The 56,302-nt window shown below is 47.5% G+C and overlaps 3 protein-coding genes across 4 annotated transcripts; all 3 read right to left on the bottom strand.

Annotated features, from left to right (window-relative positions):
- Positions 1-6,399: 6,399 nt before the first annotated feature.
- On the bottom strand, positions 6,400-16,650 carry RAB29 (RAB29, member RAS oncogene family). Its single transcript, XM_030965849.1, has 5 exons — positions 16,506-16,650; positions 14,309-14,380; positions 9,978-10,159; positions 7,947-8,068; positions 6,400-6,697 (listed from the first exon to the last, which is right to left on the bottom strand). The coding sequence occupies exons 1-5, from the start codon at positions 16,627-16,629 to the stop codon at positions 6,580-6,582; spliced, it is 618 nt and encodes a 205-aa protein (XP_030821709.1). The 5' UTR covers positions 16,630-16,650; the 3' UTR covers positions 6,400-6,579.
- A 2,084-nt stretch (positions 16,651-18,734) lies between these two features.
- SLC41A1 (solute carrier family 41 member 1) lies at positions 18,735-36,213 on the bottom strand. Of its 2 annotated transcripts, none has more exons than XM_030965848.1 (11): positions 36,084-36,213; positions 33,681-34,790; positions 29,597-29,704; positions 25,903-25,974; positions 24,879-25,023; positions 24,640-24,786; positions 23,816-23,963; positions 23,663-23,742; positions 23,061-23,195; positions 22,638-22,786; positions 18,735-21,207 (listed from the first exon to the last, which is right to left on the bottom strand). In XM_030965848.1, exons 2-11 carry the CDS (start codon positions 34,014-34,016, stop codon positions 21,022-21,024), a joined length of 1,506 nt encoding a protein of 501 aa, XP_030821708.1. In that variant the 5' UTR covers positions 34,017-34,790; positions 36,084-36,213; the 3' UTR covers positions 18,735-21,021. The 2 variants fall into 2 exon arrangements, with proteins under 2 accessions (XP_030821708.1, XP_030821707.1); XM_030965847.1 differs by lacking the exon at positions 36,084-36,213 and adding an exon at positions 35,111-35,234.
- Positions 36,214-41,796: 5,583 nt separating this feature from the next.
- On the bottom strand, positions 41,797-55,100 carry PM20D1 (peptidase M20 domain containing 1). The gene is made up of 13 exons (XM_030965755.1): positions 54,905-55,100; positions 53,175-53,261; positions 52,373-52,605; positions 50,386-50,472; positions 49,036-49,169; positions 48,450-48,569; positions 47,613-47,688; positions 47,361-47,422; positions 47,038-47,116; positions 45,944-46,015; positions 45,275-45,443; positions 44,493-44,592; positions 41,797-43,779 (listed from the first exon to the last, which is right to left on the bottom strand). The coding sequence occupies exons 1-13, from the start codon at positions 55,098-55,100 to the stop codon at positions 43,650-43,652; spliced, it is 1,545 nt and encodes a 514-aa protein (XP_030821615.1). The 3' UTR covers positions 41,797-43,649.
- Positions 55,101-56,302: the final 1,202 nt, after the last annotated feature.

Below are 56,302 nucleotides of genomic sequence, written 5' to 3'. Positions count from 1 at the left end.
GGGGTTTTATCACCCCTGAGGGCAGCGAACTTTTATTTTTATCATTTAATTTTATTTTAATTTTATTTTTATTTTACTTTTATTTTTCCATTTATTTTTATAATTTAATTTATTTTAATTTTATTTTTATCTTTAATTTTATCATTTCACCAGCAGATTTTTCTGCTTTCACCAGCACCACTTTCCCAATTATTTCCTCCTCCTGCACCCCAAACCTGCCTGGATTTTGTGGTTGGATTTATTATTTTTATTTCATTTATTTTATAATACATATAATAATAAATATTTTACAATAAATTTAATTTATTTTATAATAAATCTCCACAATTTCTCCACTTATTGCTGTGGGGTTTTATCACTTCTGAGGGCAGTGAACTTTTATAATTTAATTGAATTTGAATTTGAATTTGGAAGTTTTGCATGTTTTTGTAGCCCAATAAAACTGCAATAGCTGAGGATAATTATATGTAAATAATTATATAAAAATAATTGAGGATAATAATAAGCTGAGTTAATTTGGGTTTTAGTGGGGTTTGGGGTTTTTTTTGGTTTGTTTGGGGGATTTTGTTGGGTTTTTTTTGGGGGGTGTGTATTTGAGATTTTTTTGGGTGTATATTTGGGATTTTTTGGGGTGTGTATTTGGGATTTTTTGGGGTGTGTATTTGGGATTTTTTGGGGTGAGTATTTGGGATTTTTTGGGGGGGTGAGTATTTGGGATTTTTTGGGGTGAGTATTTGGGATTTTTTGGGTGTATATTTGGGGGTTTTGGGTATATATTTGGGATTTTTTGGGTATGTATTTGGGAATTTTTTGGATGTATATTTGGGTTTTTTGGGTGTGTATTTGGCATTTTATTTGCTTTTTTTTGGTTTGGGGTGTCTTGTTCTGGTTTTGTTTGTTTGGGTTTTGTTGGGTTTTGTTCGTTTGGTTGTTTTTTTCTTTGTTTGGTTTTTTTTGGGGGATATTTCAGAGGAATTTGTTTTCCTGGCAATGCAGGGCACTCCACACCACGTATTTTATACATTTTTTATTATTTTTATTCCTAATTTCAACTTGTAAACTCATTTCTTAGCACTGCTGAGACAGCAAAACAACAACCACCAGCCAGCAATGGCCAAGTTTTATTTCCAACCCTTGCAATGGATTAAAATCCACTTTTTTTTCCTTTTTACACAACCATAATACTGAATTTTACAATGCTCAGGACCCTGCCTTTAAAATACTTCAATGAAACAGCAAAAAAAAAAACCCAAATAAAAAGCTTTTAAGCTTTGAAACCTAAAAAAAAAAAGGCAATTAAAAAAAATAAAAGCTTTTAAGCTTTTTAAGCTTAAAAAAAAGGCAATTAAAAACTAAAAAATAAAAAAATTTAAACCAAAATAAAAGCTGAATTTTGATTTTTTTTTTACTTATTGAGGCTGCAGTAAAATTCTCCAAATTTTACTGGGAAGAAAGCAAGTGCAGCCACCAAGGCACAAAATTCGTGTGGTTTTGGGCCAAAAATTGAAATTTTAGGAAGGAGAAAGGAGAAGGAAATGGGAATAGTTGGCCCAGAGTGAAGAGGGAAAGGAAATTCCTTCACTTCCCAAAAAAATGCCCCAAAATCCTCATTCCTGATGAGGCCAGGAGTGGGAATCCTGAAGCAGAATAAAGATAATTTCTGATTCCTATTTGAAAGATTCAGGTTCTTACCCACCTACATGAACAGAAGTTAAATTAAACCATTATTTGGCTTTTCCCTTCCAGGGGAAATAATAATTTTAAAAATAATTTGGGGGTTTTAAAACTTTTAAATATAATAATTTTTCTCAATAATAATTTTAAAAAATAATTCTGGGTTTAAAAATTTTTAATATAATGATATTTATTTAAATATAATGTTAAAAATAATTCTGGGTTTAAAATTTTTAAAACATAGTAATTCTTAATAATAATTTTAAAATTATTCTGGGTTTAAAATTTTTAAAACATAGTAATTCTTAATAATAATTTTAAAATAATTCTGGGTTTTAAAATGTTGAAATAATTCTTTATAATAATTTAAAAACAATTCTGGGTTTAAAATTTTTGAAATATAATAATAATATTTTAATAATATTTTAATAATTCTGGGGTTTAACATTTTTAAAATATCATAATTTAAAAAAATAATTTTAAAAATAATTCTGGGGTTTGACATTTTTTAATATAATGGTAATTTTTTAAAAAATAATTTTTAATAATAATTTTTTAATACTAATTCTGGGTTTTAAAAACCTGAATTATTTCAGTTGGGCACCTCCCCTGCTCCTCCTGGAATTTGCTTTAATCCAGGGGCATTTTGGGGGTTTATTTGGATTTTTTTAAGCACAGGAGATCTCTGCAAACACCCCCAGGTGCCCAGGAAAATCGTTTTCCTGTCTGGTTGGGGTTCTCCCCCAGCTCAAGCAACGACTTTTCCTTTCGTGTGGTGATTTATTTTTATTTTTTCACATGTTACCCAACAGTAAATGTAGAAAAAAACCCTGCCCGAGGCACACCTGGGGACTGGAAACCAAAGGGCAGCACAGAAATGCTGTGAAATAAATTTTTAAAAATTAGATTTATTTTTTTAAAAATAGATTTTATCCAAAGAAATGTTCCAATTTTCTCCTGAATCCCTGAAAATGTGGGGGAACTTCTGAATTCCTTCCCAGCCCCATCCCGTAATTGATAATACAAATATGGTCAGATTTGTAGGAAAAATTACCCAAAAAAAAATTAGGATATTTCCTACAAATTTCCTACAAAAATTGTAGGAAAAATTACAAAAAATTACAAAAATTTCAGGATCATCTGAAGTCATGTCATGCTCTGCTTGAGCTCCATGGGATGGAGCAGGAATTGGGAATTCTCAGCTGCTCTGGGCAGGATTTTCCACCATTTCAAGCACAAAAATCAATAAATAACATCTGAATCTCAAAGGGGTTTTGTGACAGCTCCTTAAAAAAAATTTAAAAAATTAGCCACTTCTCTTGTGTTCTAAAAAGAAACAGAAATATTTATAGGATTAAGTATTTCTAGGATTAAAAGCCATTTTTAATTCTTTTTTTTGTTTTGTTTTGGGTTTTTTGTTGGTTTTTTCTTTTGTGTTTTTTTTTTTTTAAGACAAAGAAGTAAAATTCATCAAGGCACTTCCATTTTGTTGCCAACCACTCCTCCCTGTGTGCAAAAAAAAGGTATTTTTAAGCACCTCTAACCCCAAATTTGGCGATATTTGCACAGCCCAGGTATTTCAGCTTTGCATGAAAAAGTGCAGCACAAATAATTCTAAATTTCTTTAACCCAAACTGCTCAGTTTTAAATTCTTTTCAGCTCCAGAGAATGAAAACTCAGATTTTTTTAGTGAGGGTGATGAGTGCCTGTTTTACCAACTCCTCCCTTTATATAAAACAGAAAAAATAATTTACCTAATTCAGCAGGAACCAGGACAATTTCTAGTCCTGTTTCCCAGTTAAGGAGGTAAAAAAAAAAAAAAATTATTGAAGGCTTTTTCCTAAAATCCAAACCCAAAACATGACCAGGGTGATTGTGTTCCCTCAGAAAATTATGGAACAGCAAATCCAGAATGAAACACACAAAATTTCAGCTCTGGAGTGTGAATTTCCTATAAATTCTCCTCAATTAATATCAGTTTTTTGACCAGAAATCTCCACCACCAATATCTGGGGGAAAGTGGCACCAGAGGGAAATGGGGATTTCCTTTTATCCCATAAAATCTTTTTTTCTTCTTCCTCCTCTTCCTCAGCCGCACTAAAACTCAGATTTTTTAGTGAGGGTGATGAGTGCCTGTTTTACCAACTCCTCCCTTTATATAAAACAGAAAAAATAATTTACCTAATTCAGCAGGAACCAGGACAATTTCTAGTCCTGTTTCCCAGTTAAGGAGGTAAAAAAACTCCAATTATTGAAAGCTTTTTCCTAAAATCCAAACCCAAAACACAAGCAGGGTTATTGTGTTCCCTCAGAAAATCATGGAACAGCAAATCCAGAATGAAACACACAAAATTTCAGCTCTGAAGTGTGAATTTCCCATAAATTCTCCTCAATTTGTACAAATTTTTTGACCAGCACTGCTCTCCACCAGCAATAACGGGGAATGTGGCACCAGAGGGAAATGGGGATTTCCTTTTATCCCATAAAATCTTTTTTTCCTCCTCTTCCCCAGCCCCAGTAAAACAGCAGGGGGGTTTTTAGGGAGCTGTTTCCTCCCCAAATTCCCTCCTGGCTGCAGAAGGCTGGGAGGGCAATTGAGCAGCACTTGCCAAAAGCACTTTGGGATGTCCCAAAAAGGGCCCCAGTGGGGCCACAAAAAGGGGATTACAGCCCCTCCTCACCCTGCTCAGAGAGGGGCAGGAGAAAATAAATCCTGACCACATTTTGGGGTTTCTGTTCCACAGAGAGAACCCAGCTGGTCCAGGAAGAGCAGAAGAAAATCCTGACCAAATTTTGGAGTTTCTGCTCTACAGGGAGGACCCAGCAACTCCTGACCAAATTTTGGGGTTTCTGCTCCACAGAAAGAACCCAGGGGAGCGAGGTTTGTTGTAGTCCAGGAAGAGCAGAACAGTTCCTGACCCAATTTTGGGGTTTCTGCTCCACAGAGGAGTGAGGATTTTGCTGGTCCAGGAAGAGCAGAACAGTTCCTGACCAAATTTTGGGGTTTCTGCACTACAGGGAGGACCCAGCAACTCCTGACCAAATTTTGGGGTCTCTACTCACCAGGGAGAACCCAGCTGGGCCAGGGAGGGCAGGAGCAACTCCTGACCAAATTTTGGGGTCTTTGCTCCACAGGGGACTGAGGGTTGTGCTGCTCCCAGAAAGGCAGAGCAGTTCCTGACCAAATTTTGGGGTTTTTGCTTCACAGGAAGAACCCAAATAGTGAGGGTTGTGCTGCTCCAGGAAGGGCAGGAGAAAATCCTGACCAAATTTTGGGGTTTCTGCTCCACAGGGGAGTGAGGATTTTGCAGGTCCAGGAAGGGCAGGAGCAATTCCTGACCAAATTTTGGGGTTTCTGTTCCAAAGGGAGAACCCAAATAGAGAGGATTCTGCTGCATTCTGATTCTCCAGGAAGGGCAGGAGAAAATCCTGACCAAATTTTGGGGTTTCTGCACTACAGGGAGGACCCAGCAACTCCTGCCCAAATTTGGGGGTTTCTGCTCCACAGAGGAGTGAGGGTTGTGCTGGTCCAGGAGGAGCTCCTGACCAAATTTTGGGGTCGAGAACCCAAATAGTGAGGGTTGTGCTGGTCCAGGGAGGGCAGAGCAATTCTTGACCAAATTCTGGGGTCTTTGTTCCACAGGGGACTGAGGATTGTTCTGGTCCAGGGGCAGCAGAAGCAGCTCCTGCCCAAATTTTGGGGTTTCTGCTCTACAGGGCAGTGGGGATTGATCTGGTCCAGGAAGAGCAGGAGCAGCTCCTGATCAAATTCTGGGATCTCTGCTCCACAGGGAGAACCCAGCAACTCCTGACCAAATTTTGGGGTCTCTGCTCCAGGAAGAACCCAAATAGTGAGGATTGTTGTGGTCCAGGGAGAGCAGGAGCAATTCCTGACCAAATTTTGGGGTCTCTGCTCCACAGGAAGAACCCAGCTGGTCCAGGGAGAGCAGGAGCGATTCCTGACCAAATTTTGGGGTCTCTGCTCCACAGGTTGTGCTGCTCCAGGTCCCAGCTCACCCCCAGAATTGCACAGTGCTGAAGCACACCCAGCTCCTCATCCTCAGCAGCTCTGGGGCTCTGCTGGGATGTGCTGGTCCCAGGGAGGGAGGAAACTGCTGGAATGTCCCCAAAAGGGAGGGGGTAAAGGTGCAGAAAGTTAAAGAAAATCCCTCTGGCAGCCCAGGCCAGCACTGCCAGAGGGGGAAGTGCTCAAAATTAAAAAAAAAAAATTCAATATAATCCAAGGCACTGCTTGGACATGGATTGTGCTCCATGAGAGCAGCAGAAAAAATCAGGGATATTCCCAAATTAGCAATATTCCCAATGAGGAATATTCCCAATGAGGAATATTCCCAATGAGGAATATTTCCAGTGAGGAATATTCCCAAATCAGGAACAAACCCGAATGAGGAGCATTCAAAAAGAGGAACATTCCCAAATGAGGGATATTCCCAAATGAGGGACATTCCCAAATCAGGAACATTCCCAAATGAGGAACATTAAAAAAGAGGAATATTCCCAAATGAGGAATATTCCCAAATAAGGAACAATCCCAAATGAGGAATATTCAAAAAGAGGAATATTCCCAAATGAGGGATATTCCCAAATCAGGACATTCCCAAATCAGGAACAATCCCAAATGAGGAATATTCAAAAAGAGGAATATTCCCAAATGAGGGACATTCCCAAATCAGGGACATTCCCAAATCAGGAACACATTCCCACTCCTCTTCCTCCATCCCTCACTCCAAGGCACTGCAGCAGGGCTGTGCTGAGGAAACAGCCACTGAAAAGGTTCAAAATCACAGGAAAAAACCCCAAACCAGGGACAGTCCAGGGAAAGGTGACCATGACGATGACGATGATGATGATGATGAGGAGCCCAGGCACGGAGTGTCAGCGGCCTCAGCAGCAGGCCCAGCCTGGAGGGGAGGTCTCCTTGATGTTGATGTAATCCCCAGTGCCAGCAGAGCAGGAGCTGCCGTCTCCTGTAGATGAGGACATCATCTTCTCAATCAGAACCCTGGGGAAAAAAAAATTCCTGAGTTTGATTTGGGGCTTTTTCTGGTTGGGTTTTCTTTGTGTGGTTGGTTGGATTTTGTTTTTTTGTTTTTGTTTTTTTTTTTTTTTGAATCAGCAGCATTGGGCAATGCAGAAAAGAAATAAAAAATTAAAAAAGCAAACCTCAGAAGTGTGGGGAATGCATTTGTAGTTAGTGCAGAAAAGAAATAAAAATTAAAAAAGCAAAGCTCAGAAGGGTTGGAAATGGATTTTTGTACAGAGTAGGGCAGTGCAAAAAAGAAATAAAAAATTAAAAAAGCAAAGCTCAGAAATGTTGGAGATGTATTTGTAGAGAGTTGGGCAGTGCAGAAAATAAATAAAAATAAGAAGCAAGGCTCAGAAGCGTGTGAGATAGATTTGTAGAGAGTTGGGCAGCGCAGAAAAGAAACAAAAAATAAAAATCAAAGCAGTGTTTTGCCCCTCCCTTCCCTGTCACCATCATATTTTCTGAAAAATCCTCTTTGCCCAGGATCCCTGGGCACTGCCAGGGCTGCTCTGGGCAGGGAGTGACCTCTGGGACACTGTCACGGATATATTTTATGGAAAATCCTTTCGTTAGGATGTTTTCTCCTGAGAAGCTGAGAAGCTTCAGCTTCTCCATGTTTTGCTCCTTTCAAATGTCATTTAGAGAATTGTTTACCCAGCGTGTGAAATTGGTTTTACTTGGTGACCAATGACAGCCACCTGTGTCGAGGCTGTGAGCAGTGACAAGATTTTATTATCATTCTTTTCCTATTCCTTTCAAGCCTTCTGATGAAATCCTTTCCTCTCTATTCTTTTAGTGTAATTTTAGTATATAATTTTCTTATAATATAATATAATTTTCTCATAATATAATATAATTTTCATATAATAAATATAACATAATAAATATAACATAACATAACATAATAATAGTATAATATGATGTAATATGATATAATATAATATAAATAATATAATATAATATAATATAATATAATATAATATAATATAATATAATATAATATAATATAATATAATGTAATATAATGTAATATAATATATACTATAATATACTATAATATAATATACAAATTAATATAAATATAATATAATATAATATAATATAATTATTACAATACAATATAATACCAGCCTTCTGAACCATGGAGTCAAGGCTCTCATCTCTTCCCTCGTCCTGGGGACCCTCAAACACCAGCACAGGACACAGCACCAGGCACTGCTCCTACCTCATGGACTCGCTGATGTTTTTGTTTTCCTTCACAGACGTCTCCACCCACCCTGAAAATCCATTTTCTTTGCTGAACCGGTCGATTTCCTCCCTGGTCACTGCCCACGGGGAAAGGTCACACTGCAAGGCAGAAATGGGGCATTTTAGGGGCGCTCAATCCCACAATGGGTTTGGTTGGAGGAATTTTAATTTAATGTATAAATTTAATGTATAAATTTAATAAATTTAATTCCTCATTAAAATCATCCTGGGACATTTCCACTGTGCCGCTGCTCCAACCTGGCCTGGGACACCCCCAGGGATGGGGCAGCCATGGATTTTTTGGATCATCAGTGCCCCACCCTCTCAGGGGGGAATTTCTCCCCAATTTTGCAGCTGGGAGGGCCCTGGGAGGCAGCTCAGCCCTGCCAGCTCCCAAATCCCAGGGCAAGGCTCTCCCTGGCGTGTTGCAAGCAGAAATTTCTTTATCTGATATCTCAGGCACTGACACACCTCAGTCAGGAACGCCTGGAATGGAGATTCCAACTTTGTCCCTCATCCCAAATCTGCCTCCCCAACCTCGTCCCCCATCCCAAATCTGCCTCCCCAACCTCGTCCCCCATCCCAAATCTGCCTCCCCAACCTCGTCCCTCATCCCAAATCTGCCTCCCCAACCTCGTCCCCCATCCCAAATCTGCCTCCCCAACCTCGTCCCCCATCCCAAATCTGCCTCCTCAACCTTGTCCCTCATCCCAAATCTGCCTCCTCAACCTTGTCCCTCATCCCAAATCTGCCTCCTCAACCTTGTCCCTCATCCCAAATCTGCCTCCCCAACCTCGTCCCCCATCCCAAATCTGCCTCCTCAACCTTGTCCCTCATCCCAAATCTGCCCCCAGCTCGTCATCCCAAATTCCCCACTCGTCCATCCCAATCTGCTCCCAACCTCCCCCATCCCAATCTCTCCTCAACCTTGTCCTATCCCAAATCTGCTCTCCAACCTTCCCCCATCCCAAATCTGCCTCTCAACCTTGTCCCTATCCCAAATCTCCTCCCACCTCGTCTCATCCCAAATCTGTCCCCAACCTCGTCCCCCATCCCAAATCTGCTCCCCAGCCTCGTCCCCATCCCAAATCTGCCCCCAACCTTGTCCTATCCCAAATCTCCCCCAACCTCCCCCCCATCCCAAATCTGCCTCCCCCAACCTCGTCCCCCATCCCAAATCTGCCTCCTCAACCTTGTCCCTCATCCCAAATCTGCCTCCTCAACCTTGTCCCTCATCCCAAATCTGCCTCCTCAACACACAAACCCACAGAGAAACACACAAAACCACACACAGAAACAAACACGGAGAGAAACACACAAAAACCATACAAACCCACAGAGAAACACAAAAAACACACAGAGATACACACAAAACACACAAAACATACAGAGGAACACACAAACACAGAGAAACACACAAAAACATACAAAAAAGCCCACACAGAAACACACAAACACGGAGAGAAACACAAAAAACCCATACAAACCCACAGAGAAACAGAAAAAACACACAAAAAACCTTACAAACCCACAGAGAAACATACAAAAACTATAGAAACCCACAGAGAAACACACAAACCCACAGAGAAACACACAAACCCATAGAAACAAACAGAGAAACGCAGAAAAACCATACAAACCCACAGAGGAACACACGAAAAACATAGAAATCCACAGAGAAACACACAAAAAACCATAGAAATCCACAGAGAAACACACAAAAAACATAGAAACCCACAGAGAAACACACGAAAAACATACAAACCCATAGAGAACCATGCAAAAATCATACAAAACCCCACAGAGAACCACACAAAAATCATACAAACCCACAGGGAAACACACAAAAATCATAGAAAGACACAGAAAAACACACAAAAATCATACAAACCCACAGAGAACCACACAAAAACCATACAAACCCACAGGGAAACATACAAAATACACACGAATCCACCGAGAACCCCACAAAACGCCCCCAAAAGCCCAGCCCAGGCAGGCTGCCCACCTTGTTGGCCAGCAGCAGGCAGGGCACGGGGCTCCCATCTGGCAGCACCAGCTTGCTGTCCAGGTCCTGCTTCCACTTCTGGCTGTTGCTGAAGGTGCTGCTGTTGGTGACATCAAACATGATGACACAGGCCGAGGCCTCCCTGTAGTACAGGCGGGTCATGGACGTGAAACGCTCCTGCCCTTGGGTCAGAACCAGAGAAAAACCCAGCCAGAGTTGGTATTTTGGGCGGTTGTGCAGGGAGATTGTGTGTTTGTGGGGTGTTATCTAGGTAGATTGTGTGTTTGTGGGCTGTTATCTAGGCAGATTGTGTGTTTGTGGGGTGGATTTGGTGTGTTCATGTGGGGGGATTTGGGATGCGGCCTGGCTGGGAATCTCTGGGCTGGGCAGGGGTCAGGTCATGGAATCGTGGAAAACCCACGGAGAAACACACAAAAACCATACAAACACACAAAGAAACACATAAAAACAGAAAAAACCCCACACAGAAACACACAAACCCACAGAGAAACACACAAAACCCCACAGAGAAACACACAAACCCCACACAAAACCCCACACAGAAATCCACAGAGAAACACACAAAAACCATACAAAACCCATGGAGAAACAGACAAACACACAAAAACCATACAAAGCCACAAAAAACACAGACAAACATACAAAACTACACATAGAAACCACATGACCCTTTTGGGGTCAGAACCAGAGAAAAGCCCAGCCAGAGTTGGTATTTTGGGGGTTGTGCAGGGAGATTGTGTGTTTGTGGGGTGTTATCTAGGTAGATTGTGTGTTTGTGGGGTGTTATCTAGGGATTGTGTGTTGTGGTTTTGGTGTGTTTATGTGGGGGGATTTGGGATGCGGCCTAGCTGGGAATCTCTGGGCTGGGCAGGGGTCAGGTCACAGAATCGTGGAAAACTCACGGAGGAACACACAAAAACCATACAAACACACAAAGAAACACATAAAAACAGAAAAAACCCCACAGAGAAACACACAAACCCACAGAGAAACACACAAAACCCCACAGAGAAACACAGAGAAACACACAAACCCCACACAGAAACACACAAACCCCACACAGAAGCCCACACAGAAACCCACAGAGAAACGCACAAAAACCATACAAACCCATGGAGAAACAGACAAACACACAAAAACCATACAAAGCCACAAAAAACACAGACAAACATACAAAACCACACATAGAAACCACATGATCCTTTTGGGGTCAGAACCAGAGAAAAGCCCAGCCAGAGTTGGTATTTTGGGGGTTGTGCAGGGAGTTTGTGTGTTTGTGGGGTGTTATCTAGGTAGATTGTGTGTTTGTGGGGTGTTATCTAGGCAGATTGTGTGTTTGTGGGGTGGATTTGGTGTGTTCATGTGGGGGGATTTGGGATGCAGCCTGGCTGGGAATCTCTGGGCTGGGCAGGGGTCAGGTCATGGAATCGTGGAAAACCCACAGAGGAACACACAAAAACCATACAAACACACAAAGAAACACATAAAAACAGAAAAAAACCCACAGAGAAACACACAAACCCACAGAGAAACACACAAACCCACAGAGAAACACAGAGAAACACACAAACCCCACACAGAAACACACAAACCCCACACAAAACCCCACACAGAAGCCCACACAGAAACCCACAGAGAAACGCACAAAAACCATACAAAACCCATGGAGAAACAGACAAACACACAAAAACCATACAAAGCCACAAAAAACACAGACAAACATACAAAACTACACATAGAAACCACATGACCCTTTTGGGGTCAGAACCAGAGAAAAGCCCAGCCAGAGTTGGTATTTTGGGGGTTGTGCAGGGAGATTGTGTGTTTGTGGGGTGTTATCTAGGCAGATTGTGTGTTTGTGGGGTGGATTTGGTGTGTTTATGTGGGGGGATTTGGGATGCGGCCTGGCTGGGAATCTCTGGGCTGGGCAGGGGTCAGGTCACAGAATCGTGGAAAACTCACAGAGGAACACAGAAAAACCATAAAAACACACAGGGGAACACACAAAAACCATACAAACACGCAAAGAAACACACAAAAACACAAAAAACCCCACACAGAAACACACAAACCCTACACAGAAACACACAAACCCCACACAAAACCCCACACAGAAACCCACAGAGAAACACACAAAAACCATACAAACACACAAAGAAACACACAAAACCACAAAAAACCCCACACAGAAACACACAAAACCCCACAGATAAACACACAAAACCCCACAAAGAAACACAGAAGCGGCGGGGTTGGGTTTTTGGGGTTTTTTTGTTGTTTTTTTTTTTTTTTTTTTTTTTTTTTTTTTTTTTTTTTTTTTTTTTTTTTTTTCTTGTTTTTTTTTTTTTTTTGTTTTTTTTTGTTGTCTTTTGTTTTTTTTTTTTTTTTTGTTTTTTTTTTTTTTTTTTTGTGTGGTTTTGGGTTTTGGTCTGGCTTGGATTTTTTGGGCTGGGCGGGGGTCAGGTCACAGAGGAGAAACCACACAAACCCCACACAAAAAACCCACAGAGAAACACACACAAAACCATAAAACACACAAAGAAACACACAAAAACACACAAAACCCCACACAGAAACACAGAAAAACACACAAAACCCCACACAAACACACACAGAGAAACAAAAACCATACAAACCCACAGAGAAACACAGAAAAATCATAGAAACCCACGAAGAAACACAGAGAAACACACAAACCCCACACAAAAACCCACAGAGAAACACACAAAAACCATAAAAACACACAAAGAAACACACAAAAACACACAAAACCCCACACAGAAACACAGAAAAACACACAAACCCCACACAAACACACAGAGAAACAAAAACCATACAAACCCACAGAGAAACACAGAAAAATCATACAAACCCATGAAGAAACACAGAGAAACACACAAAAACCACACAAACAGAGAAACACAGAAAAACACACAAAACCCCATATAGAAACACACAAACACACGGAGAAACACACAAAAACCATACAAATCCACAGAGAAATACACACCAAGTTTGTCTGGGTTATCAGGGACCAAAGATCACCCAATGGACAGGGTGGGCTGGGACACCCCCAGGGATGGGGCACCCCAATATTTGCATTATTCCCATGTAACCTGGTGCCCCAATATTTGCATTATTCCCCTTAACCCAGTGCCCAGGGATGGGACACCCCAATATTTCCAATATTCCCCTGTAACCCAGTGCCCCAATATTTGCATTATTCCCATGGAACCCACGGATGGGACACCCCAATATTTGCATTATTCCCATATCACCCAGTGCCCTGAGGCCACCTGGGTGTCCCTGGGCACCCCAGGGGCACGGTGCCAGCTCTGCTTCCCCCACCTCCAACTCCTTTTTGGGGCCAAAACCGAAAGTTTCTTGCTGCACTGCTGACTCTGCCAACTTCTCCTTCCTGATGCCATTTTAAGGATTCGAGGCAGCCCAGGCAGAGGAAACCACAGCCCTGTTTTCCTCCCTGCTCCACATGCACAGGGCCCATTTTAGAGATGCTGCTGCCCAGAGCTCTCCTGGTGCCAGGGAATTTGGGAAATTCATTCCTCTGCCCCTCTCCAGCTCCTTGTTCCACTCCAGCTTTTATAATTCTGTCCCTCAGAGTGTGGCTCGTGCCAGAAATTTGTGTTTTAACCCAAAATTTGGAGCTGAGCAGTCTCATGTCCAGCCAGTTCCACATTTCCTCTGCTCTGGCACAGAGGGGAAAGGCTCAGCAGGAATTACTGTGGGCATTCCTTGCAGGTGGATTTTTAATTAAATATTTAAATTACTACAGCACGCTGGAGGCAGCAAAGCAGAGCAGCCCTGCCCCTGGAATCCACAGGCAGCTGGGATTTATTTTTGGAGAAGGAAAAGGAAGAAAAAAGAAGAGGAAAGGAAAGGAAAGGAAAGGAAAGGAAAGGAAAGGAAAGGAAAGGAAAGGAAAGGAAAGGAAAGGAAAGGAAAGGAAAGGAAAGGAAAGGAAAGGAAAGGAAAGGAAAGGAAAGGAAAGGAAAGGAAAGGAAAGGAAAGGAAAGGAAAGGAAAGGAAAGGAAAGGAAAGGAAAGGAAAGGAAAGGAAAGGAAAGGAAAGGAAAGGAAAGGAAAGGAGAAAGGGAAAGGAGAAAGGAAAGGGGAAAAGGGAAAGGGGAAAAGGGAAAGGGGAAAAGGGAAAGGGAAAAGGGAAAGGGAAAAGGAAAGGGAAAAGGGAAAGGGAAAAGAATAGGAAGGGGAAAAGAAGAGGAAAGGGAAAAGAGGAAAAAGAAGGCCAAAAGGGCCAAAACACTGAGAACATGAAAAAAACCTTGCAAATACCTGCAATGTCCCAGAGCTGCAGCCGAACGGTCTCCGACTCCGACCACTGAACCACCTTCAGAGCAAAATCCACTGGAGAATTCCCAAAAAGAGCAGGGAGGAAAGGAAAGCTGCTCGGGGCCATTCTGCAGCACGGGGCTGCACCTGCACAGCCCCTCCCTCTCTCCCAGAGCCCTCCCAAATCCTGCACCAGGGTCACCAGCCCAAGCACAATTCCAGGCTGGATGGGGCTTGGAGCAGCCTGGGACAGGGAAAGGTGTCCCTGTTTATGGGGTCAGAGGAGATGTGAGGTCCTTTCCGAGCTGAATCACCCCATAATAACCTGGGATGGGGAAAGGTGTCCCTGTTTATGGGGTCAGAGGAGATGTGAGGTCCTTTCCGAGCTGAATCACCCCATAATAACCTGGGACAGGGAAAGGTGTCCCTGTTTATGGGGTCAGAGGAGATGTGAGGTCCTTTCCAAGCTGAATCACCCCATAATAACCTGGGATGGGGAAAGGTGTCCCTGTTTATGGGGTCAGAGGAGATGTGAGGTCCTTTCCGAGCTGAATCACCCCATAATAACCTGGGACAGGGAAAGGTGTCCCTGTTTATGGGGTCAGAGGAGATGTGAGGTCCCTTTTGAGCTGAATCACCCCATAATAACCTGGGATGGGGAAAGGTGTCCCTGTTTATGGGGTCAGAGGTGCTCTAAGGTCCTTTCAGAGCTGAATCACCCCATCTTTGCTGTCACCAGTGAGTCAAAAGAGGAAGCCCTGTGCTGTTCTCAGATGTGTCAGGGTTTCAACCTGGCAGCCAGACCTAGCTGGGCTGGAACTGACCAAAACCAGGAAGAAAGCACAAAAAGAAAAGTCCCAGGAAGCAGCCTGCAGCATTTCCTGCTGGGAGAGAGCAGGGCCCAGCCCAGCTCTATGTCTCTCTGGATTTTGCACCTCTAATCCATCCCCTCTCAGCTCAGGAATAAGAAGTTTTAAACAGCTGTGCTCGATTTTGGGTCCTTGGGGAGATTTCCTGGGTAAACCCTTGGCAGCTCCTGCTCCTTCCAGGTTATTCATCCACACAAAGATTCCAAATCCTGCTCAGCCCCATTCCCTCCTCCCAGAGCTTCCCAAGAGCTGCTGACCCCTCAGCAGCCAGGCCAGGCTGTTTCACTAAAGCCAGACCAGCGCTGCTGCTGGTTTTACTGGGATGAGCTGAGCCTGGAACCTCAGCCTGTCCATCTTACAGCTCCTGGGGTGGTTATGCCAAGGGGTAGGGGCACCCCAAATGAGCCTGGCAGGAGGACAGAAGCTCCTGGAGGCTCAGGGCTGTTCAATTAACACCAAACCAGCCCTGCTGCTGGTTTTACTAGGATGAGCTAGTAAACTCAGCTCATAAACTCAGACTATCCAGTTTATAACTCCTGGGGTGGTTATGCCAAGGGGTAGGGGCACCCCAAGTGAACCGGGCAGAGGGACAGAATCACCGGGGGGCTCAGGGAAGAGGGTCAGGGAGTTAATATCCCATAAATCCCCGATGATACACGGCTGTTCCCACCCCAAACTCCCAAGCCCAGAGCCCGGGGAGGACGGGGGGAGAGGGGAGAGCTCTGCCGGGATGAGGGGCGCGGTGCGGGCAGGGGATGTGCAGCACGGTGGGCACGGTGCTGGACCCCGGGAATCCCCGGGAACCACAGGGAACCCCCGAGAACCCCCCAGTAACGCCCGAGAACCCCCCGGTAAACCCCGGGAATCCCAGTAGGGAACCCCTAGGAACCCCCCAGTAACCCCCAGAGAACCCCCGGTAACACCCGGAGACCCCCAGTAACCCCCCGCCGGACCCCCCTCGGTAACCCCAGAGAAGCTCCGGTAACCTCCGAGCACCCCCAGGGCACCCCCGGTAACCCCAGGTAACCCCCTATAACCCTAGAGACCCCCCAGAGCACCCCAGGTAACCCCCAAGGACCCCCCGGTAACCCCCGGTAACCCCTCGGTAACCCCCAAGGACCCCCCGGTAACCCCCGGCAACCACTCGGGAACGCCCAAAGACTCCTCAGTAACCCCAGAGAACCCCCGAGAAGAACCCCCCGGGAACCCCCCAAGAACCCCTGGTTACCCCCGATAACCCCCGGTACCCCCCCGGTAACCACTCGATAACCCCCCGGTACCCCCCGGTACCCCCGGTATCCCCGTTAAGCCGGTAGCCCCGGCGCGCTCACCGCCCACGGTGGATTTGTAGTGCCGGTTGAAGCTGTCGTTGGCGTAGCGCTGCACCAGCGAGGTCTTGCCCACCGTGGCGTCCCCCACCACCAGCACCTTGAACATCCGATCGCGCTGCCCCATCCCGGCCCGGCCCGGCCCGGCCCGGCCCCGCTCGCTCATGTGAGGCTCAGCTGGGGCAGCGCCGCGGCCGCCCGGGGCTGCCGGGATCTGTAGTTCGGTGCCTTCCGCCGGGGCCAGCGCCGGATGGAGCCCGGAACGTCCCCAGTGGCAGCAGATCTGCTCTGTGCGCCCCCAAATCTGCTCTGTGCACCCCCGTGACAGCAGATCCTGCTCTGTGCACCCCCAAATTTGCTCTGTGCGCCCCCAAATCTGCTCTGTGCACCCCCGTGACAGCAGATCCTGCTCTGTGCGCCCCCAAATTTGCTCTGTGCCCCCCGTGACAGCAGATCCTGCGCTGCACCCCAATTGCTTGTGCACCCCCAAATCTGCTCTGTGCATCCCCCGTGACAGCAGATCCTGCTCTGTGCAACCCCTTGCCCCCAAATCTAGCTCTGCGCATCCCCGTACAGCAGCGCTCTTTGCAACCCCCAGGCATCCCGCTCGTTGCACCCCCAGATCCCCTGCGTGCACCCCCAGACCCTGCTGTGTGCGCCCCCAGATCCTGCTCTGGGCGCCCCCAGACCCAGCCCTGCACATCCCCTGTATCTCCAGATCCAGCCCCCTGCATCCCCAGCCCTGTGCACCCCCAGATCCTGCTCTGTGCCCCATATCCTGCTGGGTGCATCCCCAGATCTGCTCTGTGCGCCCCCAGACCCAGCCCTGCACGTCCCCTGTATCCCCAGACCCAGCCCCCTGCACCCCCAGCCCTGTGCACCCCCAGATTCATCCCCACACAGCCCCAAACTCTGCCCTGCACATCCCCTGCACCCCTAGATCCAGGCCCCTGCACCCCCAGCCCTGTGCACCCCTAGATCCAGCCCTGCATCCCCCAATCCTGCCCCACACACCCCCAAACTCTGCCCTGCACATCCTCTGAATCCCCAGAGCCAGCCCTGTACACCCCAAGTTCCAGCTCTATGCACCCCTGCACCGCCAGCCCCATTCTCCCCTGCACCCCACAATGTGCTCAAACACCTCTCCTAACTGATTTTAATTTTTAAACAAAGTTCCCTTCTTGCTGGTGTTCCTCCAAGGTCGGAAAGCCCAGCTGCTTCTTTCTCCTTTCCCCAGTGAGGAAATGCCAACAGAACCCCCCAGCCCCAGAGAGCAGAGTTGCCCCAGCACCCCAAAATTCACCCCAATGGGTGAAGCCAGCAGGGTCTGGGGGGCTGCTCCCCAAACCCAAGGCTGTGCTTTGGGATTTGTCACTGTGATATTTTATGAAAAATCTCTTCTCCAGGATTTCTTCTCCTGGCAAGATGAGAAGCCTGAGCTTCTCCACATTTTGCTGCTTTAGAATGTGATTTAGAAAACTGTTCCCCCAGCATGTGAATTGTTTTAATTTACTGACCAATCACAGCTAGCTGTGTCAAACTCTCTGAGCCTGGCACAGGTTTTATTATTCATTCTTTTCTAGCTTTCTGATGTATCCTTTCTCTTTCTTTAGTATAGTTTTAGTATATAATTCCTTTTAATATAATATCATAACATATAAAATAAATATAATAATATATCATAAAATAAAAAATATAAAATATCATAAAATATAAAATCAATCAGCCTTCTGGAAACTTAAAATCATTAATTCTCATCTCTCACCTCATCCTAAAAACCTCACAACACCACAGGATTCTGCACCAAGACCCCGCTCTGGAGGCACAGCCCTGCAGGGAAACACCAATTTCTGCAACTCCAGGGGTTTTTCTGCACCCCAGAAGGGGCACAACCCTTATTTACCCTTTTATATTCCCTTTTATTCCACAAAATCAGCAGGAAAAGGCAAAGGCCACGTGGCAGGAGGGCCTGGATGCTGAACAAACACCTGAGTTCCTGCTGGGAGCCCCCAGGAGCTGCCAGGACCTGCCCAAGGTCACCTGGCACTCTCACTAATCCCAGTTTGCCTCATGCCCAGCACTTTATTTGATTTTCGTAACTCTCCTATCAAAAGAGAGCTCAAATAAGCCTCAAATTCAGCCTGAGCTCAAATAAACCTCAAAACTTGAGAGGGGCCTTCAACCTGATGGAAAAAAAAAACCCCACCAGAGTCCACATAAATAAATGTCATCTTTATTTAACCAAATATAATTTATCCATTAGGTTGACATCTGTCAGTTATAGGAACTATAAATAATTAAGAGAGTCTTTTTTTCCTTTAATAAAAGAGTAAACCAGGATTTTCATCTGCAGGCAGCTGTAGAGTAGGCATGCATTGGAGTGCAACCAGTGGGAAGAGGTTTGTTTTTGTTTTGTTTTTCCATCAATATTCCTCAGTTTTGAATTCAATTCTTCCCTGACCATTCCCCAAGCACACCTCTGACCATATTTAATGTACAGATTCCCCCCAGCCCCACCATGAGAGGCAAATTCCTCCTCTAGGGATTTTTTTTCCTGGGGGATTAAGTGGTGATGTGACACCAAAAAAGGCCAGCAGAGCTTCTCTTTTATATCCGTAAAAGCTGAAGTGTTAATGGAAGGAAATCTTGCATTTAATTCCTCAACATCAGGCAGAGAAATCAGGTGAGCAGCTGAGAATATTCCAGAAAATAATATTCCAGAAAAATAATATTCCAGGATTTCCTGGGCTGAGAGCTCAGGACAGCAGGGACAGGGTTTGTTTTGTGGGTTTGGGTTTTTTCCTTTGGACACAGCTTTGGCCAAAGGAGAGCTGAGAAATGTCACCAGAGGGGAGAGAGGAGGATCAGAGCTGCTCCCACACGGGACACGGAGCACAGGAGGAGGGAAACTGAGCCTGATGCTGGATTAGCAAGGGAAAAAAGGGGGAAATCACCTCAAAAATACAAGACCTGCTCAGGAGGAGCAGCCTGGAGCCCAGCCCTGCCTCCTGCTCACCTCCAGCAGCAGGGAAGGGTTTGCAGAGCTCCAGAGAGGGCCTGGAGCAGCCAGGAGCTCTGGTTTGGCTCCATCTGCTCCGTGGATTTCCAGAATTCCATCCTGACCCTGTTTTCCAACAATCCAGAACTCCTTCATCCTGACCCTCCTTTCCAAAAATCCAGAACTCCTTCATCCTGACCCTCCTTTCCATCAGCATCATCTGGAGCCAGGCCCAGCTCTGGCCTGGCACATTGAGCCTGGCCTAACTTTGGTCTTGGTTTTGCCCCTCTGGGTGCACTTGCTGTGGGTTTTTCCTGCCCTCCCAGCACGGCCTAAGGGGAAGAGCAGGAATTCCACAAAAAGCAGGAGGGGAAGCAGCAGAGGAGGGAACCCTGCCCTGCCAGGGCTCATCCAGGGGCTCCCAGCCGGGCCGAGCCCCAATAATTCCAGATTTTACACAGGGGCAGGGGGCTGGTTCCTGTTCCTGCTCCAAGGGCCAGGCCCCTGTGTGTGATCCTGCATCTCCAGCTGGCAGAGAAATCCCATGGACGTCCTTCCCTAACAGACACCAGCAGCAAAACGCTCCTGCCCAGCTGGGAGCAGCCCAGGCTCAGCTGGGGAGCTGCTGGGTGGCTTTTCCTGCTTGCAAGGAGCTCCTTCAGCAGCCCAAAAGGAAACCTGGGCACAAAACCCAGGAGCTGTTTGTCCATCCACCCCTCTGGGAAGGTCAGCCAGGGAAATGGAGCAGCACCAGGAGGGATCCCTGGCAGGGGGATGGTGATGGGTGGGGAGGGTCCCCAGCCCCTCTGGGCCAGGCTCAGAGCAGCTGAGCTCGGCTCACCAAGGCAGGGGCAGCGTGCTGCACTCTGGGGTGGGTGGCAAAAGGGAGCCTGAAGCTGCCAGCAGAGCCCAGCCAGTCCCAAACGAGCTCACTCACATTCCTGGGGTGAACACAGGAGCCTTCCTCATCATCCTCCTCATCCCCCTTCACAGACACTCCCCATTTCTGGGTGTGGGCCCAGGCTGGAGCTTCAGGGAGCCAAGGCAGGGGTACCCCGTGCCCTGGGCCGTGAGGTTGTGTTTGGCTGGAAGGTGCCAGCTCAGCTGAACACACCTGAGCTCCACCTGCAGGGTTTAAAAAACGCTTATGAAGCGAAAAAAAGCAGCCCTGCACCTCGAGGGAGGGGGCAGGGGGGGCTCCCTGCATGACCTGACAGAGCAGGAACTTCTCTGGAACCTCGGTTCAGACACAACTGCTACAAAAATTGCACTTAGTGATTGTCTCGTTACACTTTTTGTTTGTTTGTTTGTTTGTCTGTCCTTCCCAAAACTAGATAAGATTTTTCTTTTTTTTACAAACTCGGCTTGAAATATAAACCAGGTAAAATTCCCATTGAAAATAATGAGAATCCAGTATCAAAGGTGAAATCTTCCAGAGGGTGGGGTGGTGGCAGGAAGGGGAGAAGCAAAGAAACAACAAATGGAAGGAGGAGAGCTGTGGGAAGGGAGGAGCAGGGAGGTTTAATCCCCAACATCGGAGTCCCTGTCCCCGATGAGCCAGAGCACGTGGAAGCTGAGGGCCAGCAGCCCCGTCCCAATCAGGTCCCCCAGGGCTGTCAGGTACGGGATGGAGAAGTTGTCGGGGTCCAGGTGCCTGCCCCACATCCAGTGCACCATCCAGTCAGCGATGTAGAGCAGGATCAGCACCTGCAAGAGCCACGGCAGGCACAGCCCTGAGCTCCTGGGCAACAACCCCACAGCAGCCCTGCAAACCCCACAGGAGCCCTGCAAACCCCACAGGAGCCCTGCAAACCCCACTGGGGCCTTTTCGCAAACCCCACTGGGGCCTTGCAAACCCCACTGAGATCCTGCAAACCCCACTGAGATCTTGCAAACCCCACTGCAGCCCTGCAAACCCCACTGAGGCCTTGCAAACCCCACTGAGGCCCCGCAAACCCCACTGAGGCCCCGCAAACCCCACTGAGGCCTTGCCCCCACTGCGGCCCTGCCCAGAGGAGCACAACCCCATGGGTACAACCACCTCATAGGCCCCAATAACCCCACGGGCACAATTAATCCCACAGGCCACAATAACCCCATGGGCACCACAACCTCACGGGCCACAATAACCCCATCTGTCAGTTATAGGAACTATATGTTATATAGTGTATGTTATATAACTTCCCAGGGGCCACAACCACCCCATGGGAACAACAACCCCATGGCCACAAGTAACCCCATGGGCCACAACAACCCAATGGGCACAACCACCCTGTGGGCCACAATTAACCCCATAACAACCCCATGGCCACAATAACCCTGTGGGCACAACAACCTTGTGGGCCACAATTAACCCCATGGGCCACAACAAAACAACCCTGTGGCCACAACAACCCCATGGGCACAATTAACCCCATGGGCACAATTAACCCCATGGGCACAACAACCCCATGGGCACAATTAACCCCATGGGCACAACAACCCCACAAGAACCCCACAGCCACAATTAACCCCATAAGCCACAACAACCCTGTGGCCACAATAACCCCACGGGCACAACAACCCCACAACAACCCTGTGGCCAAACAACTCCATGGGTACAATGAACCCCACGGGCCACAACAACCCCACAGCCACAGTTAACCCCATGGGCCACAATTAACCCCCTGGTCATAATTAAACCCATGGCCACAATTAACCCCATGGGAACAATCAACCCCATGGCCACAAAAAAACCTGCGCTGGATCCTCTCAAGCCTTTGGTTCTGTGTGTCCCTCACAGCCCTGTGGGCTCCCCCAGCTCCAGGGAATGCCAGGGCAAAGGGCAGCACAGGGCACACATTCCTGCAAAATTTCACATCCTCTTTTCATCACCAGGCCTTTCCAAATTGCCAAATCACCCCCCAGGACAGATTAGGACACTTTGGCTGTCAAAAAGGCTTTAAAAACAGACAAAAGGCAGATTTTAAACTCCCCAGGAATGGCAGGATGGAAGAATTGTGCGCTCAGGTGTTCAGGAAGGAGCTCCTGAGGGATCCCTCTGCCCAGCACGGGATCTCTGGGCAGGGACAGGGACACCTGAGCAGGTGCCACCCGTGTCCCCTGAGCCAGCCCAGCCCCCAGGGCTCCCAGCTCACCTGGAGCAGTGCTGCTGTCATGTAGAAGACGATGAAGATGAGGGTGAGCGTGGTGTGTCCCCCCTGCATGGAGTGGATGGTGTACAGGAACACCAGGTGCCCGGGCACCACCAGCAGGAAAAGCACGCGGGCAGAGCGGGAGTTCACGTCTGCAAAGGGCACAGAAGGACACATTCAGACCCTGGAAGTGCCCAAGTGTTGCCCTGATTTTTTAAGATTTTTCTAAGCCTTCTGATGTTTACGTTCTTGCAGCGAAAATAACTCATTGTAAATAATTTTAAATTAATGTAACACCCACATTTCCCTGCCAGCAGAGCCCTGCATGGGGCAGGGCAGCCCCAGCCTGACCTGAGCAGGGCTGTGCACCCTTTGCTGTGCCCAGGGAGCCCAGCTGGCACCCAGACCTGCCCTCCAGGGCTGTACCTGAGCTGCAGAAGGTGCTGCAGGGGCTGGGGCACTTCCGAGGGGCTGTGCCAGGGCCTTCTCCAGGCTCCCCACTCATGTGCAGGTAGGTGGAGATGCGGCTGGCCTGCACTGCCACCAGGTTGCCACCCACACCTGCGGGAGAGGTGAATTTCTGTGAGCCAGAGAGAAGTTTGAGAAGAGGAATTCTCTCAGTGTTTAGCCCTGGAAGAACTTCCCAGCAAGGTTGTTGGCATAGAAACCGAGAAAGAAAGAATAGGGGAAAAAGAAAAGAAGGGGGGAAAAGAAAAGAAGAGGGGGGGGAAAGAAGGAAGGCAGGGAAAAAAAAGGAAGGGAGGGAAAAAAAAGGAAGGGAGGGAAAGAAAAGGAAGGGAGGGGGGAAAAGATCCATGTTGACCCCTGAAAGAATTTCCCACCAAGGTTGTTGAAATAGAAACCAAGAAAGAAAGAATAGGGGAAAAAGAAAAGAAGGGGGGGAAAGGAGGAAGGGGGGAAAAAGAGGAAGGGGGGAAAAGGAGGCACCCCAGAGGAGAACAAGTGTCCTGAAGCCCCAGACCACCCCAGTTTGCCAAGAGCTGCAGCCCAGGGCGGGCAGGACTCACCATTGATGACTGGGGTGAACACTGCCATGCCAGCAAAGTTGGGGTCCGACACCGTCCTGTCCAAAATGAGCCCCCCGACGCTGCAGGGGAGAGGGGGAGTCAGTGCTGGGCTCACCTGGGGGGCTCTGGGCACAGGGCCAGGGCCAGGCTCACCTGCTGATGGCCATGGCGATGATGACAGGCTCCCAGCCCGAGTAGAGCACCTCCCTGGTGGCAGAATTCCTCCTGGCAATGATGATCCAGATGGGCAGCAGGGACAGGAAGAAGGCGCACACCAAGGGGTTCACGTAGGCTCTGCTCTCTGGGCAGGGGGGAGAAGGAGAAAAAGAAGCAGAAAAATCAAGGCCACGTCGCTCAGGAGCTCCAGGAGAAGCAGGGAAAGCCCAGGGCAGCCTGGAGTCTGCAGGATGTGGTGGTTCCTTGTCACAGCTGTCCCTGTGAAACACTTGGATGTGTTCACCAGCAGATCTGAGTGAGATCCCTGCAATCCCAGCTCTCATCCCCACCTCCCACTCCTGGGCAGCATCTCCCAGTGCTGCTTCCTTCACCTCTGGATGAACCTGGCTGAGGCCCAGCCCCTGTCCCAGGGAAGGAAGGAGGAGGAGGAGGAAGGAGGAGGAGGGAGGAGGAGGAAGGAAGGAATGAGGAAGGAAGGAAGGAGGAAATTGGGAGTCTCCAGCTGCAGCCCTGCCCTGAGCATCCCCAGCCAGAGCTGACAGCTCAGCAGATGGAATCCACATCTGCCTTCCCCCACTGCTCCAGCCCCAGCCAAGCCCCTGGAAGGAGAGGAGGAGGAGGAGGAGTACAAGGCAGTGAGAGCTCCATCCCCTCCCCTAACCTGAACCAGGCCCAGCTGAGGGAGCTCCAGAGCAGGAACCCCACACACCCCAAGGAAGATCCCAGAGGAACAGGGTGAAGAAATGAGAGGGGGACACAGCACGGAGCAGGCAGAGCCTGAGCCTTTTGCTGCCCCTCACCCAGCTCCTTGTACAGGCCCCAGCTGATCCCTGAGAGCAGGGCCAGGGTGATGAGGTCCCCCAGGCTGGCAGCGATCGGCGTGGCCACGTTGTCAGGATTGATCCCCATCTTCTTGGAGCCAATGATCACCCCAATCATAATCATGCCTGCAGCCAGAAAGAGCCAAAAAAACCCCAAATTAGGCCAAGGGGAGGTTAATAATTCGGGAGGAGGGGCACAGCAGAGAGGGGACTCTCACCCAGCACTAGGGAAGCAATGAAGGCAGTGGCCACGCTGCTGGCACACAGCAGGACAGCGTGGTCCAGGCTGAAATGGCCATCTGGGATCCACCCAAACACCACGGCTGCAATCGAGGCCAGGAAGCCAACCACGGTGGCCTGGACCTGCAAATGGAAAGCACAGGGTCACCAGGACACCAAAACAGCCCCACCATGGTGGCCTGGACCTGGAAATGGAAGCACAGGGTCACCAGGACACCAGGAGAGTCCCAGGGGGCGGGGAGAGCTTGAGCATGTCCAGAGGAGGCAACGAGGCTGGTGATGGGTTTGGAACACAAACCCTGTGAGGAAGCCCTGAGGGAGCTGGGGGTGCTCAGCCTGGAGCAAAGGAGACTCAGGGCTGCCCCCATCGCTCTGCACAGCTCCTGAAAGGCGCCTGTGCTCAGCTGGGGCTGGGCTCTGTCTGCAGGAACTGACACAACCAGAGCACACAGCCTCCAGCTGCACCCAGGGAAATACAGGTTGGGTATCAGGGAAAAGTTTCTTACAGAAAGGGTGATAAAGTTCTGGAATGTTCTGCCCGGGGAGGTGGTGGAGTCACCATCCCTGGGGGTGTTTAACAAAGCCTGGATGTGGCACTGGGCGCCAGGGTTTGGGTGAGGGGCTGGGGCTGCGCTGGACTCGATGATCTTGAAGGTCTCTTCCAACCTGGTGATTGTGTGAATTCTGTGAGAGGGAGCCCACTGCAGCTGTGGCTGCCTCATCCCTGGAAGTGCCCATGGCCAGGCTGGAGCAGCCTGGGAGAGTGGAAGGTGTCACTGCCCATGGGAAATGGATGAGCTTTAAGGTCCCTTCCAACCCAAACCATTCCATGATTTCATTCCATGATTCCAAGAGGGAGACCCAGAATCCAGCATGGTGTCACCCAGTCCAACCTGCAGGGCCACCATCAGCCACAAACAGCAAATCCCAGGCATTTAAACCTCCCACACCTGCCAAGTTGGGCTTGTCCCAGCTGTGAATATTCCCCTTCCCTCTGCTTACCTGTATCAGAGCCATGTTCCCTGTAATCATCTTCCAGAGCTCTTTGTGTGAATCCATTTGGCCAATATTAGCCTGTAAGAGGAAATCAGACACCATTACAGCCTGGCAGCCCTTCACAGCTGCCAACAGCCAAATTCCTGCCTGCCAGGAGCAGGAGGGGACTCAAACCCTCGGGAGAACAATTCAGCAGAAAAGGGAGTGTGAAGGGGAATCGACACCAACCAAAAACCCAAAAATTTTGGTGTCACCAACCAAAAATCTGATGGGAATGCTGCAAAATCAACAAGATCTCTCTGTGCCCCTGTGTGGGGGTGTTCACAGGGGTCCCAGGAGGAGGGAAGAGATGAGAACCTTGACTCCATGTTTCAGAAGGCTGATATTATATTATATTATATTATATTATATTATATTATATTATATTATATTATATTATATTATATTATATTATATTATATTATATTATATTATATTATATTATATTATATTATATTATATTATATTATATTATATTATATTATATTATATTATATATACCATATATTATATAGTATATATTATATAGTATATATTATACTATATATATCATACATTATATATTATATATGTTATACATTATATATTATATATATTATATAATATATTATACATTATATTATATATAATATACAGTATATATTATATATTATATATTTTATATTATATATTTTATATTTTATATTATGTATTATATGAAAATGAGATACTAAAACTATACTAAAAGAATAGAAGAAAGGATTTCATCAGGAGGCTAGAAAGGAATAGAAAAGCAATGACAATAAAATCTTGTGACTGACCAGAGAGTCTGATACAGCTGGACTGTGACTGGCCATTAATTAAAAACATTTTTAATTAAAAACAACCCCATGAGACCAATCACAGATGCACCTGTTGCATTCCACGGCAGCAGATAATTATTGTTTACATTTCGTTCCTGAGGCTTCTCAGGAGAAAAGATGCTAGCAAAAGGATTTTTCATAAAACACATCCGTGACACCCCTGCAGCCACAAACTGCATTTCACCCTGCGGGCCCTGGCTGGGTCAGGCTGCCCCAGGTCAGCCCCCAGAGCAGCAGCACAGCCAGGGAAAAGCTCCTGGGACAAGCTGAGCAAACAAGGCTGGGGACACGTGGGGACACACAGAGGAACGGGCAGCCCTGGCACAGGGGGCACCTGGCACCGGGAGAGGCTGAGCAGGATGAGCAGGATTAAAAAATATCCCAGTAAATATCACTGTGGGGGAGACCAACCAGGACCAGGAGGTGGAAACTGCTTTAATTCCTGGTGAAGGATGCAAAATAAGGCAGAGGAATTGCTGCAGGGTATGAGCTCTGCTCCTCCCTGCCACCTCCAGGGTCTCCATGGGAAGAATGGGTAAATTTGTACCCAGTTGGTAAATTTATACCCAATTTGCATCATTAGAAGCTGGTGAACTCAGGAAACAAGGGAGAGGCTCAAACACTGGAAGTGGGAAATGCACGTTGGAGGTGCATTTTGAATTTTGAAGGAGTTAGAGATGTGACCTCTGACTTTTTTAGATGATGGGAATTATTTTCCTTATTTTTTACACAGGCAGGAAGGGTGAGTTCAGCTCACATCTTCACTACCTGGCTCAGAAGGTCTCAAGACCTCTAGTTACCAGACTTTTTAAGGATTTATTGACCAATAAAACACTGCCAACAAGGATATTTATGGTTTTGACCCAATCTTTAAACATTTCATCTTATGGCCTCATGCTTTCTTAGCTAATCATGCTATGACACACAAACCTACAGAACTGCATCCTAAACTTCTTCAAACTTGTGCACAACAGCAGCAATTTCCTCCTCTCAGTTGGAAAATAAAATAAGAAATCCAGAAATTGCTTAATTTGATTAATTAATTGATTAATTAACCCCCCTGCTCTCCTTGCTGGATGTGCTTTGCTGAGATGCTCCCATCTCTGGGGCAAATTCTGGGCACAGAGGAGGAAGGAATGGGGGAAAACCAACAAAAAGCCGAGTGGAGCAGCACATCCAGCACAGGAATTTGAGCTCCATGAGAAGCCTGACCTTAAAATTCCAGCCCCATGGCATTTAGGCTGGGATTAGCATAACCTCCCTTAATCCTTTAACTAATGGGGGAGTTTTGCCTCTTAATTGTGAAAGGAATTTCTGAGGTGCCTTAAGGCAGCACTAATTAGGAGCCCAAAGCCTGAGAAAGGACTCCAGGCTGTGGAGAGAGCTTGGGATTGTATTTGTGGGTGCCCAGATGAGGGAAGGAATGATAAATCTGACTCTTTTCAGAAGGCTAATTTATTATTTTAATATATTATATTAAAGAATGCTATACTAAACTATACTAAAGAATACAGAAAGGATACTTACAGAAGGTTAAAAACATAATAAAAAGTCATGACTCTCTTTCCAGAGTCCGACACAGCTCGGCCCTAATTGGCCAATAAGTCAAAACAATTCACATTAAACTAATTAAACAATCACCTGTCAGATAAACAAACTTCAAACACATCCCAAAGCAGCAAAACACTGAAAAAACAATGAAATAATCATTGTTTTCCTTTTTCTCTGAAGCTTCTTAGAAGAAAAATCTTGAAGAGATTTTTTGGAAAATATGAATGTAACACTTGTATTGTATTTGTGGGTGCCCAAATGAGGGAAGGAATGATAAATCTGACTCTTTTCAGAAGGCTAATTTATTATTTTAATATATTATATTAAAGAATACTATACTAAACTATCCTAAAGAATACAAAACCGATATTTACAGAAGGTTAAAAAAATAATAATAAAAACTTGTGACTCTCTTTCCAGAGTCCAACACAGCTCGGCCCTGATTGGCCAAAGAGTCAAAACAATTCAACTAATGAAACAATCACCTGTTGGTAAACGATCTCCAAACACATTCTAAAGCAGCAAAACACAGAAAAAGCAAAGAGGAGAGGGAGAGGATCCAGAGATCGCCCTGTGCAGCTCTGCTGCGCCTCCTCCTGCAGCAAGGGCAGGCTCAGGGAAAGGGAATGAGCCCAGCAGAATTTGGTTATGGGATTTGGCAGCCTCACAGCAATAACTGTCACAGCTGGGTACTGGCCACTGCTTGCCCACCAAACAGGCCACAAAGGGCTGTCTGGGCTACAAATTGTTCAACTTATGGTGTTGGAGCCTGTTGAGTTGGCTAAAGCAACCCACACATTGATTTTTGGTTGATCTACAGGCACATGTGCGTGGAAGGAAGTAAATGAAACCAACAAGTGCTAATAGATCATTGGATTCAACTCCATGTGATTCAACTCTATATTTGATTAAAGCCTGTATTTTATTCAATTCTATATTTGATTCAACCCCACATTTGATTAATCGCCATGGCCAGAGTGAATCCCAGCAGGACACAAGCCCAGCTGTGACCCCCATCCCTTGTCACCCCCCCTGCCCTGGGGACACTCCTGTGCCCAGCTCCTGCTGGAACAGCTGGATCCCAGCCCAGCACAGCACCATTAACCCTTCAAATCCCATCAGCCAGCAGGGTGTAAGCACCTCCCCAGCACAGCTGAACCCCGGGCTCTGGTGCCTGGGGTCACCCAGATGGGGAAATTTGGGGATTTTAGCTGCCCAGGCACCCCCCAGCACAGACACAACCCCTCCCCAAGCTCCTGGGCACTCACAGCTGTGGACAGGCGGGATGCCAGCGTCATCTCCAGGTTCCCCTTCAGCCCCAGCAGAGCAGGGACCAAGATGAACACCTCAGTGACCTGTTTGAAGACGTCCCAGTGCTGCAAGGTTAAAGCACACTCAATAAAACCAGGAAATCTCACCAAAGCACACCCAATAAAACCAGGAAATCTCACCAAAGCACACCCAATAAAACCAGAAAATTTCACCAAAGCACACTCAATAAAACCAGGAAATCTCACCAAAACACATTCAATAAAACCAGCAAAGGACATTCAATAAAACCAGTCAATCTCACCAAAATCAGTACATCTCACCAAAGCACATTGAAGCAAATCTCACCAAAGCACATTCCATAAATCCAGCAAATCTCTCACCAAAGCACAATCAATAAAACCAGGAAGTCTCACCAAAACCAGCAAATCTCACCAAAGTATATTCAATGAAACCAGCACATCTCTGACCAAAGCACATTCAATAAATCCAGCCAATCTCATCCAAGCACACTGAATAAAACCAGCAAAGGACATTCAATAAAACCAGCACATCTCACCAAAGCACATTCCATAAAACCAGAAAATCTCACCAAAACACACCCAATAAAACCAGCAAATCTCTGACCAAAGCCCTTTCAATAAAACCAGGAAATGCCACCAAAGCACATTCAATAAAACCAGCCCATCTCACCAAAGCACATTCAATAAACACAACTCCTCTCTGACCAAAGCACATTCAATAAAATGAGAACATCCCACCAAAGCACATTCAATAAAACGAGAACATCCCACCAAAGCATATTCAATAAAACTAGGACATCTCACCAAACACATCCAATAAAACCAGCCAATCTCATATTAAAGCACATTCAATAAAACCAACACATCTCATCCAAGCACATTCAATAAAACCAGGAAATCTCATCCAAGCACATTCAATAAAACCAGGAAATCTCATCCAAGCACATTCAATAAAACCAGGAAATCTCACCAAAGCACATTCGATAAATCCAGCCCATCTCACCAAAGCACATTCGATAAATCCAGCCCATCTCACCAAAGCACATTCAATAAAACCAGCCAATCTCACCAAAACCAGGAAATGTCACCAAAGCACAGTCACCAAACCCAGCCCATGTCACCCTGGCTGGTGCCAGCCCTGGCTCTGGGCTCAGTGCCACCCCCTCCCTGTCCCCTCTGGCACTTCCCTGAGCACCCCCAGTGTCCTCCCTGCTGCCACACGGGGATTTTCCCTCTGTGACATTTGCAGCAGAGGGCACAGCATTCCTGCTGGGCTGAGAAAACAGCTCTGAGCCAGCAACTTCCAGTGCAAATCCCCCAGAGAGTCCCCAGAGACAAAATGTTTACACACACAGAGGCCAGAACAGGGAAAGATGCAGAGGCTTTGCCCAATACTTGCAGTTTTTGGCAGATTTGAGTGCTGGAGTTTGGTCAGCTGAGAGCCTTTGATGTGTCTTGCAAATATATATATATAAACTTTATATATCTATATATAAAGTTTATATATATATATAAAAAGTTTATATATATATATAAAAATAATATATATTATATAGATTACAGATATATATAATATATAGATATATATCTATAATATATAGATATATATAATATAGATATATATCTATAATATATAGATATATATAATATAGATATATTAATTATAGATTTATATGTATTATAATAATAAAATAATTATATATTATAATAATAAAATAATATATTCATATAATACATTATATAGTATAATAAAATTTTATAAATATTAAAAAACATGTAAAATGTATATATATAATTCTATACATACAGAATTATATATATATCTTATAATAATAAAATACTATATTGATATAATAGCTATACAGTATAATAAAATTTTATAAATATATAAAAATTTTATATATAAAATTTTAAATGCATAATATAATTATACACCTTATAGAATTATATATAATATATATTCATATAATACAATAATTAAATAGTATAATAATGTAATATAATGTAATGTAATGTAATGTAATGTAATATAATATAATATAATATAATATAATATAAATATTTGCAAGACACAGCAAAGGCTCATAGCCTTTATTATATAATAATGAAATTTAAAAATAATATAATATATAATAACATAATAAAATAATAAAAATAATAAAATTTAAAATAAAACAAAATATAAAATATGAAATAAATAATAATAATCATCATCATCATCGTCATCCTTGAGACTCTGCCCAGGATCCCATGCAGCTCTGGAGGGGTGAGCTGGACCTGGGAGGTTCTGGAAAAATCCTCCATCCCCCTTCGCAGCCATGGTTTAATCCCAAGGCTAAAGGGAGCTGGACGTGCTGGCAGCACAGGCTGAGCTGCTGTGGGAATTCCACAGGAATTACAAAGTTTTCTTCCTAAAGGCCACAGGAATCAGGGCAGGAGAACACAGGGCTGAGCTGCTGTGGGAAGTACACAGGAATTACAAAGTTTTACTCCCAAAGGCCACAGGAATCAGAACACAGGGCTGAGCCAGAGCCTCCCAGCCCCTTCTACTGTAGCTCTCAAATTTCTGTTGTTCCTTCAAATCCTGATTTTCTAAAAGGCCATCCTGAAGGTGAACTTTTTATGAAGGAAAAGTTTAGTTGTGTCATTGACTGAATTGCAAATAGCTGCTGACAAAAACTGCCCAGAACACTGTGAAAGTGCTGAAGACTTCCGTGTAGTTTGGAGTATGAAAGATGAGAACTGACGTGATGAACACCATGTGTCAACACTGCCCACAAGGGCAGCGCCTGCTCCAGGAAAAACTTTAGCTTGGGCTCAAATCACTTTGGGGAACTTCCACAAGAGCCTTGTGAAGGGAAAACACGCTTGAAACGTCCTTTTTTTTTTTTTCAGAAAACGATTCCAGTAAAGCTGTCCCGGACTAATTTCCCCCGTCCAGCCTTTCCTGTTTGGAGTCACTTCCCAGCTGTCCCAGCAGGTCCCACCACGAGAGGATGAGCAGAGCTCGAAGGCACGCAGGGAAACTGCTGCCCTGGGCAGGACAGCACTGAGGAGTGGCTGCCTGAGCACCCACAAATCCCAAAACAACCCCTCTGACTTCCTGGCACAGGGGCTGACACCGGAGCCTCTCGCTGCCCACACCACCAGCGCTTGTTCACCCAGCCCAGCAGCTCCAAGCTGAGCAGCTTTTGGCTGCCCACAGCTCCCAAATGGCCGTGTCCCCATGTCAAAGCCCAGTTTTGTGCCCCAGGGATGGGAGGCTCTGCCCAGGAGAAGCTGATCTGCTGCCAGGCACGCTTGGGGGATGTGGTGGGAGCAGCTCAGTCTGCACAGGCAGCGTTCCCACATGCAAGCACTGCCAGGCTGGCACATTCCCACAGGGAACACCTCTGTTCTCATCCAGGGGCAGCTGCCAGCGCCCTGCTGGCCTTTCCTGAAAGTCACCAGCGCAGCCTGTCAGGGGGAGCTCTCCTGTCATCCCTGGGTGCCTCCAGGGCACAGGGAATGGGGCAGGAAGCTCTGGAACGAGCCTGGCACACACACAGGGAAGCATTAACCTGGCTGGCACAGCCTGGGCCAGCACAGCCAGCACCTGAGCGGGAAAGGGACAAAGGAGCCAGGCCCAGGGCTGGGGTGTCCCCAGGAAGCAGCAGGGAGGGGATTTGGCTCCAGCTGTCTCAGCTCCCATACCTTCTCCTCTGAGTGCCCTCCCCTCCTTTATTCCTCACTTCTCTTCCATCTCCTTCAATTACCTGAGCTGAATTTACAAAGCCAGGGCTGGGACAAGGAGCTGGAGGGCTCCCCCATCTCCCCCTCCCCACCCAGCACACCAGGGATAAACTCTTTCTTCCCCCTCCCTGTTGCCAAAGCAGCCTTGGCATTCCTTGGCTATTCCTTTATCCCACCCAGCCCTGCAGAGCGCCAGGGGAGCACCAGCCCTACCTGCAGGATGTCCAGCCCCATCCCAGCCCCACCTGCACCATCCCAGCCCTACCTGCACCATGTCCAGCCCCATCCCAGCCCCACCTGCACCATCCCAGCCCCATCCCAGCCATACCTGCACGATGTCCAGCACCATCCCAGCAGCCACCGTGCCAAAGCCAGCCAGCAGGAAGGGGAACAGCACCTGCAGCCCGATGGAAAACGAGGTCTCCTTGAGGGGCGAGGGGGGCTCAGGCCCCCGCTCCGTGCTGGTGTCATCGCTCTCGTTGCTCTGGCTGCCGTTTTCCAGCAGGGCATCCTCCTCCCTCACCCCTTTGGCGTTGGCACGGGACTCCAGCACCACCAGGTCCACGCCGGTGCCCTCGGGCCGCAGGAAATGCTCGGGCCCCGCGGGCTGCCCGCAGTCCCCGTTGGCCTGGGGGGAATCCTTGCGCTCCAGCGTGGATGTCATGCTGCAGGACACGCTCTCCTGACCCTTGGCTCGCTGGGCCTACAGCCAGCAGCTGCTCCAGGAGGGATCTTCTGCCAGCAGCTTATCCACACGGCCTTGCCAGCATCCAGGAGGGAGCTGTGCCAGCCCTGCTCGCCCGCCCGGGAGTGCGGAGCCTGCTCCTGCGGCAGAGATCCCCATCAAGCAGGGACACGGAGCACAGGAGACACGGCAGGAGCTGGGAATGGCTCAGTCCCCCCTGGCTCTGCTCCTCCCCAGCGCCCTGTGCTGCTGCAGCCGCCGAGGCACGACCCGAGCTCTCCTTCCCAAATGCGCGATGCCTTAGTGCATCTCCTCCCGGCTTTTTTCCAGCAGATGTGACGGGGCAGAGGGAAAAACAGATGAAGTAAAGGATGCAGAAGCTTAAAGGAACACTGAAGGAGAGGACTGGCTTTTAGACATGATCCCAGTCAGGCTCTTCTTGCCGCCAGGGCTCTGCCGCTTCCTCCAGCGGCACCGTCCCTCTGCAGGATTCCCCTCCGAAGGCTCCTGCGGGCTTTCTGCCAGAACAGCCAGCGATTCCAGCAGGCTCCGAGTGCCACTGCCGCCCTCCTCCTCCTCCCGCAGCAGGATTGCTCTCCCAGCAGCACGAGGCGAGCCCAGTTCCTGTTACTCGCAGTAACAGCAGCTCCCAGCGAGGGTTGGTTACTCACGGAGCTGGCCCGGCTGCAGGGTGGGGGCTGGCATTGGGGCAGCCTGGCATCCAACGCGCTTGTCCGAGAACCCGCCCGTCACCTGAAACACACGGGAGGAAAGCCGATATTCCGGGGGGTCCCGCACCAGCCGCTCCATCCGTTTCCTCCAACCTTCGCCGTACCCCCACCGCTCCCCCGGCTGCGCTCCCGCCCCCCCGGGCACCCTCAGCGGCTGAGCCGGGGGCACCGGGCACCAGGGAGGGACCCGCAGGGCGATCCCCGCGGCCGGGGCTCCTCCCGCCTCCCGCAGCCCCCCGCGAGCCGCCAGCTCCGGAGCGGATCCCCGCGGGGATGCGGAGCGGGGCTGCCGCCCGGCCGGTCCCCACGGTACCGCCGCCCGTGTCCCCGAGGTGCCGGTACCGTGTCCCCGCGGTGCGGGTACCGTGTCCCGCGGTGCCGGTACCGCCCGGTGCCGCTCGCTCCGCTCCCGCTGCGCACCCGCGGCTCCTCCGCCGCCCCGCGCTCTGCCCCGCCGGGCCCCGCCCCGCGCCGCCCTGACATCACCGCCGGCCAATGGCGGCCGCGCCTGCCCCGCCGTGCCGCGCTCTCATTGGTCCGACCCGCGTGGCGTCACGTCTGGGCCCGCCCCCGGCGCGGAGCGCGTCCCCGGTGCGGAGAGGCCACGCCCCTTTAGCGGTGCGGGGGGCGGGGCCTGTGGGTCACGTGCGGCTGAGTCCGCACCGGGCGGGAGCGGTCGGTCGGTCTGTGTGTCCGTCAGTCTGTCCGTCCTGCCGTCCTTCCATCCACTCTGCCGTCCATTCTTCCATCCATCCTGCTGTCCGTCCATCTGTCCATCAGTCCATCCATCCCTCCATCCATGGATCCATCCATTCATCCATCCATCCGTCCGTCCGTCCGTCCGTCCGTCCATCCATCCATCCATCCATCCATCCATCCATCCATCCATCATCCATCCATCATCCATCCATCCATCCGTCCATCCATCCGTCCATCCATCCGTCCGTCTGTCCATCCATCCATCCATCATCCATCCGCCCGTCCGTCTGTCCATCCATCATCCATCCATCATCCATCCATCATCCATCCATCCATCCATCCATCATCCCTCCATCCATCCATCCATCCATCCATCCATCCATCCATCCATCCATCCATCCATCCATCCATCCATCCATCACTCCATCCATCCATCCATCCATCCATCCATCCATCCATCCATCCATCATCCATCCATCCATCCATCCATCCCTCCATCCATCCATCCATCCATCCATCCATCCATCCATCCATCCATCATCCCTCCATCATCCATCCCTCCATCCATCCCTCCATCCATCCCTCCATCCATCCCCCATGGTTTCCCTGCTCTCACCTCTGTGGATCCCTCTCTGGGGAAGCCTCGTTGTGCCCCGCTGGGGACAGGGAGCTCACAGGTGGCACCTCCAGCAGTGCCACCCCCAGGGCTGCTTCCAGGGACCCCCTCCAGAGAACCACGGCTGGATCCAGGCCAAGGAGCACCAAGGTGCTCAATCCACTGGATTTCAGGTCTCTGCCAGGCTGAGGCAGCTCTAACAGAAGCTCAGCAATATTGTCACATACTCTGCCTCTATTTATGCCAAACTGTCCCACAACAAATAAATAAAGAGCATAAAAACTCCTGCTACAGAGGGCAGGTCCTTGTTGCTCTGTAGAGTTCTGTGTTCCTGAATGAACCAGCTCCTCTGATTCATGCTTTCCTTTTATTTCCCTTTTTTTTTTTTTTTTTCTTGCCATGAGTGGAAATTTTGAGCAGTTGTTTTTCCTTCCTGCCTTTCCTTTCCTCCCAGGAAACAGGCAGCAGCGAGTTATTGCTCAGGGTGATGATGTGAGCCCAGCTCCAGGCCTTGGAGACACGTTCTGGGCCAATGAGGGTGCCGGGGACACTGGAAGTGTGTGGGGGCAGGGGAGGGCACATTCCCACATGGACACAGGGACTCAGCCTGCCTGGAGCTGCTGACCTCACTCATTCCTCAAGGAAACAGCGGCAGTGCTGGGCAGGGATCCATTGTCACCCAAAGCTCTGGGATCTGCTGCTCCACTTCTGCCTGCTCCCATCGAAAACTGGGCACAGCGAGGTGTTCTCCTGCAAGATTTGGTGCTTTTGGAGAAGAGGATGAGAGGAAGCTGGGGAGCAGAACAGCACAGAGAGAGCAGCACTGAGAAGGGACTTTTTATAGGGCAGAGAGTAGCAGGGCAAGGGGAATGGATTCCCACTGCCAGAGGGCAGGTTAGATGGGATTTGGGAAGGAATTCCTTGCTGGAAGGTGCCCAGAGCAGCTGTGGCTGCCCCTGGATCCCTGGCAGTGCCCAAGGCCAGGCTGGAGAGGGCTTGGAGCAACCTGGGACAGTGGGAGGTGTCCCTGCCATGGCAGGGGTAGAATAGACCCTAGAAAGGGGTCTAGAAATAAAATACTCCTTCCCTAGAAAGGAAGGAGTGTAAAGTCCCTTCCAACCCAAACCATCCTGGGATTCTGGGATTTCAAGGGATGAGGAGCCTTTGGGGCCATTTCACTCATTCTCAGGACCTCCACCAGCAAAGAAACCTCATGGAAAACCTGAGACATCCACAGACACAACTCCAGCCACAGCAAACTTCCACGTTCCAGCTGGGACTGCAGCTCCAAACCCTGCCTCCATTCTCCTTTGTCCAAACAAACCTGGCTGCAAGGCTCTGCTTCCACCTTCATCTTTCCTTCCTGGCTCAGAAAATCCATCCCTCCCCCGGGATGGAGCCTCCAATTCTTCCCTCACCTCCCCAAAAACAACGTGCACCCAAATGTGACCTCGCTGCTCCCCAGCTGCAGGCTCAGGAAGTGGAAGTGTGGGGACAAAAGCTGCCTGAGACAAGAAAACAGAAATAGATAAAACCTCCCCCAGCGAGGAGGCTGAGATCAAAAAAAAGCAGAGGATGAAAGGGCAGGAAATTGGGTTTCCAATTGCAGGGAGCAGGTAGCAAAGGCAACAAAAGCGTTTGGAAAGGAAGGAGTTGAGCACTGAGCTGTGCTGGATCCTGGAATGTCTCCTGGAATGTGGTGCCCATGTGTTTTACAGCAGCCACGTGATGCTGGCACTGCTGAACTGCCCAGCTCTGGGCCAGCACTCAGGAATGGCCTCAGGGATTCACAGGAGAATCCAGCAGGATAAAAGGTTCGGCCAAAATCACTTAAAAACTCCTGATAGAGAAGTGTCAGTGCCCTGGGAGGGGTCTTTGCTCCCTGTCCTGGCTCCACCACTGCCTCTGTGGAGCCTCAGCAAGGATCCTGAGGGAACTTGTCGCTGTAGGACACGAAACAACACGAGCGCACACACTGCTGCTCTCAAGGTGAAGAAGAAAAGGGAAGTTTATTTTCTGACTCGAACATTTATAGTTTTCTAAAACTGACAGTGGATTGGAGGGTGACAGTGCCACCTTTCCAATGACACTGGACAAACCAACAGCCCATCAAATTTCTCTTCTTCTATAAAAGAATGCAAAACAATCAGTTATTTACAGAAAGGGTGTGAGGAAGTTTGTTACAAGAATGTGAACATCAGAAGGATTAGAAAATCTTAAAAAATCAGGGCGACAGGAACTGGCTTCTTAATTCCTTGCAAACAAGAATCTCAGCAGGAAAACAAACCTGAGCAGGTTATGGAGCAGGACTTGTCCCTTCAGATGTCACTGCAGGGCACGAGCAGCTCACGAGGACCGGGAACCACGTCAGCAGCTGGCCCTGAGCTGGGGCAGAAAGGCACATCCAGGAAGTCCTGTTTTGCCAGCCTGGAAGCAAACAAACCCATCTCCATCCTTTTTTCCAAGGTCCCAGCTGTGTTCCTGTGTCCCCCACGTGCTGGGCCTGCTGTGACAAACACGGGGCAGCCCCTGGCAGGTCCCTCCCTCCCTGGTGGCCACGTGAGAGCACCTGGCCTGGCTTTCCTGTGTTGCACGAGGTCAGCGGATCCGGTGGGGCAGCAGGGACAGGGACACCTGTCATGGAGCCACTGGGGATGTGCCTCACATGGCAGCTTTGTTCCACTAATGGGCTGGGAGGGAATTCATTTATAGTCAGAATCAGGCTGAAGAAAACACTGATACCATAAGGCTGGCTAGGCCAGAGACTGATGATAAAAAAAACCAACACAATAATCTCTTAATTCTCCCCTATTTCCTGCTCCATGAGGACACTCTCACTTCCCAAAATCCCAAAGAGGATTTTGGATTAACATGCTTACATCCAACAAGGCAGTCCTGCAGAACCAACATTTAAAAATCCAAGTGGAAAGACATCAGATCCAGAATATCTGAGCCAGGCCTCTCCATGGGATCATCTGTGCAGTGCAAGGCCAGGCACAGTGTTCAAGTGATCTGAGGATTTACAGGGCTGCAATAAACCCAAACCATTGTGTTGGGTTGAAAACATCAATTAAAAGAGGCATGAAAAGCACCCTGGGAAAAGCTGCATGGTTTGAATGTCACTTGTAAGACCCCCTGCCCTGTGAGCAACCCCCGAGTGCCAAAGAGCATTTTCCCTTTGTCCCCTGCCCCCTTGCTCTAACCACCCTTCCATGTGGTCATTTTCCTTCCTGCTGAGAAGTGACTGCAGCTTCCTCTGGGCCCCCCAGCACAGCTCTGAGCTCAGCTCTGCAATCAGCAGAGGGATCTGCAGGGAGCAGGGCCCTCCCTTCCCCAGCAGCCTGAGCCCTTTATCTCTGTGGGAGCGGGAAGCTGAGCCAAGCCCCTGCTCCAGCGTCACACAGCCCTCCCTGAGCTGCCCAGGAGGAAAATCATCCCCTGGGCAGCACTTCTGCACCACTGCAGGCCCTGAGATGGTGGCACAGAGCTGCCAGTGCTGCAGAGACCTCACAGCAGCACATCTGCAAAGGGTTGATTTCAAGAGCCCGAATTCAGGATTGAAGGGATAAAAATTCTGTAAAAATTCCAGAGCACCAGCAAGGAGTGAGGAGATTGGCAAGAATTTGTGCAGGGTTCAAGTAGCAGCATGAAGGGCACTGAAAATTAGAGAATTCAGGGCCACAGGTTGAGCTGCAGGTGAGGAATGCTCCTTTCTATCAGCACAGGGTGTGGCTGAGCAGCCTCCAGGTTCTCAGTGCGTGTCTGACTCCACAGCACTGAAACAGGGAAATGTTCACTGCACCTGCTGGAGAAAATGGATTTCAGCAGCTCCATGGAATAGCAAATGAAACAGCAAAAGAGGAGCCAAAAATGCAAGTGTCAAATGCAAAGCTGGAGGAAACAACTCTGTAAATACCTTGCTCCTGCAGCTCTGAGCCTGAACTCCCCACGGCCACTTGGGGCTGAAAATAAACCAAGTTCTGTTAAAGAGAGCCCAGCAACAGAGCTTTCTTTAGAAAATGCAGGTGTGGGATGTGACCTTTTCGCCAGGGTGCAGCTCAGCTGGCCCTCAGCAGTCTGACAACTGCACACAGCTCACTTGGAGCCAGTGCTGGCACAAGAACATCAGCTGTGTAGATTTGGGGAAAAACAGGGCAAAAATGAAGTTGTTATGGATGCACCACACGCTGGAATTGGGCTAACACAGCGCTCCAATCACATCTGTCAGTATGACTGAGTTACCTGAATTCAGAGCAGAAAATCAGGCTCTTCCTTCCTTCTCTGAGTCAGAGGTAATTGCTCTCCCTGCTCCAGGCACAGTGACTCACTGCAACACAAAAAGAATAGCTCCTGGAGTCATTCTCTGTGTTTTCATCATGTGCTTGGCACTCTCCAGTAACTGCTCACACCGTGCAAGCTTGGAGGTGATCTTAACAGAAAAGGCATCATTCATATTATTGTTGTTATTGATGGGAATTTCACACTCCACTTAGGAAAAGTGACATTTTCAGAAGCATCTCCTGGCCAGGGAAACGGGGTGGGAAGGGATCTGTGCAGACACCAAACACTGAGTGACTCCCTGGAACTGTGTCACACCACCACGGCCTGGCAGCAAATGTGATAAAACAAAGAGGCTTAAGAGCACAAAGGCAAAGCTGCCCCATGGAAAAAAAGCAGGGAAAATCATCAGAAGGGATGGGAAAATGGGTAAAGATGGGAATGTGCTGTTTCCCCGGTGGATCCTGCAGGACAGGGTGTGTTTAAAGCACTTTAGTGGCGCCTGAGGTCGCAGCAAAGCTGTGCTGAGCACGTCCCCAGTGCAGAGGCCCTGCAAGATCCCAGGCCTGGCTGATGAGCTGCACTTAATGAGCTCTGCAAGGAGCTGCCCCAGCCAAATCTCATGGCACACATTCACACAGGAGCTGCCAAACCCAGCCCTGCCTTCCCAGCACCCTCTGCCCTTCACTGCTCCTCCAGCAGCAAAATGAATTTTCTGCCTTTAAAGAAACAATCCTCGCCAGAGCAGAGCTGAGGGGGTTTGGGCTGGGGGAAGATTACAGACTATAAAGATGCTTTATGTCTTTAGGACACATTTGCTGGTACAACAGGCAAGAAATCCTTCCTTCCACACCTTAACAGTGTGACCCAGGTCAGGATTTTCACAACCTGTGCACTCTCTTCCATTTTCTCCCTGTTTTCCCATTTTTCCAGTCGCTCTGACTGGCAGCACAACCATCAGCTGTTAAACAATATTTCCCCCCTACAGCCACAGCCAAAGCAAAGGCTTTAAACTCAGTTTTACAGAGATTTGCCAGAGAAAAAAAACAACAACAAATCCCTCTGTGCACCATTCAGTGCTGTGCCCTGACACATCACTTTTGCTGTGCCTGCACGCAGGAGCTCACAGGAGCAGTGACACCTCCACAAAAGAGCCACAGACACGTGCCTGAACAAATCACAAAGTGCAGCAAACCAGAAAAGATGCAAACTATTTACTGCCCAACAATGCCTGGCCAGGGTGAGCTGACTTTGTGTAGAAAAGGCAGCAAAGATTAAAGCTGGCTGGAAAATAGGTGGGTTTGTTTTGATGGAAACTTTATAGATTGCTCAGGTGTGGAAATGACTTCACTGCAATTACACAGCTACATAAAAAGAAGAAATAATCATCAGAAAAGAATTCACATTCTTCATTTTATTAGATGAAACTGTCAGTTTTGTTTCAATTATTCAGTGATACAGTTGGAGCCCTCTGGCCACAGTGATAAGATCAGACCACAAATAAATAAGAGAACGGAAAGAATTGGAATCACAGTTCCATCAGTGTTTTTCAGGATACATTTCAGGGTATTTCCTGTACATTCCAGCACATTTCACAGTATGAATTCAGAGCAGAACATCCACCCATTCCAGTGCATTATTTAAGCTCTGAAAAACAGACACTGTGCAGCAGGAGGTGCTGCACTGGTCCCTGCAGCACAGGCACTGCCACTGTCACACCTTCAGGCTTTTCTTTGGCTAACATCACTTTGGTAGCTATTTATTGATAAAATTAATTTAATTTTAACGGATTAAATAAATTATTTGTCTAAATTAATACTAGTATTGTCTAAATTAATACTGGTAACCCCAACTGTCAAGGCCAAAGGAATGCTGAATCTTTTAGTGCTGTCATAGGTAGGTAAGAAGTGCAAGACGAAGCAGAGGCAACACCCATGGCCTGCCTTCCCCAGGATTCAGCCTTTTCTTTGGCTAACATCACTTTTATTGATAGAATTAATTTAATTAAATAAATTATTTGTCTAATTAATACTGGTAACCCCAACTGTCAAGGCCAAAAGAATGTTGAACCCTTTAGTGCTGTCATAGAAGAAGAAGTGCAAGATGAAGCAGAGTCAACACCCATGGCCTGCCTTCCCCAGGATTCCGCCTTTTCTTTGGCTAACAACACTTTGTTAACTATTTATTGATAAAATTAATTTAATTAAATAAATTATTAGTCTATTTAATACTGGTAACCCCAACTGTCAAGGCCAAAATAATGCTGAACCCTTCAGTGCTTTCATAGGTAGGCAAGAAGTGCAAGATGAAGCAGAGTCAACACCCATGGCCTGCCTTCCCCAGGATTCCCAAAAAACTGAGCAGGAAAGTGGAAATTGCTTGCACTGGCAGTGAAGGAAAAACCTCTGAGCCCTCTGAACTGGGAGAAACTGAAGGGCTTCACATCTTTCACAATCAAGTTCTCAGAAGAGCAAAGGAGAAGCACAAAGTGATTCAGTGAGAAAAGAGATCAGCAGACAACAGGGATTTAATTCCTTATGTAAAGCTGCAATCCCTTATTCTGGCATCCAGTTGCACAACACATCCTTAGCCAGGGAGGGAACAAAAATCATCACTAAAATGATGGACAGGAAAGTTTTCAGCACCTCCTCAGTTACAACAACGTGGAAGTTCTGGAGTACCTGGAAACAGAGTCAGGAATCAGTGCAGCCATGGGAATGAACACTGAACTGGCTCAGAGTGCCAGGATCATCCCTAGGAAGCAGCTTGGGAGAATCCCCTGGGAAAATCCCCTGGGAGAACGCCCTGGGAAGCAGCAGTGCCCAGCAGCAGTGCAAGACCCTCTCAGTGTGGCTGTACCAGGGACAGGAACCCTTTCACCACACCACAAACCCTCCCTGTGGGCTTCTGGCAGAGTCCTCACCTGAGAAAGATCCATTCACCATAAAAAAGGAGTTTGTCAGAAGCACACAGGGTGAGTCAGCTTCTAGTGTGAGTGACTGCTGATTACAGCTTAGATTTTTAGTGATTACCAATTTCAGAGGCTTAAAGTGCTGAAAAAAATTAGTGCCAGATTAATGGCTGCACACCAGACCACGGAGAGCAGAAATCAGGGTTATTTGTTGGGTTTGGCCACGTTCCTATCACACAACCAGCACTTTTCCCATCTGTATGTAAACCACAATATAAAAAAACCCAAATTCCAGCTGTAGCTCAATATACAAGACAAAATTCCATCTTCAGCCCCTGTCCCAGAGTCCACCTGCAGCTGCTCTTTCCAGAAGTGTCTCAGAGCTCGTGGGAGTTGGCATGGGGCTCTGGAAGTGTCTCAATGTCACAGTTCTTGATCAGCTGAAAGAGGAACTCCACCTGTTTCTCATAATTCTCAATGGAGATTCTCTCATTCAACCCATGGATCCTGAAAGAAAAAGGACATTTTTCAGGCCAGGGGGAATTCTGACCCAATTGTACAAACCCAGCACCCTGCTTGGCTGTTGGCTTGATAAACCAGTGCACAAGAGAAAAACACAGCAATATAGGCCAAAAACTGCACTGTAACCAACAGAAAAACACAGCAATATAGACCAAAACTGCACAGTAACCAACCCAAATGTACTGATTCAAAGGCTCAGAGCCCAAGAGCTGAATCTGGAAAAAATCTAAAAATCTAATCTTGAAAAAATCCTAAAGGCCCATTTCTTGGCCATTCCTGTACAGCCAGAACAATCCACTCCTGCATCATCTGCACCTCAATAAAATGAGAAATCTAAATAAGCAACCAATCCCTTGCATGGTGATGTTGTTATCACCTAACTTCAGGAATTTCAAATCAATTCAGAGTGTCCAAATATGTGGATAAATCTGCAGGACAAGGCCAACTACCAAACACCACCTCTCACACTGCTGCAGCACACAAAGGATGCAATCAGCACCAAAGAATCAAACACCTAAATGGGTCCTGCCTGAATTTGAAGGAATAAGGAGCCAGTTGACACGGTCCCAAGGTAATTTCCATCCCCAAATCTGCAGGAAATGGTGGCATGACAGCATGGGAGGTACACAAGGCTGGGTTTCCTTCTGCTCATGGATCTCCTCTGTGCCTGGGCCCACCCCACGTGCAGAGCTCAGTACCTGGGGAGATCATGCTGTTTCAGGAGCAGAGGGTTGAACCTGTAAATGGCCTTGGTGACGTTGGTGAAGTGCCTGCTGTCCGTGTTTCCAATGCACGTGCCTGGAAAACAAACCTCAGGTTTGGTCTGCAGGAGAGGAACAACTGAGCTTCAAAAAGTGCCCCACCTTTGCCCAGGAGAGAGGAAAAAAGCAAATGATAATAGTCCTGCACTGCCTGCACCAGAAGCATCACTGGAAACAGTGACTGGTACATGCTGGAGAACATTCTCTCCTTCAGCAGCTGAACACACAACTCAACCCAAGAACAGCTTGGAGACTCAGCCTCCCCAAAAATGCAAACTTCAAACTTCAATCCAACAACTGCAGAGCTGGGAAGGAGCTGCAAGAAAGGGAAGGGGCTGGGATCATAAGGAACAATACAGAAAAGCAGGAATGGCTTGGGCAGCTATGAAAACAATAAAAGAAGAACTCAAGCAAGAAGACCTCCTCCTCTCCCTCACAATCCCCTTCTTCCCTGAAGAGATTCCTTTGTATGTGCAGAGAGCCCAATTCAAGGCTCATTGTTTCTGTCAGCTTCCTGTTTGCTTTTTTACTTCCACTACTAAAAAACAACATTAAAACTTTTAAAGCATAAAGAGGGAAGGGAATGAAAAGAGGAAAAAACAGCTGTTTCCAGCAGTTAACAGCTGGGGTGGAGGAGTACACAGCAAATGGAAACAAGGCAGTGCTGGAGGAGGGAAAAGCAGAAGAGGAAACAATAATCATCATGTGCCTGCTGTCACCTGGGACTACACTGTCAACATCTGGGAAAGTGTCCAGGATGGTTCTTTGAAAAATATGGACTGCAAATGTCTGCTCATCCCAAGGACTGATGGGCAGGGGGTCAAAGGCCTCCACCACATCAATCTTCACTCTGTCATCAGCAATGGTGCTCCTGACTGCCTCCAGCACCTGTGGGTGAAACACAGAGACAAAAGGAGCACAAGAAATGAGAAAGCAGCCCTTAGAGACATCAGCAGATGTTCAGCTCTCCAGAAAACATCTGTCTGTGAACTGTCAGTTGTGGCTGCAAACACAGGCTGAAAGTGTGTGTCAGTTCCTCTTCTGAGTGCATGGCTGACACTTCAGCTCAATTTTTAAATCAGATGCACATTTCTGTCTCAAGGTACTCCTGAACTGCTTCAGCCCTGGAAGGCAGGAGCTCAGCCTGCTACTCTTGGGAATTATGGCATCCAAATAATCCAGAAAAAGCTTCCAGAGAGAGAAACTTCCAGCAAAGGCTTGGGGAGGGAAGAGGTTTTGTTTCCCAGCTGCTCTGGGCTGGAGAAGCCTGTCAGACCTCCTGAGGTGTGCAAGGTCCCCAAGCTGTGCCAGGTCACAAACCCATTCCATATCCCAGATGATCCAAGTGCTCTGGGGCACAAAGGCTGAGGAGATCTGCCCAGGGCTACCTCAGCAGCTGTCTCAGCTGAGTGGATCCTGAAGTTCACTGTGGCTCTTGCAGAGGAAGGGACGACATTGACCTGGAAAAAAGGAAGGGCCAAAGTTTAAAAGTGAAAATCAGGATAAAATGCCAGCTGCAAACTCAGAACTGCTCAAACAACTGCAGGCCTCAGGTGCTCCACTGTTTCCACCAAGTGTGATGTCTCTGACACCGTAAATTCTATCTAAAATGCAGATAAATACACACAGAAATGTTTGTCAAATGAACAGAAATGAAGTTATCTGTTACTTCTATAAAAGTTTTTATCTTGAGCTAAGCTCTCTCCCTTCAGAAAATTTATATTGAGAAATTCAGACACTCTGGATTTTTTTAAATTATATTTTTACCTCATTGTCACATTACATGCTTCCTATTTAGGTGAATGTAAGTTGCTTAACAACTGATTTTTATTGAACACAACTCTTCTAATCTACAGACTGAATATTTACAGCTTTGTTAAACAAAACCATGTGTAATCTTTAGGGAAAAACCCCAAGGAACCAGGGTGTCACTTCCCTCCTGGCCACTCCGTGTCACTGTTCAGCCACTGCACCTTTTCCTGTCCAGGGATGCTTTTCAGTCACAGATTTTTCAGGGACACACCAAACACAGCCTGTTTGTTTTCCAGGGCTCCAGGATTTTTGGACAGCTCCACCTCCTTAGCAGGGAAGGATCTGGCTGTTATCTCTCAGTCCAAGGTGCACATTTAACACACTTCAGGCAAACCCCAGACCTGTGCTGCAGATGTCTGAGTCAGGGAAGTGTTTGTGACTGTGACAGTTCCAAATATTGCCTTTGATACTTTGTAGGATTATGAAGAAACCACATTTTCTGGTCTATGCTGAAATATTAACAATTTTAACAGTGGTGGACAGAGATCAGATACTTCTGAAAGAGATTTTCAACTGTGATTTTCAAATCCAAGCCATATCTGAGGTAAGAATGAGACTGTGGCACCAGACAGGTCCCACACTGATCTTAGAACTGGATTTAAATAGGTGGAAATTAATTGTCCTAATTGTCTCACCATGATTACATGGAGAAAAGCCCAAATGAAAGTACCTTGATTCCTGCATTAAACAGGGTGACTGCAGTGGTTGTTCGGATCAAGGCATTGGTGGAAGGTTTCCAGGCAAGGACTCTATAAAAATAGAAACAAACAAACACAATTTTTCCAATAAGTTGAATATTGCTAAAAAATAAGCACCATAATTCCACAGGCAATAAGATGAATGATGGTTTATTCAATTAACAAAGTGGTTATTAACAGGAAACCACTGAAGTATCTAAACTATAAAACAACTGATTTCCTGGGAAGATTAGAAATGGCTTCATCTTTTAAGGGTGAGAGGCTGGGGATGTTTATCAAGGATCTCTCTTCTTACCTGCTGACAATAGGTGAGAACAGCCACAAATTGCTCATGATGATGTTGAGAGGAAACTTGAACTAAGGGGAAGAAACAAAACCACAAATCAGAAAATTTTCATTTATCAAGAGCGTGGTGGAGTCACTTGAATATGGACAAAACAACAATAATCTGGGAGGAAAACCAGCTTTTTTATCCTTTCTACATAACTAAATTCTTCACTGGGTTTCTTATGGAAATTTGGGAATGGAATCCTGGCTGTCTCCTCACCTCTGCTGCGAGGTGCTCCATGGTCAGGAGCTCTGGGCCGTGGCCAAACAGGTTGCGCAAGGGATTCTGCTCCAGCCTACAAAACAAATTGTTAATGTTTGCAACACTGAAAAGGTTAAAAAACAACTCTCTGGCTGTTGTTGCTCCAGAAGGATGTCAGGAATTTGATTTGTGAAATGTATCTCTGTTATTGGAGATGCAATCACACTCTGCTCTCCTGGTAAGTAACTGCGAGCACAGCTCCACAGATTTCTGGGCATTCCAGTCACGTGCAAAGATTTCCTTTGAGAAACAGAAGAAAAAAATCCCAAAGCCTGGCTGCTAGAAATACATGGAAATCCAGAAAAATAGCACACAAATCCCACCAGGTCTGGACAAACTCAGATTTTTCTAAAATATGTATTTGTTAGCCAGTTTGGTATCTCCACAGAGAAGTAGAGAGATGATTTCTGCAGTCACGTTATGACTCTGTTCCATGTTCATTGGCTTGAAGAATTCCCAGCTGAGGTAGGAACAAATTCCAGAGAAATCCTGCCACCCAAACAAAGGAATCTCTGTTGCTACAGAGGAAATTAGGGCAGACAGCACTTGTCTTGCTTTTAAAGAATTGGCTGACACTTGGAACAGCTGAAGTGCAAAGACTCTGCAGACACCTGGCAATTGTCCCTTGGCTGGGAGTTTCATTTCTGCCCTTCAAAGTGAGCTACAAACTGCAATTTCAAATATAGAACAGCAGTTTGAAAAAGACTCTAAACACAAATATTTAAAAAGTCACATATCAGTGATTCAGGAGGTTTTTTGACTGTTTTTGGCATTGGGTGATAGGGAAATTCTCACCTGGACATGGCTGCTGCCAAAATGCCAATACTTGTCTCCTTAGGGGGAAAGGATGAATGCCCTGGCTCTTTTTCCACTGTGAAGTTCAGTGTCATTGAACCTTTTTCTGTGACAGCAATCCTGGACAATGATAAATTCATCAATTAATTAACAAATAAATGACTAATGTAATTCCAAACACACACACACACACACAGACTGTAGATAAAAATAACTACTCTGCATAGTTTTAGTATGATAAAAACCACTCAAGCAGCAACAACAAATCATTAACACAGTGTTTAGATCTCTGCAGGACTGATGGCTGGGCTGCTTCTGCAGCAAGCAGAGCTCTCCAGCACAGAATTAAAATGCTCAGTGGAACATTGTGCCTCTGTCAGGATGACTGTGATGGACAGCAGGCAGAGGCTGAAGGTCCCTGCCTTGCACTCTGAGCCACTGCTGCAGCTCCTGCAGCACCAACGCTGCCACACGTCCTGAAAACATTCTCTAGTGATATCAACAATGTCATTTATCACTAATTAATGACTGAAAATTTATCACATTCTGGTGTGAATTAATGAATAAAATTAATCACAGCTCTTACATAGCCACTGGTTTCTTCACCCCTGCAATGATGCCATCCAGCACCGCGCTCCCCTCGTCCAGCAGGAAGGAGAGTTTCACTCCTCTGGCTTCCAGCAGAGCTGCAATTTTCTTTGCTCCCTTCAGCCCAGACACCTGTGCAATCCAGGCAGAGGAACTGATCAGATCCAGCCAAAACATTGGGAGGAAAACTGGAAAGCACCTTGCTGTTGGCTACAGCACAAAGAATGCATGAAATCCCCGGGGGAACAGCTCCAGAGCAACATAAAAGAATCTTCCAGGAAAATTAATTGGAGATTGTTAATGGCCTGATAGCAGATGAATTTATAGCCATGATGAGAAGTGCTCTTATTGATGAGTCGCTGACTGCTGCTTTCATTTTGATATCTGAGCTGTAAACTCACAGTTTAGCAACTGCAGATCTATTTATTTCAACTATTAATAATTCTTTGTCTTTATATTTTGACAGTGCCTAACCAAACCCACCTCCCCTGTCTCTCTGTACCACTGGAATTCATTTGCCACTTCTTCCTGAACATTTGGCACAACCACGTGAAACTCAACCCAGCTTTTCCTGTCTCCAAAATGGGATTCCTGCTGCACCTCCCTTGCAGAAAAGAATTTGAAGTGACACCCTCCAATGTTCTTTTCCCTTTGCTCATCACACCAAACCCTTTATGAATGTCACTCCAAGCCAAACAATCGATCCATAACTGTGACCTGGGGCCTGACACAGTACCTCCCCAGAGAACCAAGAAAAACAGGAAAGACCTTCCAGCTAAACAATGTTTCAAAATTAAGCCCTGTTACCTAGAGGAACAATGCAAACAGGTTGCTGGTGCAAGGAAAGGAAAGAAAATACCTCCTCACTGTGGCCAATGCCAACATAGAAGGAGTGGTGGGGTCTGGAATTCCAGAGAGGGCAGAGAATCATGCCCCTGAATAGCCAAATTATTTGTGTAGAGCACAAATAGTTTGCAATTTAGGCCTGCACTGCAATGTTGTCAGCTTTGGCCGCAAGCTTTGGCATTAGAATGAAAATGGAGATCCATTGAGGAAAGCAGAGCCACCCCTCCCAAAGCAGGCTCCAAGTGCAACATAACAAAATGAAATTAGGAGATGCTGGGTCCTGCCCCCAGAATGAGGGGTGCAAAGAGGGAAGACTGCACTGACCCAGGGGTCCCATCACAGGGAGAGGGGAAAATGTTACAGTCAAGGACCTGCAGCCCTTCAACAGGGAAGGAAGACACAGGAAAGGGAGTGGGAAACAGCCTCAGCTCAAAATTTCCTTAGGGCTTTCTAAGGAAAAAGCCACAGGAGTGTGTTGTTGCAAGGAAAGGAAAGAAAGTACCTCCTCATCGTGGCCAATGCCAATGTAGAAGGAGCGGCGGGGTCGGTAATTCCTCCTCAGCAGGAATTCCAGAGCTTGCAGAATGCCCTGCAGGAAAAGCAGAACTGCTGAACCATCCCTGGGTGGAAATCAGGAGAATAAATCAACAGAATGCAGGGTGCTGGAAGAGAATTGGGATGTTTTCACAGCCTTTGTGTGTAACAGACATCTTTTATGAAAAATCGTTTCTTTAGGATTTTTCCTCCTGAGAAGCTGAGAGGTCTCAGGAACAAAATGTAAACAATGGTTATCTGCTGCTGTGGGATGCAACAGATGGATCTGTGATTGGTCTCATGTGGTTGTTTCTAATTAATGGCCAATCACAGTCCAGCTGGTTCAGACTCTCTGTCCGAGCCACAAATCTTTGTTATCATTCCTTCTTATTCTATTCTTAGCTAGCCTTCTGATGAAATCCTTGCTTCTATTCTTTTAGTATAGTTTTAATATAATATATATCATAAAATAATAAATCAAGCCTTCTGAAACATGGAGTCAGATCCTCATCCCTTCCCTCATCCTGGGACCCCTGTGAACACGGTCACACTTGTGCTGTTCACAGCCAGGCTTTGATTCCTACAACTCCCACTGAGGATATTCCCATTCCTTGGAAAAGTCACTGCAGGGCTTTTGATCAATAATGCTGTGACAGGTGCCAGGGTAGGGACATGAAATACAGAGCAGCTGGTTCAGGGACAGACTGCACAGGGAGCCCCCAGAGCCAGAATTATCCAGGAATTCACTGTTCCCTTGCAGTGCCTGTCACACAGCCAGACTGGCTCTCTCTGCTGCTACCAAATCCAGGCAGTTTAAGGAGCTGCATGTTTTGTACAAGAAGTGCCAAGATGGCAGAAACAGAACAAGAAAATTAATCTGAAGAATGAGAGAAATAAAACAATCAAATCTACCATTTGCTGTCACAATTTATATATATAAAAACAATACATTTGCTCTATTATTCCTTCTCTCTTTTTCAATTCAAATTACTTAATTTTTCACATATCACCTTGATATTGTCAGCACCCATTTTTTGCCATGTTCACTGAAATTGTTTTGATTTTTTTTTGGCCATTTGTGGAGTTACTTGTGCAGTTCACAGCAGAATGAAGCACCAACCTAAACTTTTAAGTTTCAAGGCTCTGAAATTGATGATTAAACATCCTGAAACTTTCTAGGAGTGTGTCCTGTGTGACACTAAACATCTGTTCAAATTTAAATACAGGGCTGCCATGGAAGTCATCATCACAGGCACAAAGGGAAATTTTCCTTAGTAATTTTTCCATAATTTTTCCCCGTAAGAAATCTTTCCCAGATCAATCTTTTCTGAATCCATTCCTCCCAAATGTGTTTAGTACAACAGCTCTTTGTTCTGCCACAGGCTGGATAAAAGATGCAGGGTTGTTTGTCTATTTTATTATATCAAAATGTTTAATTTGAAACTCAAGCCTTTTCAAAGGGCCAGTTTTGGCTTAGAGTGCCTCTGTGACACCTGGGAAAAAGGACAAGGTTTCAAACACAGCATTTGACAGAGAATTATGGAATGATTTGGGGTTGGAAGGGATCTTAAAGCGCATCCAGTGCCACAAGAAGGGAAACTTCCACTATCCCAGGCTGGCCCAGCCTGGCCTTGGACACTCCCAGGGATGAGGCAGCCACAGATTCTCTGGCCTAAAACTTTAAACTGGCATTTAACCAAATACATCTGCATCTGTCAATATGATTCTCCTGATTCTTTGTGAGTTTTAACCCTATTTTCTCCAGTAACAGTGAAGAACGAGTGAAAACACTCCATCTTTAGGAAAAACTTGGAATTTATCCAAACTAGGAATTTATCCCTGGCAGAAAAAGGGGTGAGAAAGAGACACCACAGTGAATTCCAAGAGGATGGGCTGCTCCCCCCTGCCTTTGCCAGGCTGGATCTGTGTGGAAGGACATTACCAAGCACACGTACAATGGCAGAGTTTTTGTTATCCAGCGTTCCTCGTCCGTAGATGAAACCTTCGTGCTCTGCAGCTGAGAAAGGAGGAAAATCCCAGCCCTCGGGGGGAGCAGGCACCACATCCATGTGTGCCAGCAGCATATAGGGCAGCAGGCCAGGGGCAGAGCCCTGCACTGTAAACAGGTGGCTGTATTTGCCAACAATTTCATGTTGGATGAACTTTGAAGAAAATACAGCCGGGAAGACTGTTAAAAAAAAAAAAAATTAAAGACACGTGTGAAAGAAAAAATTAACAATAACGGCCGATTTTAGCATTATTGCATAGAGTTGTCAGCTAGGTAGCATCAGGGGGGGTGTAAATAAGGAACTGTAAATCATCAGGAACTGTAAATAATGGGCACAGCAGAGATTAGAAGTTCTCACACTTCTACCAATCTATCTCACTTGGGATTTGAAAGTCTCCTAAACAAAACCAGAATTCTTGTTCAGCAGTGCTGCAGCTCTTTTGCAGGGAGCAATGATGGAACTGCCAAAAAATTAGGTTGAAGCAGCAGCAGTCATCCTCTTTTAATTTTTTTATGGCATTTAACCATCTCAAGGACCAAAAACCATCATTACAAAAAGCCATCATTGAATCTTTTGGGGCCATTGATACCACTGCTACAGAGGGGACACATGTGACATTTCTGACAGGTCTTTCTTCAGGAAAAATATAAAAATCACTTATATTCAGGAATGATACGTGTTCTCTTCAATTTGTTTATAAAAATGAAAATAGGAGCAGCAGAAATTGCCAAGACTGAAAGTTCAGTACCCTTCTGAATGTAACTCCCAAATTCGGCCATGGCAGTTGTATTCAAATCCTCTGGAGACCAGGACACAGTTGGGATTTTAATGGCCCCTTCAAAGAAACACAGAACAGAAATCACTCAGCACCAAAACCAAACAAAGCTCCAACTGCACTTCCAAAGTGGAAGCACATTTATGTTCCTGAGTGTTTCTCCAGGCTTTAAACATTATTTCACAGCACAGCACGAAGCTGCCATGATCAAAAAGAGACTGATGTGCTTCAGCTGGGCCATGCACATGTAGCATTTCCTAACAGCTCAGCCAAGGCATCTCTCCAGACAATTTGACTCCACTTTTCATGCTGAAGTGTTGAATGATGTCCTTAGAAATGCTACTGTCCAGGAGCAGCTGCAATTTGCTTGGGTGATCTGATTCCCCAGAGCCACGGGCTCCTCTGGCAGCTGAGCTGGCAGTCCAAGGCTCTTTCTCAAGAGTTAAGCAGGTTGTGATGATTATTACACCTCCATACGGCTTTATAAATTAACCTACATAAACAGACAGGGCTTTTGTTGGCCCTTTTGGTCTGCCCTGTCATTTAAACAGGCTCTCCAACATCCAGTCCCTGTCCTGCAGAACATGGGAGTAACTCAGCCCCAGCTGCCTTTCCAAACAGCAGCTGCCAGCAGAGGTTATGGATTCTTTTGAGGTCGTGTGATTCATGAATTAACACAAAAATCTATTGTGAGCCTTCATTTTCCCATTAAAAAAGAATGTAAACACAATTTGCTAGGCAATAAATCCTACAAACCAGCAAGGTATGAGGTTAAAACACACAGGGTTTTATCACTAGGTGCCAGATTGTGGTTTCCTACACAGTGCCAGCCCTACTGAGAGCTAAACCCCTCAAATCTTCTACGTCAGACAGCACAAACAGCGCAGGACTGGGCACAGCAGTGGTGAGCAAGAACAAGAAAGGGAGAAAATCCCGACGGTGACTTATCCAGTGGACAAAGGGATGTCTGGAAACGCCTTCACGGGTGTCTGGCAAAATTCTGTGTGTACAAGCAGGAAACCGTGGAGAAAATCAACACAGGGCAAGAGTTGGCTCAGGAGAAGCACAGGATCGCTGAGGCTGGAAAATCCCTGTGGGATCATCGAGTCCCAGCTGTGCCCGATCCCCACCCTGAGCACTCAGTGCCACCTCCAGGTGCCACCTCCAGGGATGGGCGCTCCAAACCCCCCTGGGCAGCCCCTTCCAGCCCTTTCCATGAGGAAATTCCTGCTGATGTCCAACCTGAGCCTCCCCAGCCCAGCCTGAGGCCGTTCCCTCTCCTCCTGTCCCTGTTCCCTGGGATAAGATCCCAAATCCCCCCGGCTGTCCCCTCCTGGCAGGGAGTTGTGCAGAGCCAGAAATTCCCCCTGAGCCTCCTTTGCTCCAGGCTCAGCCCCTGCCCAGCTCCCTCAGGACTCTCCAAACCCTTCCCAGCTCCCTCAGGTTTCTCCCATTGCCCTCCCTGGACTCGCTCCAGCCCTTCCTGAACTGCAGCGCCCAGTACTGGACAGGGCGCTCGAGGCGGGGCCTGAGCAGCGCCCAGCACAGATTTTTCAACCACTTCCTTAGTCCTGCTGGCAGCCAACACCCGGTTCCTTCGAGGGAAAGCACCCGGGGAGCGGCCGCCTCCACACCCGCCCCCCGTGCCCTGGGTCCCCCCTCAGGAGGGGCGAGGGGGGCTCACAGCGCTCGGGCCCCCTCACCTCGCAGCGCCTCCTTGAGCTCCCGCCGCTCGCCGGCGCTGAGGGCGGCGGTGCCGGCGCTCCGTGCCCAGAGCCGCGGCACCCCGGCCGGGGCTCGCAGGACGAAGGCGCGGAGCAGAACGGCGGCCGCCAGCGCCAGCACCACCGAGCCCAGCGCCAGCAGCGCCGCCGTCACCGCCCGCCGCCCGCCCGCCATCACTGACTACCGCGCCCCCGCGGCTGATGGGCGTGACCGGGAGCCAATCGCGACCGGTGTCGTCAGCATGTTGACCAATGGGAGCGGAGCAGGGGCGGGATTAACCCGCTGCTCTCGCGGGGGCTGCTGGGAGATGTAGTTTGCAGCGCATGTGAGATCGGCCGAGGGGAGTGCGGGTTAGGGAATGCTTTGCGTTGGAAAGGATCTTAAATCCCATTTCATTCCACCCCTGCCATGTCAGAGACACTTTCCACTGTCCCTGGGTGCTCCAAGCCCGTTCCAACCTGGCCTTGGACAATTCCAGGGGTGGGGCAGCCACAGCTGCTCTGGGCACCCTGTGCCAGGGCCTGCTCACCCTCACAGGGAAGGATTTCTTCCCAGTATCTTGGGATGCTGCTATCAAAGGATGGGAATAAAAGGAATTCCTGTGGGGAATAACCACCCCCAGGCTCATTGGGGCCACAAGGGAGGCAGAAGGATGCCAAGGAGTCTCTGCGTTGTGCAGCCCCACTTCTGACAAACTTTAAATCCACCTGCTTTTCAAAATATGTCAATTCTTTCCTTGATTCTACCAGCTAGCACGATGTAATCCTTTTTATTCCCTTCTTTACAGCTGTTCTGAATGGAATGTGAAGATTTATCCCAGCTTCCCATGGCATGAACTGTCCCAGGATGCCAAAAACCAGATGGGAGCAGCCATGGTAATCGTGCCCCTGAGTCAGCAGAAGATGACAATGATTGTTCACACATTCTTTATTATAAAAAAAAAAAAAAAAAAAGAAGAAGAAGAACGAAACCAACATTAAATTAAATAAATTACAAACATTTCTGAGTTGGTTATACATCATGCATTTACCAAGTAAGGCTCCAGAGCCAAAACATATCAACCTCACTGTTACTTAAGAGCAAGAAAAAGAATATTTTACTGCAAGTGAAAATATTTCACCAGCATGGCTTTGAGCTCCCCTAATTCTCTGCCCAGGCACTTGGGAATTATGACTTTGGCCACATTGTGCCTCCAGCAGTGCCATTTACCTGCTGGTGTGACGTTTATTGCCAGAACTGACCCAGGATTTGGCTACAGAAATGGGATTTCCTTCTGCCTGGGTCATGATTTGCAGGAGAGCCACTGTTTCTCTTTCCGAGCCATTTCTCGTGACATCCCATCCCATTTTTGTAGGAAGTTCAGGAAATACAATCTG

The sequence above is a fragment of the Camarhynchus parvulus genome, chromosome 26 (genome assembly GCF_901933205.1).
Source record: "Camarhynchus parvulus chromosome 26, STF_HiC, whole genome shotgun sequence".
NCBI lineage: Eukaryota > Metazoa > Chordata > Aves > Passeriformes > Thraupidae > Camarhynchus > Camarhynchus parvulus.
Note: the sequence above shows the minus strand (reverse complement) of the source record. Positions and strands in the feature narration are given on the sequence as shown.

Excerpts from the sequence above, each read along its gene's own strand:
- RAB29 (XM_030965849.1), bottom strand. The coding sequence starts at position 16,629 with ATGGGGCAGCGCGATCGGATGTTCAAGGTGCTGGTGGTGGGGGACGCC. Across the intron at positions 10,160-14,308 it reads GCAGCTCTGGGACATTGCAG|GGCAGGAGCGTTTCACGTCC; the intron begins GTATTTGCAAGG and ends TTCTGACCCAAG. Across the intron at positions 8,069-9,977 it reads GCCTGCTGCTGGCCAACAAG|TGTGACCTTTCCCCGTGGGC; the intron begins GTGGGCAGCCTG and ends TCTGCCTTGCAG.
- PM20D1 (XM_030965755.1), bottom strand. The coding sequence starts at position 55,100 with ATGGCGGGCGGGCGGCGGGCGGTGACGGCGGCGCTGCTGGCGCTGGGC. Across the intron at positions 46,016-47,037 it reads TGTTTAATGCAGGAATCAAG|GTCAATGTCGTCCCTTCCTC; the intron begins GTACTTTCATTT and ends CCTTTTTTCCAG. Across the intron at positions 44,593-45,274 it reads TGTTGACAGTGTAGTCCCAG|GCACGTGCATTGGAAACACG; the intron begins GTGACAGCAGGC and ends TTTGTTTTCCAG.
- SLC41A1 (XM_030965848.1), bottom strand. The coding sequence starts at position 34,016 with ATGACATCCACGCTGGAGCGCAAGGATTCCCCCCAGGCCAACGGGGAC. Across the intron at positions 25,024-25,902 it reads GGAACATGGCTCTGATACAG|GTCCAGGCCACCGTGGTTGG; the intron begins GTAAGCAGAGGG and ends TTCCATTTGCAG. Across the intron at positions 21,208-22,637 it reads TGACAGCAGCACTGCTCCAG|GTGCTGATCCTGCTCTACAT; the intron begins GTGAGCTGGGAG and ends TGGCTCTTGCAG.